The sequence below is a fragment of the Hibiscus syriacus genome, unplaced genomic scaffold (assembly GCF_006381635.1).
Source record: "Hibiscus syriacus cultivar Baekdansim isolate YM2019G1 unplaced genomic scaffold, ASM638163v2 tig00110962_pilon, whole genome shotgun sequence".
NCBI classification, from domain to species: Eukaryota; Viridiplantae; Streptophyta; class Magnoliopsida; order Malvales; family Malvaceae; genus Hibiscus; species Hibiscus syriacus.
This window is the reverse complement of record NW_024062935.1, coordinates 243982-316070: the sequence shown is the minus strand read 5'-3', so window position 1 is coordinate 316070 and position 72089 is coordinate 243982. Positions and strand designations below refer to the sequence as shown.

The window sequence follows — 72089 nt, the reverse complement described above, 5'->3', positions numbered from 1 at the left end:
GTCATAGACTTAGTGAGGCAATAAATAAACATGTAATAGTAGATTCATGAATATGCATTCTTACTATTTGATCATGATATTTCAATATGCATGGATATATTTCCTATGACATATATAATCAAGTCATGCACACATGAAACTTACCTGTTTGCATCACTTTCACTTTAATTTATATTTCAATTGATGTTGTTGTTGTTGCCCATGTATATTATTGAGAATAGAAGTATGTGAGTACATTGAGGTTTTGCACCAATGCTGTCACCACAGCTCGTATAAATTCCCCCATGGGGCACCGAATATTTGTTCAGTATTCGTCTCGAATGACTGTTATATATGTCCCATAGGACCACTACGTCCCGAAGGACTACAATACCCTCGACTCTTGGCATGCCAATTATACCTATAACTCTCGTATCATATACTATGGGCATTTATTATGAATATATTTCACATCACTTGTTATTTCTCTTCTGTCACATACCACATGTATGTGTAACCATATATTTCATATCATATCACATATTGCATATTCATATGTCATTTCATATATTCACATAGCTTATTTCATCTCACGTTGGTCATATCTCATAGCATATATCACATATGCATATAATCATGCATATCATATCATATATCTTATGTTTCATGCTCTTATGTTTATGCATATCATGTATTCATGTACATATAAGAATCACATATCAAATAATATTTTAGGAGTCACTTCTTACCATAGTAACTCCATCATTGGCTCATCGCAAGCCAATGTTCGTTCAATAATATAAGTACAATTAAAATTGCACTCACCTTAGCTTTGCTTTGATTCGATTATAATCCTTTGATTATTCCAGAACTTGTTTAGGCTCAATATCTACATAAATATATCATTTCAAAACAACTATCAAAAGCCTAAACTTTAAACTTGATGTTAATAACTTAAACCGGTTTAATGAATTAAATTCCATTTTTTTATTTAGGGGGAATCGATACCCCCCCAGGGGGAATCTGTTCCCGGAGAATCAATACCCACCCAGGGGAGAATCTGTTCCCCCTGCACATATTGGAATTTTCGTCCAAGAGGGGGAATCGATTCCCTTCATAGGGTATCGGTTCCCTCTACCCAGAAATTATATTTTAACCCCGAAAATCATCAATTCTTCACTTAATTCTTCTATTTTAAACCCCTATTATGTCATTAAACTCAACTATCATTACTTAAACCAACTTATATCCATGAAAATCATCTATAACTTCAAAATCATATCCTTCATATGTAATTCAAGAATCATACTCAAATTTCAATATGTTCTAAATACCATTCTAACACTTCATATTCCTTAATTAGCATGATGACAAGTCAAATTTAACTTCAAATTCAAATTATCAACTCTTTTCCATGATTTCATATAAAAACTCATTTTCTTAAATCTCTTATAACTTCTTCATCTTTTTGTTTTAGAACAAATTAAGCTTCCCTTAAGTTTAATTATCATCTAGTGATCATAACCCAACTTTTAAAACAACAAATAAGCAATAAAATAGAAAACTCACCTTTGTTGTGGCTTTCTCTCGTATGGAAGAACAAAGAGGAGAAGAAGAGATATTCTTCTTATCCCTTTCCCCCGTATATATCCTCAACATAATACAATTTAATCATTTAATGGTTAAATAACCATTTTGCCCTTTAATTCTTTTAATAATTACTAACAATCCTTCCAGATAAATCATTGAATTATCTAATTATTCTACTTTAATCACCAAATTCTGAAGTTTTACAATTTAGTCACTAACCCGTATTTTGGGGTGTTACAAATCTCTCCCCCTTAAGAAAATTCGTCCTCGAATTTTCATTGTACAAAGAGATGGAGATATTAAATCTTCATGTCCTCTTCACGTTCCCACGTCTCTTCTTTCACCTTGTGATTTCTCCACAACACTTTGACTAATGGAATAGTCTTGTTCCTTAATTGCTTGACTTCGTGAGCCAATATTTGAATAGGTTCTTCCTCATAAGTCAAATCTGATTGAACTTCGATATCTTCGGTAGTCACAATATGAGATGGATCGAATCGATATTTCCTAAGCATGGAGACATGAAAGACGTTGTGGATTTTCTCCATTTCAGGTGGCAAAGCCAATTGATATGCCACTGGTCCTACTCTCTTAACGATTTCATATGGTCCAAAAAATCGAGGACTCAATTTTCCTTTACATCCAAATCTCAATACTTTCTTCCACAGAGACACTTTCAAGAACACTTTATCTCCGATTTGAAACTCAATTTCTTTCCTTTTTAAATCAGTATATGATTTCTGTCTATCAGCTGCAGCTTTCAGATTATTCTGAATGACTTGAACTTTCTCTTTCGTATCCTGAATCAACTCAGGACCAATAACTTCTCGATCCTTAAGTTCATACCAGTTCAAGGGTGTACGACATCTTCTTCCATATAAAGCTTCATATGGAGCCATTTTGATGCTTGACTGATAACTATTGTTATACGCAAATTCAGCAAGTGACAAATATTTTTCCCACGATCCTTTAAATTCGATAACACAAGCTCTTAACATATCCTCCAAAATTTAGATAGTTCGTTCAGACTGACCATCTGTCTGAGGATAAAACGTTGTACTAAAATTCAGTCTTGTGCCCAATGATCCATGTAAAGACTTCCAAAATCGTGACGTGAATCTAGGATCCCGATCAGAAACTATGGAAACAGGTACACCATGTAACCGTATAATCTCTCTGATATACAACTCAGCATATTTATCCATAGAGAAATCAGTTCGTACCGAAATAAAATGAGCTGACTTAGTCAACCTGTCTACAATCACCCATATTGAATTTCTTTTGTTCGGAGTTAAAGGTAACCCCGTCACAAAATCCATTGTTACATTCTCCCATTTCCATTGAGGAATTGAAATTGGTTATAACAGTCCCGATGGAAACTGATGCTCAGCTTTAACTTGTTGACAAGTCAAACACTTAGATACAAATTTCGTAATACTTCTTTTCATTCCAGGCCACCAGTATCGACTCCTGAGATCCATATACATTTTGTTTCCTCCTGGGTGCATCGTCAATGGACTATAGTGAGCTTCCGTTAACAATTCATTCTTTAATTCATTATCATCTGGAATCACTAGCCTCCCTTGATAATATAGGTTCCCATTAGTTTTCATCTCATAATATGTACATTCTCCATTCTTTATTTGCTGCAACTTCTTTGAACACTTTTCATATTTAGCTTGTAATTCCTTAATTCGATCTAACCATGATGGTTTGATAGTCAATTCCGCACAAATTGCACCATCTTCGTCTAATGATAGTTTAGCATCCATAGCTCGTAAGGCTGCAAACTTCTTTTGGCTTAAGGCATCCGCTACCATATTTGCCTTTCCGGGATGGAAATCAATCACAACATCATAATCCTTGAGAAATTCCACCCATCTTCTCTGTCTTAAATTTAACTCTTTCTGAGTCATCAAGTACTTTAAACTTTTTTTATCCGTATACAAGTAATGACGCCAGATCTTTAAAGCGAACACTACTGCAGCCATCTCCAGATCGTGTGTCGGATAATTTTTCTTATGCGGTTTTAATTGTCTCGAAGCATAGGCCACCACCTTGCTTTCTTGCATTAATACACATCCCAAGCCATTATGAGACGCATCACTATATACTACAAAGTCCTTGCCAGACTCAGGTTGGACTAACACTGGAGCTTCTGTCAAAATCTTCTTTAACTTTTTAAAAAACTCTCTTGACATTCTTGAGTCCAAACAAATTTTACTTCCTTTTTTAACAGTTTAGTTAGGGGTAATGCTATGATCGAAAAGTTTTTAACAAACCTTCGATAATAACCAGCTAACCCCAGAAAACTTCGAACTTCTGTCACATTCTTTGGAACTTCTCACTCCAGAATAGCTTTAATCTTTTGAGGATCCACTCGAACTCCTTCTGCAGAAATTGTATGTCCAAGAAATGCCACTTCATTCAACCAGAATTCACATTTAGAGAATTTAGCATAAAGCTTCTTGTCTCGTAAATTCTACAAGACAATCCTCAAATGAGAACTATGCTCTTTCTCTGACTTTGAATATATTAAAATATCATCAATGAAAACCACCACGAACTGATCCAAATAGGGTTGAAAAATTCTGTTCATTAGATCCATGAAAGCATCTGGTGCATTTGTAACTCCAAACGATATTTCAATAAACTCGTAGTGACCATATCTTGTTCTAAACGCCGTCTTTGGAACATCTTTCTCTTGAATCTTTAATTGACGATAACCCGAACGTAAATCAATTTTTGAGAACACTGAAGCTCCCTTTAATAGATCAAATAAATCGTCAATTTGGGGAAGTGGATACTTGTTCTTGATGGTCACTTTATTGAGTTGCCTGTAGTCAATGCAGAGACGCATTTAACCGTCATTCTTCTGAACAAATAAAATTGGAGCTCCCCAATGTGATACACTTGGTCTAATAAAACCTTTGTCCAGCAATTCTTGTAATTGAATCTTTAATTCTTGCAACTCTTTTGGAGCCATCCTGTATGGTGCCATTGCAATAGACGCTGTTCCCGACATTATCTCAATCTGAAATTCTACCTTTCTGTCCGGAGGTAAACCTGGCAATTCTGCAGGAAATACATCAGAGAACTCTCTAACGATAGGAATTTCTTCAATCTCTTTGTCTTTGGCTCTTCCATCCAACACACTAGCAATGAACCCTTGACATCCTTGTAACAGTAACTTCTTTGCCGTCATCATTGAGATCATATTTGCCAATGGATTCCACCTTTCACTAAACACCACGATTTCTATATCTTCTGGACTTCTCAACGTTACTCTTTTCAGTCTACAGTCGACATTATCATAATAACGATATAACCAATCCATTCCCAGTATCACTTCAAGTTCTTCAAAAGGTAATTCCATCAAATCAGCAGGGAATTCAATTCCCTGAATTCGTATGGGACACCCACAACTCACCATATTTACCCGAGCACTGTGTCCTAACGGATTTGTCACTATCACCTCATTGTTAGTAGCTTCTAATTGAATGTTCAATTCTCTCACTAACTTACTAGTAATGTATGAATATGTAGAACCCGTATCAATCAATACCATAACCCGTTTATCAAACAACAGAAATGTACATGTTATAATCTCCGGTTCATCCCGATCCTCATTGGTCCTGAGATTGTACACTCGAGCAGTGGAACGTATCTCTTGTTGAGCAGAGGACTCTGACTGATTTCTTCCTCTGCCTCTACCTCTTCCCCTTTGGCCTGTAGAAATAGACTTCTTTGGCTGTGCAGATTCATCGACTACTTTAGGACAATCCCGAACAAAATGTCCGGTCTCCCCACATCTAAAGCAAGCTCCAGAAATCCTTCTACATATCCCAGAATGATTCTTTCCACAATGTTGGCATTGTCTGTCTTGACTCTGGTTAAATCTCTCAGCTCCAGATCCTGCTGATTGAGTTTGTCTGCCACTCATCGAATTTGATCATCTAGCTGAGGATACCACTGACTCCGATCTAGCTTGAGGTCGAGAACCAGCATCTCTGCCTCTTTTTGACGGTGCGGAACTCGAAGAAGCACCCGTTCTCTTGACTGTTTGAGTCCTTGAATTTTCAAATCTCTCATTCTGAGCTCTTTCTAAAGCTTTGGCACGACTGACTACCTCTTGAAACGAGGATAGATTCAATACAATTAACATCTCCTTTATCCGAGGACGTAACCCCTCTACGAACCACTCACAAGCATCCTTCTCAGTAGGAACAAGCTCGGCAGTAAAGCGACTCAACTTATTGAATTCACACTCGTACTCATATACAGTGTGATTCCATTGCTTCAGATTCATGAACTCTTGCTTCATTTGACGAACAAATTGATCTCCGATGTACTTATGTTTGAATTCTTCTAAAAACAATGACCAAGTTACTTGGGCGTTAGTCATCCTCAATGTAACATTGGTCCACCAGATCCTTGCTTGACCTCTCAACAAGGAAATTACTCCATCTAGCTTCTCAGTATCAGAACAATGAAGTACCGTAAGCATGACCTTCACGTCATTAAGCCAAAGGTCTACAGTAACAGGACCTTCATCGGCTTCCCCTCTAAACACTGGAGCTCCTAATCCCTTCAACTCTTTCGCAACATTCATTTTTGGAGTTGAAGTAATAGGAGGTTGAAAACGCGTCAATACCGCTTCTAAAGTTCTAAAGAATACATCTTGATCATTCACATGCACTCCAGAGGGTGTCTGTTCTTCACTCTGCCTGGCCAGGGCAGGTGAATTACTACTTTCAGCGGGTATATCATCTCCCACTTTATTTCTTGAACTACCTTGTCCGGATATCTATAAAAATACAATCATATAGTTCTATTAGCACAAAAGTATACTTGCTATTCCATCAGATTAGAAGTTTTCACTATTTTGTTGGCATGTATACATTATAAAACACTCAAGACTCCGGTTTATGCCGAGAATCGACTAAACCTTAGCTCTGATGTCATTAACTGTAACACCCCAACCCGAATACGAGTCTGAGGTGTCACATTGACTTTTCAAACCTTGACACTTAAAGAAAAACCCCGGGGAATTTAAAACTTATTTAAAACAAAATACTTTAACTTATATAAAAGAGACCACAAAATACAAACTTGATCAGAGTACTCATAATTAACGACTTATTACATGCCAACACTCTATACACAACAAAATACATACTTTGTCGATTACTTCTGATCTGATCTTCTAGTAATAATACTGTCCTTGCTACTTCTATTCTTGCTCTTCACGTTTCTTGGTACCTACGTGTAAATCACTTACACGCTAAGTCATAGACTTAGTGAGGCAATAAATAAACATATAACAGTAGATTCATGAATATGCATTCTTACTATTTGATCATTATATTTCAATATGCATGGATATATTTCCTATGACATATATAATCAAGTCATGCACACATGAAACTTACCTTTTTGCATCACTTTCACTTTAATTTATATTTCAATTGCTGTTGTTGTTGTTGCCCATGTATATTATTGAGAATAGAGGTATGTGAGTACATTGAGGTTGTGCACCAATACTGTCACCACAGCTCGTATAAATTCCCTCATGGGGCACCGAACATTTGTTCAGTATTCGTCCCGAATGACTGCTATATATGTCCCGTAGGACCACTACGTCCCGAAGGACTACAATACCCTCGACTCTTGGCATGCCAACTATACCTATAGTTCTCGTATCATATACTATGGGCATTTATTATGAATATATTTCTCATCACTTGTTCTTTCTCTTCTGTCACATACCACATGTATGTATAACCATATATTTCATATCATATCACATATTGCATATTCATATGTCATTTCATATATTCACATAGCTTATTTCATTTTATGTTGGTCATATCTCATAGCATATATCACATATGCATATAATCATGTATATCATATCATATATCTTATGTTTCATGCTCTTATGTTTATGCATATCATGTATTCATGTACATATAAAAATCACATATCAAATAACATTTTAGGAGTCACTTCTTACCATAGTAACTCCATCATTGGCTCATCGCAAGACAAAGTTCGTTCAATAATATAAGTACAATTAAAATTTCACTCACCTTAGCTTTACTTTGATTCGATTATAATCCTTTGATTATTCCAGAACTTTTTTAGGCTCAATATCTACTTAAATATATCATTTCAAAAAAACTATCAGAAGCCTAAACTGTAAACTTGATGTTAATAACTTAAACCGGTTTAATGAATTAAATTCCATTTTTTCATTTAGGGGGAATCGATACCCCCCAGGGGGAATCTGTTCCCGGGGAATCGATACCCCCCAGGGAGGAATCTGTTCCCCCTGCACATACTGGAATTTTCGTCCAAGAGGGGGAATCGATTCCCTTCATAGGGTATCGGTTCCCTCTACCCATAAATTGTATTTTAACCCCGAAAATCATCAATTCTTCACTTAATTCTTCTATTTTAAACCCCTCTTATGTCATTAAACTCAACTACCATTACTTAAACCAACTTATATCCATGAAAATCATCTATAACTTCAAAATCATATCCTTCATATGTAATTCAAGAATCATACTCAAATTTCAATATGTTCTAAATACCATTCTAACACTTCATATTCCTTAATTAGCATGATGACAAGTCAAATTTAACTTCAAATTCAACTTATCAACTTTTTTCCATGATTTCATATAAAAACTTATTTTCTTAAATCTCTTATAACTTCTTCATCTTTTTATTTTAGAACAAATTAAGCTTTCCTTAAGCTTAATTATCATCTAGTGATCATAACCCAACTTTTAAAACAACAAATAACCAAGAAAATAGAAAACTCACATTTGCTGTGGCTTTCTCTCGTATGGAAGAACAAAGAGGAGAAGAAGAGATATTCTTCTTATCCCTTTCCCCCGTATATATCCTCAACATAATACAATTTAATCATTTAATGGTTAAATGACCATTTTGCCCTTTAATTCTTTTAATAATTACTAACAATCCTTCCATATAAATCATTGAATTATCCAATTATTCTACTTTAATCACCAAATTCTGAAGTTTTATAATTTAGTCACTAACCCGTATTTTGGGGTGTTACAATCAAGCATGGTTTTGGTTAATGAAGCTTTAAGAAAGATAATGGAAATAAAAAGGGACTTAGAAACTCAAAGAGTTTTGAGTTAAGGATGATTTTAGATATGGATAATCTAAATGAAAATTTGAATAATGAGGTTTAAATGAATTTAGGAATTGAATTTGACCTGTCATATATAAGAATAATAAGTTGTAACTGTCAGTAAGTTTGGATTACATGTAAAATTTGGTACGATTCTTAGCTTTAAGAATTTGGATGAGACATGGGAGATTATAAGGTATTGAAATGATAGAAGTTAGTTAAAAGGATTTTTGTTAAGTTTGGTAGCATAACAAGGGTTTTATATATGAAAATTGAGTGAAGTGTCGGTAATTTTCGGGTAAAAATAGTATGTTATAGACAGGGAGTATCGGTACACTATGAATAAGTACTGATACACTCAAACCAATTTTTGTAGAACAGTTTTAGGGTGTATTGATACATTCGGGGGGGGTGTACCGATACCAGTGTATCGATACACACAGGTAGGTATCGATACCTATGAATTTCGAACCTAATTTAGGTACCGATACACCCTTAGTGTACCAATACCCCCTAAAGGAAAAATAAAATTTTAATTCATTAAATTAGCTTAAGTTATCAGTATCGAATTACAAGGTTTAGGCATCTGATAATTGCCTTAAAATTTATATGTATGTAGATACTGAGCCTAAAGCAGTTCCAGAACATTTTGGAAGTAAGATTGATCGAGGGAAAGACAAAGAGATCTAGGTGAATTCATATGCATAGCATGATTATAGTAGTATATTCAGTTATAGACTTGTGATGAGTCTAGATTTAATATCTTGATACATGATTCATTTCATATTATGAAACATGATATGAATTCATACCATGTGCTTTGTGTAACATGTTTAAATGAGTATGTATGAAAAGTTATATGAGCTATGAGATAAAGGTAAGGACATGATATGTTTATGAAATATACTATGTGAATTGAGAAAAGCCCATGTTATGTATATGAGAACTATAAGTATAGTTGGCATATCAAGTGTAAAGGGTCTACGCGGTCCTTCGGGACATATATGTATTCTTTGGAACATGTGTGAGGTCTTTTGAGACACAACTTGATCATTGGTATATGTATATGATTCTTAAGGAATTTCTATGTGGTTCTTATGGACATCTTATATGGCACTTCGGTGTATTTCTACGCGGCACTTCGGTGCATTTATATGAGTTGTGGTGATAGCATAGTGCACAACCTCACTATACTCACATACCTTAGGTTCTCAATATTGTATCATGGGCTAGTGAACTTATTAATATGAACTTATGAATGTTAATTTGACAAGCTTATGGGCAAGAAACATGGTTATTCAAATTGCATTGATTAAATATGTGATTTCATTACATTTCATATCATTTTGGCATTATCATTATATTTCATTGTTATTTTTATTATGCCTCACTAAGTCGATGACTTAGCGTGTAAGTGTTTAACACGTAGGATTCAAGAATGTAGACAAGTAAGGTTAAGCAGTTGGGACAATATCACTCCTGCAACTATAAGATCAGAAGCAACTTAATCAGTAGGTCATTTTGTTATGTAAATAAATGTTGGCATGTAATCAAATGGTTAAGTTTTGTATGCTCTGAGAATTTTTGTGAACTTTGTATAAACCTGTGTATATTATCATATTTTAGTAATATAAGTTCAAATGTTTTATTATTTTGTTAAGAATATTGTTTTAAAAAGTCAATGTGATATCTCAGACTCGTATACGGGTCGGGTACGGGTTGGGGGTGTTATAATTCTTTTCTAATTTTAAAAGATTTTATTTTTTCTTTATAGGACAAGCATGTTCCAAATGACCATAAAAATGGCAATGTGAGCATTTTGCCATTTTTAAACAAAATGAGTTGTTTTTATAAATTAATTTTTTTTCTTTTGTTAAGCTGTCAAGCTTAACTTTTAAATCAATATTTTCTTTTTCTAAATCATTGATTTTGACTTTTGAAAGTTCTAAATCATTTTTCAAAAATTTCATTTTGTGTTTCAAAATCAATTTTTGCTTTCAAAACCAAATCATTTTCAACTTTAAGTTTTGAAATCAATTTCTTATATTTGGAATTCAAGGTCTCAAATTCCAAACACAACTCATTATAAACATCTTGTAACTCATCAAAATAATGTGAATTTAAATCATTTGAGTTAGAAGATACCATTGAATCTTCTTCGATGGCCATGAGCCATAGGTTGGCTACTTCATCTTCATCATTAGAGTCATCATCATCACTCCAAACTGCCACAAATGTCTTTTTCTTGGATGATCCATTTTTCTTTAGGAGGACATATTCATACTTGACATACCCCGTTCTTTGACAATTGAAGCACACCGGGAGACTCTTCTTCTTACTCGATTCATGCTTCACTTCCTTGGAAGTCATGAATCTCTTGAATTTTTTGAAGAGTTTGACCATCTCTTCTTCTTCATTATTGTCTTCATCCACCTCTTCATAGCTCTCATTAGTGGATCTAAAGGCAAAATCTACCTCCTTTTTCTTTTATTCCTTCTTCTTGTTATTATTTTCTTTATTATCTTCCTCTTCCTTCACCATCAACTCATGAGTGAGAAGAGAACCAATAAGCTCGCCGAGAGTGAGAGACTTTAGGTTTTTAGCTTCGATAATCGTCGTCTTCTTCGATTACCAAGACTTTGGAAGAGAGTAGATAATCTTCCTCGCAAGCTTCTTGTTGGAGATTACTTCTCCAAATCCCTTGAAGTTGTTGACAATCACAGAAAATCTATCCGTCATAGCTTTGATGTCTTCATCGGGTTTCATCTTAAAATTCTCGTAGCTATGGTTGAGAAGACTTATCTTTGTTTCCCTCACTTCATCGGTTCCTTCATGAGTGACTTGGAGCTTATCTCATATCTCCTTGGCATTGGAACAAGAGGAGACTCTTCCATATTCATCCGGGCCTAATGCACAAAATGAGAATGTGCATAGCCTTAGCATTGAGTTGGAACTTCTTCTTTTCTCTATCACTCCAATGGTTCATCTCACCGGTTGGAATGGTGTAGCCTTTCATGATAGAATTCCAACCTCCTAGATCGTTGGCTTGAATAAAAAACATCATCTTATTCTTTCAATATGCATAATTTTCTTCATTGAAGTAGGATGACTTGTTAACCGGTTGTGAATCTTCAATGTAATAGGCACCGAAGGTTGAAGACATCTCTTTTTCGGTTGTGTCGGGAATCGATATAGCTTCCTCGATGATCGTCTCAATGATATGCGGCCTTCTAATGAGTCAAGCTCTGATACCAATTGTTAGGATTTTCGGAAGCTCGAATTGACAACTGAAAAATTTGTAAGGGGTGAAATGATAATAATTTGTTTAGGGAGTAAAGAGAGTAAAAGATATAAAGTTTTTCACAACGATTTATAGTGGTTCGACTTCTCAACTAAGTCTATCTCCACTACCTTAGCTCCTCACTAAGGATTTTCTAACAAATTTACTAATTTGTTCTTTCGTTTTAAAGGATCAAGAGATAATCTTTTCACTTGGCTAAGATAGAACCAATTCCCTTTTACAAAAAGTAAAAAAAAGTAAACTATAAAACCTCTCAAAGGTAGGGTGTTTATTAAATTTAACTCACTTAAAACACTAATATTTACAAGAGAGATGAAAATAAGATTGAAAAACTTTTCTCTTGTGTTTGAATGCTTGAATAGGTGTTCTAACCCTTCTTCAAGTGTCTTGAACTTGTATTTATATATTGGAATGAAGTTGTGGTCGTTTCTAGCCGTTGGGAATGATTTATAGTCGTTTGGGAATGAAATCTTTGCAAAATAAAACTACCCAGTACAGAGGGTATCGATACTCCTAAAGGGAGTATTGGTACTACATTTGTTATTTTTAAATCAACTAGCTGTTGGGGCCTGATGATATCGATACTATGCCTATGGTATCGATACTACTATACAAAGCAGTATCGGTACCATTTTGGGTATCAATACCATTTTTGCATTATGAAATTTGAGCAATATTGGTGAGTATCGATACTACCAAGTGAGTATCGATACTTCCCTTACCTTTGGTATCAGTATTATATGAACAATATCAGTATTGTTCAAGTGGTATCGATACTATAAGAACAATATTGGTACTTCTTGCACAGAAACGTATTTTGTCCTCAATTCCACTTTTAATGACTTTAAATTATTTTTGAAAACTTTGAAAAACTTTGAATAAATTTAATTCAAGTCCAAAAACATTTTGCCTTAAATTGTTATACCAAAATATAGTTCAACAACATTTATGATACAAAGTCGAGAGATTCAACTCAAATTTAAAGAGCAATCCACTAATTACTAAATTTTTCGAGCTAGTTGTATTTTATAACTCAGTTTGAACTTGAATTTTTTCAAGTCGAGTCGGATTTATGAAATTACAACTCGAAGTTAATTCGAGTCAAGTTTTCAAGAGTCGAGTTGAAAAAGTCGGTTCTTCGAGTCGAGTTGAATTTTACTCACCCCTAATGCCACGTGTCACCGTTCGGTTTGACGATTAACTTTCATAAACCCGACTCGGCTTGAAAAAATTATAAGTTAACTCTGAGTTGTAAAATAGGGCTCATCAACTCAAATAACTCAAATTTTTTTACTCAACTCGGCTTGATCGAACACTCACCCCTACATGACATGACATGTGATAACATTAGATTGGAGAATTAAATTTATTTTAATTTATTAAATTTATGACTAAATTGAGAGAATATGTAAATAACATGGACCAAATGTGTGATTATATCAAAATATTTAATTGTTGTTGACGACAGTTAACTCGGAGTGACCACATCTTAATTAAATAAAAACGAAAGTGACCATATCTTATATTTTTTAAAATCAGTGATCAAGAGTTGACAAAAAATAAACAAAAACGATTTTCCATGTAGTTAACCCTTATACAAAACATAAAAACTTTATTTATTTTTATAAAATTGAAACCAAGTTTTCTCAGCATCGTCAAATAGTATAAATTAATTGAACGTAGTTACTTTCTTCACGTTCTTTAATTAATATAAAAAGGCCACTTGCATTATAGCTGCTTCCTATGCGCTTAATTGGATGTTTACTATCACCAAACTTAATTATTTTTATTATAAGATCAGCGTCGTTATTATTCTTATCCGTGTTGCCAATTGATACTAATTTATCGATGTTGAAAGGAAGTGTTGGTTCACCAACTAAACAGAATTCATTATACTTAGCATTAATCTTTCAAAATGCTCGATAGCCGAGAAGTCTTCCTTTCGTTTATCTATTATGATTAGATTAGTTACTTAAAAGTTAAAAATATACCAACTTTGATTCCCGGGAATGCTTTTTATTAAAGAAATGTATAATTATTATCTTAATAAATACGCATGATTTTAAATAGAATGAACTTGTTTTTTTAGATATATTTAACTGATAGAGTGTATTTATACAATAATATTTATTTAAATTTTAAAATCATATATATATATAATTATCGTACTATTTTTTTTAAAAAAAATATCGAATTTAACTGTAAATAAAATGTTTTCCGTAAACATATTTTATATATGAATTTACCCTTAATCAGCAATGTTGGTGGCTTTTTTATATATTATATTGACTTAACGATACACGGAATTGAATCCATGTTGGGCAAGTTGCAGCAAAGCTCTGCTCATGAAAATAGGTTCGATGAACCAACGCAAGCAATAAGTTTTGGCTTGGCCTGGATTCACCAATCAGATTGGAGTGATGAGTAATCGAGAGCCAAAAGAAACGAGTTTTCACCGTGGATGCGACCTAGCCATCCATGGCAAGTGGGCAACCATGTCGTTTGATTGTTAGTGTTTTGGGTAGGACCCGGTCAGGGTGGCTCGTCATAAGGGACAAAGACATGAAAGTGGTCCCTTGAATAATGCTTATTAGGAAACATTGTCATCCTGTTTAACCTTATCCGGATGGATAAACTATAGTTTTCAGAATCGGACAGGTTAGCGAATCGGTTATGTTATTGGTTTACTGGTTTAATCGATCGAATCGGTCAGATCGGTCGGAAGAACTGGACGACGTCATAATTATTTAAAAAAATTAAATAAAAATATCAAAAATATTTAATAAAAAATAATTTTTTATATCGCAAGTCATATTCAAAGCAAGTCATAACATATATAAGTTAAAAATTATAAAATCAAGTGAAACAAAATGATTCAAATTAATTACAACATAATATTTAAGGTAAAACATATTAAATAATAAATATAATTATATAACTATAATTAAAAAATAAATTTTTGGCTAAAAAAATCATAACAAAATGATATTGTTTGGTTTAATTTTTTTTAAAACAATCCCACATGGCTAAGAAATATAGAAGACCATCCCAAAAGTCTAAAGAGAAAATATGAGAACAAAACAATCTCACATGGCTAAGAAATATAGAAGAACATCCCAACTAATTTCTATAAATAATAGAGGTAATTTGACATTCAAAATTATGGAGCCTTTTGGTGAGCATTGAGTGAACTATTTTTTCACTTCAATTAAACTCGAATTTTAGGCTTCAATCGAGCTTCTAAATTTTTTTTTGAATTCAAGCCTTTTCGAGTTCAAGTTTCAATATTATATTTCGAGTTCGAGTTGAACTTGATAATTTTTAGCTCGTGAGTTTGGGTCGAGTTGAGCTTACTTTTAAAGTTTTCAAGTTCGAGTCGAGCTCAGCAATACTCGAGTTCGACTTGACTCGTTTAACAAATGACGTCGTTTGATTTAATTTAAAAAAAAAAAACAAAATTGGCGGTTTTTTCCGATTTTTAGCCGGTTCGGTTCGAACGGTTCAGCGGTTCTGATCGGTTCACTAGTAGCGGTTCAACCGGTGTAGATTGAACCGGACTAGACAGCGGGTGTTGGTTGAACTGGTTGAACCGGCTGGTCCGGTCCGGTTTTCAAAACACTGGATAAGACTAGGCAAATAGTAATATTAAATTGTTCCTAAATGATAATTTTCGTTATTTTACGTAACTGTCAATATTTAAATAGTTTTCTCGACGGAGGATTACTAATTTCAAGGTTTCTTTTCGAGTTAAAGAATTTTTCCTAACAATAATTAATTCGAAGATAATTAATTAATGTTCTATAAACGGATCATATTTTAACTTTATATTTGATTCATAATTACCACTATTTACGACAACGTGTAAGCGATTCAGTACCAGTTTTTGGGCGTTGTGGGGGTGCTTATCCTTCCCCACGCGTAACTGACTCCCGAACCCGTTTTAATCGAATATTTGATAAACGCATATCACTTTTGTCTTAAAAACGATTTTTCTTAGAATTGTTTTAAAAAGATATTTTTGGGTATTCTACCTACCTAACCCAAACGTGGATGGCGACTCATTTTCAATTTAATCCAAATAAATCCAAAATCACACAATTTTTCAAAATTAAAATCATAATCGTTTTTTTAAATAACATTTAATCGTTATAAAAAATGATTATGACAATCATAATATTATATATATATATATATATATATATATAACTATCGTACTATTTTTTAAAAAAAATTAACGCATTTAACTGTAAATAAAATGTTTTCCGTAAACATATTTTATATATGAAATAATACTTAATCAACAATGTTGATGGCGGGCCGTATATTTTTTATATATTATATTGACTTAACGATACACTGAATTGAATCCAAGTTGGGCAAGTTGTAGCAAAGCTCTGCTCATTAAAATAGGTTCGAGGAACCAACGCAAGCAATAAGTTTTGGCTTGGTCTGGATTCACCAATCAGATTGGAGTGATGACTAATCGAGAGCCAAAAGAAACGAATTTTCGCCGTGGATGCGGCCGAGCCATCCATGGCAAGTGGGCAACCATGTTGTTTGATTGTTAGTGTTTTGGGTAGGACCCTGTCAGGGTGGCTAGTCATAAGGGACAGACATGAAAGTGGGCCCTTGAATGATGCTTATTAGGAAATATTGTCATCCTGTTTAACCTTATCGACAAATGGATGGATAAGACTAGGCAAATAGTAATATTAAACTGTTCCTAACAATTCGAGAATGAAAATTCAGATTCAAGTTTCTTTTTCCGTTGTAGCTTCCATAAATATAGATTTTATTAACGAGTGCACTTGAGATATATTTTAAGGTCCCATGAGCCTAACCTAAGTAAGCAACCGTTGTATTTGAAGCTAAGCTTTGGGTTGCCTTGATTCACCAATCAGATGATCTGACTGATTAGTATTTAAAAGATGACTTCACACTGGAACCGGGAAAGTCCGCCAGGGCAAGCGGAAAACAAAGTAGTCTAATTGTTAGTGTTTTGGTTAGGACCAGACCTCTAACTTGTAACCTTGCGGGATTGTTGGTATTGGAAGTAAGATATACCATTTCAGAAGAACATAGCTAAATTTTTAATTTTTGTCTAAACCATAAAACTTGAATGAGTTTATAAGAAAGGATTGAGACGCTGAATTCGTTGTCCCTTTCCTTCTTTTGTTTCGTCAGTGCACTACTGTTGGTCCAATCCAAGGAATGTTGTTGATGGTAGAGAAGAGTTTCCTCCTGATATGGTTAAAATAATATGAATATGAAATTAACTCACTTTATAGGTACAAAAAATGAAAAATCCATTTCTAAGAGGCTTTCATACGTCTTACTCTATTTCCCGGTTCACAATGCCTAGCTCTTTCATGGGCTTGGTTTCTTACATTATTAAGGTATCAGCCTCCTTCGCCCATACTCTAAAGGATCCAAATCACACATCAACCAAATAAGCCCAATTTAAGACCGTTGGGTTCATGCGTGCTACAACCAAAGGAGAAGCGATGGTTTATTTCGGCAAAGGTGTTCTCAAGGTTCAATTCCATCCCACCAATACCGGCAGACAAATCAACAAGTTGGCAATTTAACTCCCCCCACGTGTTTTATCTGACGCATTGTCATTGTCATCATTGTGATGGATTTGGCGTTGAGCACTTAAAATTTTACGTGCGTATAGATTCTAATACGACTGGAAAGATTACGTGCGAATTACCTCCCAAGATACCTTCCCCACCTCACCACTTTAATCAAATAAAATATGAGCAGAGATAGATTTAGAATATGCTTTCTTTCCCTCCCTAAAATTTTATAGCAACTTTTTTCTCCATTATCATTTGGCGTCTCATCAGCACACAAAACATTCTTGCTTGTCAATCTTACAATTAAAGGTATATTAGACCTGTACTTTGCAGTAGCCTGTGCAGATTATACATTCACCTGTGCATTGCAAAGCCAACTCGACTTGTTTTCTGGCAAGGAAAACAACAACACACTATATGTAGTAAGAACAAAATTCCTAAAAACTAGAGAGGTTGCTGCATTGTCACAATTATGGGACTAGTGACATTGTGCTTCCCATCAGATCACGCTATGGAACCACTTTTCATGTTATTGCTTCCGGGGGCAAGATTGACTGCCATGGTCTCCACTCTTACAACAAAATTCAATTTCTGCCCTAACCTCCTAAACACAAGCTGTTGTTGCTCTACCGTCACCAGTGTGCCACTAGGTGGCCTGATTGTAACTTGGTACACAGAGTTTGGGTCCCCAACATTAGTCAATTGCCTAATCAAGTGTGTCGACATCTTATGATTGCCATACTGTTGGAAAACAATTGAAAAAGATGGGTAGTTCAGGTTCCCAATATGGCCAGCTCTTTTTCCCCCCTGCAATCTGCATTCCTCCTGGTGATCACTTGAATGTTGTTGATTGTATAGTTGGAATTGCACAAGAAATACACGTAGTCCATCGGAGTTAATAGCCTTTGTGGGGTGAGCATGACGACCCAAAATCGAAAACTGTTGAAGTATTTCTGTTGGATTCATCAATCATAGTTTCCTCGCGATTATCAACAGTGTAAGAAGTTGTCATCAGGGCAGACTTAATGGCTGCAGGGCTTCATTCAGGATGAGCTGCTTTCAACAAAGCAGCCAGTCCCGAAACATGGGGACAAACCATTGAAGTGCCTGAAAGAATATTGAACTCTGTCCTACGATTATCCGATGGAATCCCAGATGGACCAACTTTATCAGGCCAGGCGGCAAGGATGTTCAATCCAGGAGCTATCACATCAGGCTTCAAAATTTCTGGGGTCTCCGGTTTAGGACCTCGAGCCGAAAACGAAGCCACAACAGGCGCTGGCCTGTCCCCTAACCGAGTCCCTTTAAAGATGATGGTTGCAGTGACAAGTGAGTTTGATTTTGATGCAGAATCAATGTATTTCCTAATCTCATCAGTGTTTGATGCGCCAACAGCAGTAGCTGGCAAGACATGGCAATCAACTACTAAGCCTTCCCCATCGAAAACTCCATTAGCTAAAATCATTCCTACTCCTACAGCTTTCTTCACAACATTCCGTTTAGCGGCTCTGAAATTAATCCCTCTATCGCACAAAACGATTTTGCCTTTCAAGAAGTCGGGATCCAAAGAACCTTCTAAACACAAAGAAGAGGAATACCGATCACCACCACGGCACCACCGGATCCAGCATAAACCAATGGGTACATCCGACTCGGAGATAAACCTGTCCAATTATACACACCGACTCCAGGCACAAGTTTCACGTTTCGAAGCTTAACATCAGCTGGGAAATCTCTGTCGTCCCAGCACTAATGGTAGCCACCCATGGAGCCACATTGGTAACAGTCAATCCACCGGGACCCCCATTGCCTGCCGAGGCAGACACAAAAAATCCCTTTATCCGCTGCCCCGAAAGCTCCAATCCCAATGGCGTCAAGATAGTAACTAGTAAGGCACCATGGCACCGCCAACACTCGACGAAATCACATCAACGCCATCAGCCACAGTGGAATCGAAGGCGACTAGAACTAGAATATCGGAGTCGTAACAACCAGCATTCCAGCATACTTTATAAGCTGCAAGTCTTGCCTTTGGCTCCATCCCGGCAGCCACTCCTTTAGCATAACCTAATGTAGAAGCTGGAAACACATGCCTTCCGGCAGCGATGGAAGCAGTGTGGGTCCCGTGGCCGTCGGAGTCTCGCAGGGAACGGAACTCCGAGGTTACATTCATTTTGCCGTTAGTTGCCTCGTAGCCACTGCAAAAATACCTTGCGCCGATAAGTTTCTTATTACAAGAACCGGAACCGAAGTCTTTTGTCATCACGCATTGGCCTGTCCATTTAGAAGGAATAGGACCCAAGTCACGGTCGTTGAAGCTTTGACGCTTGGGCCAAATACCTGTGTCAATGACTCCGATAACAAGATCCGACCCAAAGTCGGATTCTTTCAAAAGGCCAGCTTTGTCGGTGGTCTTGAGTCCTAAGAAGAGAGGAGAGCGCGTGGTTTGCAAGTAAGGGATTTGTTCGGGGATGACGGTTACGACATGGGGAAGTGTTTGAAGCTTGAGGCTTCGGTTGGAGAAAGCTTAGCCCTTTTTACCTTTCTAAATTCTCAACTTTCTTTGTAAAGGATGCGACTCGTAGCTTTGCCGTGCATGGCTTATATACACCGGGATACACAAACTGTTATCAACAACAACGGATTATTAATATGTTACACTTGGTAATCAATTTGATATTGTTTTAATAAGATTTTAGATTTGTTACGTGTGGGACATTAACTTCATGGACTATTTTCATCATCCTTTAGAGATCTATACATTTTACTAGTAGTGGATTACGTGTTCAAGTAGGTCAAGACAATTACAACACCGAAAAAATGATTCTAAGACCATGCTCAAGTTTCTACAGAAAAACATCTTCACTAGATTTAGAGTACCTAGAGCTATCATCACTGATGAAACACCCATTTTGACAACAAACAAATTGCCAAAAGCCTTGGAAAACGCTGTCGTATACGTGAAGAACTTGGGTGGGAGTTGAAGGGGAGAGAACAGAGGAAAGTGAAGATTCGTACCAGTGCTTGTGAGTGGTGAAAATGGAAGGCTTGGCTTCGTTTCGTGTTTGACTAACGATGAAGGTTTTCTGCTCGACCCTGGAAGGTGAAGAAGCTAGAGATAGAAGTGAAAGAAAGAAGACAAGAAAGAGACCTATTGGTGTGCAGAAGGCTGGAGCTTTGAGAGTGTACGTTAATGGAGAACTGGGGAATCAAGCAGTGAATAGATGAAAGAGAAGAAAAATAGTAGTGGCGGGTGGGGTTTGCTTTGCTTTGCTGTGTTGCTATTGTTGTTTTTCGGTAAACTTAGTCCTTCACCAGTCTATCACCATTCAGTCACTACAAAACAATTTTAATATATATTTGTTTTATATTGAATTAGACCTATGGATTGCAAAATAGGTTGGGGGCTCTCACTCTTTCGAAAACCTTTCAAAATTTATGCTTCCAACTCCAACCATATAATATAATATAAAACCATTTTCATATATGTCCCTTCTCTCTTTCCCACAACTATTTTTCTATTTTGCCGTTATAAAGAAAACAAAACAAAGCCGAGTTAAGGTGGCATTCCACGTGTTCATAACTTCTGTCTTTTAATAGAGTCCTTGATATATCTTAATCATCTTCATCTTATACTATGTTCGATTTTTCTTGCTTACATAATTATGTCCAATTTGATTCTAAATAAGGATGGACTTTTTTATATAATTTATAAATTATTTTAGTTTAAAAGATATCACGAATTTAAGAACACTCAAATTAATGTTTTTTAGATTATTATAATAAGAAAAAAACAACTAATTCTAGATTAAATTTTGATACAAGTGCTTTATGATTAAATTGTTTGAATTATTTTTAGGCAATTAAATGACTATATTAAATGTAATTGTAAATACAAATATTTAATATTATTTAGGTAGTAATATTTAAGTAAACGAAATTTAAAATTGCAAGCAACTATATCGGTAGTCTAATGAAGATGTTTATCATTTTGCATAAAACATATGTAGCAACAATTAAAGCTGCGTCTTAATATCTTACTCTCTACAATAAGATTCACAGAAGTGGGGTTTGGTAAAGACCACGTGCAATTATTATTAGTTTCAATGTATTAGTAGCAAAATGAGGAGAGGGAGGGGCCTCGAGTCAAAAAAGGGTCTTGGTTTGAGTCTAAACTAAGTCATCCTGAAAGCTTTTCATTGTGGGTTGTGTTTTAGACAAACCGTGTTTTAATTTAAATATCATGTTAGTTATTATAGGCATATTCATGGTCTTGTCTCTACAGCTACACCTCCTTTCGAAAAGACAAGTTTTATTTTGGAATCTGAACATAAAAGTTGTCTGTATTTAAAATAATCTTCCATGCTTATATGTGTTGCTTGTTCCTTCAGTCATTGTCACTATTCCTTACTATTAACGTAGCACTCTTAAGTCTAAAAGGAGTGTCTTTGGCTTTTTATCATATCCAATTTGGTTTACTTTACCAGCATGATGGTCGATGTTAGACTGTTCAAGCGATTTTGATGTGTTGGATGGTTTCAACCTCGCTCGGTGTCCAACATTTGTTATATGAATCAACCGCTTTTTTATTATTCTTCTGTATGAAAAAGGAAAAGGCACGTCATATTATGCTGAATTGGATCCAAGGTTGTCTCAGACTCAGCTTCTGAATTCATCCACGAAACTGTTATGGAAATCTGTTAGACGGGTGACGATTGCCGGAATCTTTTCTTCTTTTGGGAGTATTGTGCACCTAAAATGCCAAGTACTAGGAACCTATGCCAAAAATATCACGTCAATGATCGGAAAAGTTATCAAGAAATACAGTCAGGCAGGAGTCTTCAATTGTTTAAGTTGATCCTATCCCAAATCCAGATTCCTTTTGATGTTTAGTTTTTATAGGTGCGAACAGCTGCAATTTTAAGGGTTCACAGAGTTCCCAACCAGATACAGGCAAGTAGGCAACATGAACTCACCTGTCCAAAGCCAGGAACAGGAACAAGAACAATTCCAGTGGCAGTGAGGAGACGTTGGCAGTAATATGCATCTGGTGCCTTTTTCGCAGCTTCAGCAGCTTTGATTGCCTTTTCAGGCAGCTCTTCTGGGAAAGAGATACATTGCACCTTCAGCCTTGTTGCATCTTACACTTTTCAACTTGTTGAATGCATCTTCCAATGTCTGCACCAGTAAAAAGGGGTATCTAATTGAAACAACAAACTATTTCATTTAAGCATAACCTGATTGAAATGATTTGTTCAGTAACATGCTTTAAATAGGCTCCAACTCTGCTACACTAGAAATCAAATTCAAGTTCCCAAAAATTTTGCTAAATCATATGACTTAGGATGATTCAAACCTAAGGACTAACCTTTGCACACCTGGCTAAAGATGAGAGGATTCCATCTCTTTCAGCACTGTATGATTCATAGGATTCATCTCCGTGTGAACATTATATTTCACTCCATTATCCACAAAAGTACTACCCAAAAGACCAAACTGTGTACCAGATAGCTTCCAAATTATAAACCAACCACGTTAAAACATAATAGTTTAAAGGCTATATGTTTTATGCAAGTTTCTTATCTGAGAACCCATGCTTACAAGCAGCTAGGCAAAGCTCAAAATTCACCTGGTCCAATGACATTGCATATTCATATATTTATGTAAAACAACCAATGCAACTGGGATAAACACAGACAAGTAAATTTAAAAGGTAAAATATTTAACCTTAGGTGGACTCATAACAAGACTAGCAAGAATTTGACCAGAGATGTTGGAACACAGATTGACAGATGCCACTTTGTATATTTGCTCCCTGAAATCTGCACCGAACCCAGTTACCTCCATGTAGCCACCCCTTTTTCCACACTCTCCATAATAACCTGGATACAGTAAAAAAATGCATATTCTTTATGTAGAAAATCCAAATTTTGCATAAGCTCTTTCAGCTTCTAAAACTGAAATAATAGAACAATGATAAAACAAATTTTACCTTTAGAGACTGACTGAAAGGATACTAAGGATATATCCTTCTCACCATAACCCATGGACCGGGAAACCTTCATAAACATTTCCTGGTAAACCTGTTGGGACCCATACCTAAAAATAAGAAGTCAATGGCTACAAATGGAAAATCCATAATATATATGAATCAACCTACCTCGTCTGCTAGCAGAACAAGACCCTCTTGCTAGCAGAACAAGACCCTCTTGCTTGCAGAACTCCACAATTGCCTTTTGGTTTTCCTCGACAAGAACCTGCAATCACAATGAGAATAAAATCATGTAAAAACAAAAGTTGGGGACTATTCTTCGACTAAATATACTTTTGAAAAGCATTTTATTGATTACCTATCTTGTTGGGTTGCCTGGATTTATTACAACCAGGGCCCTAACGGTGATTCCCTTGGACCTGGAAGTCTCAAGTTGTTTCTTAAGCTCAGAGACTTCCAAACCCCATCCTGTGGCTTCATCAAGATAGTACGGAACCTACAAAAGCCAAAAGAAATCACAATTGCAACAATCTGGCAATCAATAAATCGTTGAATGATAAAATAAATATCTATTTTCAAGCATTGCACAAATCCAACCAAAGGCAGTTAAAAAAATCCTCAAGAAACATAAAGCAGCTTGATTTTGGTAAATTAAAGCTTGGACAATAACCAGCAAAAAGAAAGTACTTCAGCGACAGCAACCCAGATAGCTTATAAATATCTAAATATTGTAAACAATGCTGTAACGTATGACAAGCGTACCAATGTTCCACCATGCAGGGTAATTGAAGTAGGTAATCAATATCACCTACTGAAGAAAACAACCTCACGTTAAAATGTTATCGGCTGCTGACCAAGAGACTGAGGATTTCCAATGTTGCAGTACAAGATCTGTAAAACAGGATTAACATTTAACACCCAAAAAAAATCAATAAATACGTCAAAATGTCAAATATACGTTCATGAAATGCAATCACCCCCCCCCCCCAAAAAAAATCCACTCCTCTACGGATCCTGCTGTGCCTCTCTTAGATAAGAGGCACTCAAATAAACCTAATTACTTCTTTTTGAGTCCACAACCCAGCCCACAGAATTCCACAACAATCCATGTCAGCGAGACAAAATCCACAAGTCCAACATAAGAAATCTCTTTATTATACATCAACTGGGACAAAACCTTTTCACAATCCATCATTCACTGATGGTAATATGATATAAGCAATGACATTTCTATTCAACCATGGGAGAGCAAGAAGAAAGGAGAAGAGGAGATAGTCCTAATGAAGTATAAATTCAACTCTCCAAGAATCCATTAGAAAACCGTCGAAGAAAAAAATAAATATACCTCTTCAAAGGGATGAGCATCTGGCTTAGACTTTACCTCTTCTTGCAATTTCTGAAAATAGATATTAAGAAAATATCATTAAAGCATTATTCCATAAATTTTACACTAAATACATCCAGCTCATATAAAAAAATTAAATCAGCAGAATTTATTTCAGTGTTCCAATAAAACAAAAATGAAAATGGTCCATCAACATGAACACAATGTTCTAATTACACAAAAGTCACCATTTAATCCATTTTCTGATTATACTTGGATGTGCACGCTCATGGGTGTCGAATCCAACAAATAATAATACTTGCTTTGAGAAATATAAATTATAGTAGCAATATACAAGGTTGAATCTACAGAAATTTGGTAGACTTATTTTAATGAAAATTAAAATAAATAAAGTATTTTTTGAAATTGAGAGAAATAAAAAGAAAAAGCAATTATAATCAATTAAGAATTTAGAGAAATCAATATCAAACAAATATCTAACTAAAGATATAATTTCAGAATTGGTTCAGAGAATTAATCATAGATGTAATATTAAAATCTTCTACTTTTCACTAAATTTGTTATGGTTATTGAAAAGCTCTAACAACCTGTCTATCCTTAGTTTCTTGATAATCAAGAAAAGCTCTTTGATTATTTCCCTTGTTAATGAACAACCCTATACAAGCTCTTAAGATTTAATCCACCAACAACATTAACCACTAGAGGGACCACCAATTCTAGCCAACAAATACACAAGCTCAATTTATTTAGAGTAGGTTATATACCTTCATAACATAATCAAAATCAATTATGTTACTTTACCACTAATATTAGAACGTTTAAACAATTACGGATTTAAAGTTTTAAATGGCAATTTATCAACCTGATAATTGAACAAGGGCCTTTTGCACAATCAATCAAGACAATAATTCTTAATAAAAACAGAAGATATATAAATAGCAAAGAAGTAAAAGAACAATGAAAATTATTTAGATCTCACAATCCTTTAAGAACCAAAACTTCAATTATCCTCCCATTGGAACAAAAGTATTTAGTCACTCATAATTGAAAGAAAACTAAAAGAAAAACTTAAAGAAAACTTAATGAAAGACTTAATGTAAAACTTGATGTAAAACTAATGCCCTAGCTCCCCTTTTATAAGGATCTTCCAACTATAGATAAGGAAGTTTCCCTAAAGAAAATACCACAAAAATAAGAGTTTTAAATGCCCTCATCCTTTTCTAAAGATAAGAATAATTCAAAAGAGTCTTCCAGCCGTATTAAACTCTTTTTCCCTTGTAAATTTGTAACCTTAATTTAGGGTTATACGGACTGATAAGGCGTACCCACGCCTTAACTAAAGACTTCTTCTATGATAGTTCAGGATGAATAAGTCGTGCCCATGCCTTATGCGAAAACCTCTTCTGGTCTTGCCAATTCTTGAATTCCGATTTTTCTTCATTAATTTGGGGATTTTGCGAAGATCATGCTTGTAACACCCCAACCCGTATTAAAAAACGAATACGAGTCCGAGGTGTCACATTGACATTTCAAAATATTTACTTGTATAAAATAGTGAGTAATTTAAAATTTTTATAACATATAACTTATTCAAAACATTTACAAAACTATTCAGAGCTTATACAATATGTTCTTTTGAATACATGCCAACTAGAACTTTATATATTAAAATATATATTATTCACCTCTCTTCTGATCTGACTTTCAGTATGGAGAACTGACCTATATTGTTCCACATTGCTCTTCACTCTTCTTGAAACCTACGTGTAAATCATTTACATGCTAAGTCTATGACTTAGTGAGGCAATAAATATATAATGTAAACTATAACTTGTAATCATGCATGAACAATTACTGCTATCACATCATACCCAAACATATATCCATTCATATATCAAATCCACACATGCATATAATTATCTTCTTTCCTATCATTATCATATTATTACCATTCATATTTCTATTCTCTTGTTTATATGATCTATTATGTTCATATCATATATCTTATAACATATACAATAATCATTAACACACACATATATCATATCATATAATCCATATCACTATATATATATATATATATATATATCACATACATTGTATTCATGCACACATATGAACCATAGCAAAAACATACTTCTATCTAAAAATTCATACATTTTACTATTGAAAATAGACTTGTCGCAAGTCTTATTTCCCATTAAACATCATATACTAAATAATATGCACTCACCTGGGCCTCACTAAGTTCCAATCCACTTTTATGATTTCCTTTCTTTCGATCGAATCTTAACTTGATAATCGTTCCGGAACTTGTTCGTGCTCGATATCTATATAATCATACATTGATACATATCAGTATCCAATTGATATATTCTAATCTATTATTTCTTAGACCAAAAGAAATGTCTATTTCAATTTCCCCTTGAAGTGCATCGATACATTCTACAGTGCATCGATGTATTCTACAGTTCATCGATGCATTCTTTAACATGTGCATCGATGCACTACCCATGCATCGATACACCAATCACCTTCTATGTTTTCATTTTAAGGGGGTGCATCGATGTACTCCTTATGCATCGATGCACTAATTACATTCGATGTTTCTTCTTTAAAGAGTGCATCGATACACATTGAATGTGCATCGATATACCTTGCCCAGAATTTACATTTTAAGCCCAAAAACCATCAACTTTTCACTCAATTCTTCTATTTTAAGCCCCTATCATGTCATTAAACTCAACTACCATTACTTGAACCAACTTATATCCATATAAACCATCTTTATCTTCCATATATCATCATGATTCTTAAAATTTAAGAATCTTGCTAAACTTTCAACTTTGTTATTAATCCTTTCTAACTTCGTATTATAAACTCTATTTCAATATTTCACTCAAGAACTCCAAATCTTTAATCTTCCCTAACTCCTTTATCTTTTGATTTTAAGATAACTTAAGCTTTCCTTAAGCTTAGTTATCATCTACTGGTCATAACCCAACCTTAAATTTATCCAGAAATTATATAAATAGAAGACTCACCTTTGATTCAAGCCTTCACTTATGAAGAAGGAAGAAGAGAAGAGAACTCTGGAACCTTTTCTCTCTTCCCACGTGGTTTCCTTATCTTATAAGGAAAATAAAAATCTTCATTGTCAAATGACCCTTTTGCCCTTCAATTCATCTAATAATTACTAACAACTTTTATGATTTATTTCCAAATAAATCATTGAACTAATCCATGGTTCTACTCTAGTCACCAAATTCTGAAACTTTACAATTTGATCACTAACCCGGTATTGAGGATGTTACAATCATAATCATTAGATTTTGAACTTGTTTTATCCAAATCTTCAACCTAATCCACAAAATGAAATATAATCAAAATTCCTAATTTAAGCGATTTTAGTTATTCAAATATGAGGAAAATATCATAGAATATATGTCTAATATGCATCTTATCAAATTCCCCCACACTTAAACCAATGCTTGTCCTCAAGCATACAATAGTTCAAATTCAAAACTCTTCTCAACATCAATCCTTCTTCTTCCTTTACTCATCATTCCACAATCAAAATTGCCATGCCTTAAAGACTCAAATCTAGACACAAATAAGGAATGAGCAATTCGTAGAAGAAATTCTCATAAACCAACACACATGAATAATCACTCCATCAATCTTTTCGAAATCAAAATGCAATGGGATCTAATAACCTCACATTGGATTCACTCAATACGCTCGAAGTGTTTAGGGTATCAATAAACTCTCAAGTCAAAACATAGGAAGATTTTTACCATAGGCTTGCTAACCTATCACATCCCCACCACTAATCAATGAATTGAATGCATAAAATCTTTAGGGTCTAAAACAGGGTGTAATGGGGCTTAGGTGAGGTTTGGTAGGAAATGAATTTGAGCTATTTTTATCGAAGGAGTCATACAAACTTATCCACCTGGAACTCAATCTCAAATGTTCTCTTCAAGCCACGTAATATTTTTTCTTTTCTTTTACACAATCTTTTTTTTTTCTTTCCTTTGCACGATTTCTTTTTCTTTTTCTTTTTTTTCTTTTTTTTCAATGAATGAGATTGCAACTCGAATCAATGTATTCCAATATCTTCTGATCTTCTCAAGATAATTTGAATTCTCATGTGAAGAAGCTCATACAATCTTCCAATTCAAGGTTCAAAAAAGGGTAAGTTAACAAAAAGGATATGATATTTGCTTGTACCATGGTTAATTTCGAACAAAAAGGCTCAGGCTCAAAATTGGCTTTCTAAGGATGATAATCAGGGTAGGCTCTTTACGAAAGTTAAAAGTGGTTTCACCTAAATTCCCTTATCGTTCTTGATGCATCCAATTATAAAATGTGGTCTTTGACATATATAGCAAAGCAAGTTCTAGAAAAAATCAACTATGTATGTCAATCACTCAATCAAGAAATGGAGTATGCTGAAAATGAGTGCTCATTGGCCCAAAAACTCGCAAAAAGGGTAAACATGTATTAAATCCCACACATTTTTCATTCAATCAATCATCAAGAGTAATCAACCAGTGTGTAGCAAATAAGAATTCAACTACTCAAGCTAATCCCCCATTATGCTTCAACTTAATTCGATAATTCAAAACAATCCAAATCATGTAAGGACAAACATCGAAAGAGTCTGGAATTTCGAAGAGAAAAATCACAAAAAAGAACTAAAGCATACTTGTTTTTTTCAAAAAATTGAAGCAAAATTATGTTCAAAGCAAAACCATGTATGAAATACTCTCCCCCACACTTAATTCATACATTGTCCTCAATGTATCAAAAGTAGATGCTCAAAAACCATAAAAGAATAAGAGTAGAAAACTCTCCTGAAAATGTTGAGCATCAACCATGGTATCTGTCACGAGCTGGGGGTGAAAGTGTTGTGCGTCAGCTGGGTTGGTTCTCGGACTGAGCGGAGGGGTGGGTCGGGTGGAGCAGAGATGACGGTTGGTGGCGCGCATTCTTCTGAAGGAGCACAGAAAATAAACAAAATATAAGGCGCATTTATATTTAAAAAGTTTCTTTGAATCTTGTTTCCTGAACCAGAAGTGGTGTTGAGTTTAGACGTGGGCACGTCTTATGCAAAAACATCTTCTAGATAATGAGAGACTTTAGGAATAATTCTGCTTTTGTAAGGCGTGCCCACGAGTTACAAAAATTCATCTTCTGACCTAAAGAGGAAAACAAGACTAATTGTACTCCGAAAAATCAAGGAAAAAATAAAAATAAAATAAAAAATAAAAAAAAGGAAAATAGAAATTGAAAAAGGAAAAGGAAAAATTGGGTTACCTCCCAAGAGCGCATTTCTTTAATGTCTTTGGCTAGACATTGTAGCTTCTTAATCATCCTAAGTTGGGTACTCCAAAATGGTTTGACCAACAGTATGCACCTGAGAACCTTCATAAAAAGGTTTCAAACGATGATAATTGACCTTAAATATTTGACCTGTATCCAAACTTTGTGTTTCAACAATAGAGAAATTTTTCCTCCACCAAATAACTTCCTTGTACTCTCTAAGCATTCGAATCAACTTTTCTTCTTCTAAGAGAGAGAGTTTGTTAGGAATGATCACCGGAATAATTTCCTCTTCTCCTAAATATACATGCTTCAGATGACCTGGCAAAGGCTTTGTTTCCAATTTTGGTCATTGCACAAGAGAATGAAGAAGTTTGGTGTGAGAAAAAGGTGACTCAATATAAGATACATCATACCTCATGGGTTTGAGTGATTCTAGTTCTTGGATTGTATCTTGCAAATCAAGATCCAACACAGACTTTTTCATGATTCCCTGCAACCCTTCAGAAGTGAAATTCATGTTGAGTGTATCTTTCAACTTGTCATCTTCATTTTGATCAAAAGTTTCCTGTGCTAGAGGGTCAATAACATCTATGACAAAAGCAGAGGATACATCACTAGGACATCTCATGGCGTCATAAATATTGAATTTAATAATTTCACCATCAAATTCCATGGTAAGTGTACCATCATCTGCATCAATTTTTGTCCTAGTTGTTTTAAAAAATGGCATTCCTAACAAAATTGTTGTTGATTTAGAAGAATCATCTTCTTGCATATCAAGCACATAAAAATCTGCAGGAAAAACCAATTCATTAACTTGCACCAAAACATCCTCTAAAACTCCCTCAGGATATACATTAGATCTATCAGCAAGTTGAAGAATCACTCATGTTTCTTTCAAATGATCAACATTCAGAGATGAATAAATAGAAAGAGGTATGATATTTATTGAGGCTCCTAGATCTAACATTGCTCTCTCAATCCTAACATTACCGAGTTTACAAGGGATAGTAAACATACCTGGATCTTTGCACTTGGGGGTAGTTTTTTCTGGATGACAGCTGAAACATTCTCCCCCATACTTACCTTTTCATTACCCTTGAGCTTTCTCTTGTTGGTGCACAATTCTTTAAGAACTTTAGCATATCAAGGTACTTGTTTAATTGCATCAAGTAAATGAATATTTACCTCTATATTGCGAAATGTCTCAAGAATTTCTTTCTCTTCTGCTTCTTTCTTGGACTTAGCAAATTTAGAGGAAAAATGAGGATTTATGACAAATTCCTTCAGTTTTTCGCTTTTGAGTCCTTTAGGTTGGTATTTTTGAGTCTGAGGAGCAACAACTTCCTTTTCAGTTTCTTCTTCTAAGGCTCTCCTATGTGCCAATTGACTAGGTTCCTTCAACTTCTTCCCACTTCTCAATGTGATTGCACTAACATTTTGCTTTGGATTAACAATGGTTTGTGAAGGTAACTTACCTTGGGATTCTAACCGACTCATGGAGGATGCCAATTGACTCAATTGATTCTCCAAATTTTGTATGCTTGTTATTGTCTCTTGCTGAAATTGATGTGTATTAGTTGCAAGTGATTTGACAATTTCTTCTAGAGACATACCTGGCTTTAAAGAAGACTGCTCAAGTGGAAAACGCTGGAATTGCGATAGTCTTAGTCCATAGCTAAGGTTAGGATGATCCCTTCATCATGGATTATAGGTATTTAAGTAAGGATCATATTTCCTTTGTGGAGGATTGGGAAACCTTCCAACTGCATTGGCGTACTCATGAGAATCATCTTGAAGCGTAGGGCACATGTCAGTTGGGTGACCGATCGCAGCACATATCCCACAAGCTTTCACTTACTGCGTTTTTCCTATAACCAGTTGTTGAACAAGGGAGGTAAGATGCGATAATTGATGTTCAATGGAAAATGAACCTACCTCATCCACTCTTCTTGGAGATGTGTCTTGCCTAAAACCAAATTGTTGTGAATTGGCGGCCATGATGGAGATCAATTCCCTAGCATCGTGAGGATTTTTATTCACTATGGCGCCTCCACTAGCTGCATCCATCATCTTCCTCTCCATGGGTAGAAGTCCCTCATAGAAATATTGGATGAGAAGTTGCTCAGAAATCTCATGTTGAGGGCAGCTTGCACACAGTCGTTTGAATCTTTCCCAATACTCGTGAAAGGTCTCAGCATCTTTTTGTTTTATTTCACATATCTCCCTTCAAATGCCAGTGGCTCTTGAAGCAGGGAAAAATTTATCAAGGAACATCCTCACCATATCGGCCCAAGTAGTTACAGAACCAGGGGGTAAATAGAAGAGCCAATCTTTAGCTCTATCGGCTAGCGAGAACAGAAAAGCACGCAGTTTTATATGCTTTTCAGTAACTCCTCGCGGTCTCATACTTGAACATACCACGTGGAATTCCTTCAAATGCTTATGAGGATCTTCATTCTCAAGTCCATGAAAAGTAGGCAACAAATGAATTAAACCAGATTTTAATTCAAAAGCTAACTCCAAAGCTGGGTTGTCAATGCAGAGCGGTTGTTGATTCACATTTGGTGCAGCCAATTCTTTTAGAGTTCTTTCTTCGTTGGCCATTGTTCCTTCTATTTCAGAATCGTTGCGAGTGGTCTTCTCAATTTCAGGATCGTATTGGAGTTCACCTGCACGAGAAGAATGTAGCATTAAAATACGTCTAAATGACACCAATCCCCGACAACGGTGCCAAAAATTTGGTGGGTGTTGAATCCAACAAATAATAATACCTGCTTTGAGAAATATAAATTATAATAGCGATAAGCAAGGTCGAATCAACAGGGATTGGGTAAACTTCTTTTAATGAAAATTTAAACAAATAAAGGGGGTTTTGAAATTAAGAGAAATAAAAAGAAAAAACAACTATAATCAACTAAGAATTTAGAGAAATCAATATCAAGTAAATATCCAACTAAAGGTATAATTTCAGAATTGGTTCAGAGAATTGATCATAGATGCAATGATAAAATATTATACTTTTCACTAAATTGGTTATGGTTATTGAGAAGCTCTAACAACTTGTCTCTCCTTAGTTTCTTGATAATCAATAGAAGCTCTTTTATTATTTCTCTTGTTAATGAACAACCCTAGACAAGCTCTTAAGATTTAATCCACCAACAACATTAACCACTAGAGGGACCACCAATTCTAGCCAACGGATACACAAACTCGATTCATTTAGACTAGGTTATATACCTTCATAACATAATCAAAATCAATTATGTTACTTTACCACTAATATTAGAATGTTTAAACAATTACGGATTTAAAGTTCTAAATGACAATTTATCAACCTGATAATTGAACAACTGGCCATTTGCACAATCAATCAAGACAATAATTCTTAATAAAAACAGAATATATATAAATAGCAAAGAAGTAAAAGAATAATGAAAATTATTTAGATCTCACAATCCTTAAAGAACCAAAACTTCAATTATCCTCCAGTTGGAACAAAAGTATTTAACCACTCATAAATGAAAGAAAACCAAAAGAAAAACTTAATGAAAGACTTAATGTAAAACTTGATGTAAAACTAATGCACTAACTCCCCTTTTATAAGGATTTTCCTACTCTAGATAAGAAATTTTCCCTTAAAGAAAATACCACAAAAATAAGAGTTTTAAATGCCCTCATCCTTTTCTAAAGATAAGAATAATTCAAAAGAGTCTTCCAGCCATCATTAAACTCTTTTTCTCTTGTAAATTCGTAACCCTAATTTAAGGTTGTACGAACTGATAAGGCTCGCCCACGCCATAACTGAAGACTTCTTCTGCGATAGCTCAGGATTAATAAGTTATGCCCACGCCTTATGCGAAAACCTCTTCTGGTCTTGCCAACTTCTTGAATTCCGATTTTTCTTCCTTAATTTGGGGATTTTATGAAGACCATGCTAATCATTAGATTTTGAACTTGTTTTATCCAAATCTTCAACCTAATCCACAAAATACGAAATATAATCAAAATCCATGATTTAAGCAATTTTAGTTATTCAAATACGAGGAAAATATCATAGAATATATGTCTAATATGCATCTTATCACACGCAAGCATGAGAATATAACTTAAAACAAATAATTATTAAAAATACATCAAAGATGAAGCAGATTGGCACGTTACCTTAGCAAGGGTGACAATCTCACCTCGGACAGCATACTCGCATTCTATGACCTGTTGATAAAGAGAGAATTAGCGATAATCAAATAGACAGATGATGCAAAAGGTATTAGCGGATTCAAACTAGAATCATAATATTGCATATCCTGAATGAATACATAGAAGTGTCCAGAAATTTGAACTCTACACTTAATGCCATTGCTTTTACCATTTCCTTGTTTCTCAAGTCTCTAAAAAAATTGTTTTAACAAAAACAAACTTAATAGACATCATAACGATTGATTAGTCAATGCATGTACTACAAACAGATCGCTAGCCAATGTAAAGCAACCATCATTTCCATACGAGAGTATGCAAAAAAAGAATTGGTCCTATGAAAGAAAAATGCTAGTAAAAGAACATGAAAAACCTAAAAAGACACTTGCACATCAATACTCAATAGAAAGGGAACGAATAAACGAATACAACAGTTGACCAATGAAAGATGGGTACAAGAAATCATTGATTCGAAAAGGAGAATTCCGACACTACATACAGTTAACAGATAACAAAATGGAAGAAAAAACAGAGAATGGGATAGTAATTGAATGAATTCAAAGCCCGGTCCTCATGATCAAAGATGAGGACTTTTTGTAATAACAAGAAAAACACAACACGCAAAACATAAAACCCAGATTCAAAAACATCAAAATGAAAAGAAAAAAATCAACACCTGACATCAAATCAAACACTAAACAAAAAGAAAGAAGAGAAAGCAAAAAGAAACCCATATTTAGAACCAATCCAAACGGAAGAAAAAAAGTAAAAAGAGAGTACCTTGAGGTTAATAGTATTAAGAGAAACAGGAGGAGCCACTGTTGAAGAGGAAGAGGAAAGGGAATCGGCAGCAGGAGTAGAGGACAAGAGACGATATGAAGATGAAAGTAGAGGCCGTTGGAACTGAAATCTTTGACGCGAACGTTCAATAAGGTTTCTAGCACTGCCAATCACAAATCTCCGCATCTCTGCCTATTTATATACACACAATCCACACGCGTAAGGCCGAGAAGACAAAAAGTAGTGACAGAGATAAACATGTAGATTTTTTTATGTCCTTTTAGGGGCCTTTAAAGCTTCGTTGTTTTCCTCGAATAAATCGAAAATGACTTACTTGTAGTTAACTTTCCTTTTAGCTCACGGTTCGAGATTTTTGCCTCTCTATCTAGGCCGAATGGCAATGCCCTATACGCTAAAATCCTCAACTTGTTCGAGTTTGCCTATTATTTTACCGTTTACCAAAGTTAATGAGAATAGGTCGGACATAAATATGACTATATAAATACACGTGGATGAACCAGAGGATTACCTTTTTAATCAATAAATGCAAAGGCCTTTCACGCAAGTTGTAATGTTCGCCCTCTTGGCATGCCTAACATCTAAGCTTTGGTATAACTTTAATGAGAATACAATACAGACTAGCCATATTTGAATTCTCTTCCTAAAAAACACAAGTTATATGGATTAGCATGCATTCTTTTGCAGATTCACGTAAGAAGATAAACTCTCAATGGGGAAAAAACCCTAAGAAGTGAGATAAGACCAAAGTGAATAAAGAACTACTTTCGGGCTTCTATCCTTTGCCTGAATCACTCTTGAGAATTAATAATATGGTGTCCAGTTGTTATATACTTAGCATCATAATCTTATCTGATATTTTTTCATCACATCTTAGCCACAATATCCAATCCTCATTTGACTTTGCTAAATGTTTGCTGAGATGGGGATTGAATGTTAACAGGTTTGACCATATTTGCCAATTGATCATCTAACAAAAAGTTAATGGATTATTCGATTTGGAATGTCAAAAGAACTGAACGAACTTTGCAGTTTCGAGAACCCAGAATTTCATCATTCATTTTCCATGGTTAAATATGGAAGTTGTTACTACTTGGTATGGTAAATGAACAAAAGACTGCTGACTCAACTAAACTCATCCCTCCATGTATCCTTATCCCAAGATGCTTTGTTCAATCTTGCTGGTCGTTCCTCGCAGTGACTGAGCCATGTATGCCCCGGGGGTGGCCACTGCCCCCCAAAATTTTTTTTACCATTAAAAGAAATAGGAATAATTACCAATTTAGACCTTTAAATTTTGATTTTTCCATTTTATTTTCTATTGTTAATTATAGTTTGACCCCTGTACTAAAATATGGTTCCGTCCCTGGTTCCTCGCATGGGAATTTTATGGATGCATTCCACCTTCTGGTAAGGAATATAGAGGCAAAAAACATGGAGTGTAATCATTTGAGTTATATAAAATATAACAGAATTCTACAAATGCACGCACACATCATCTCAGTATTTGATCTTTGACCTTATCTAAATTCTCGACTATACCCTTGACTCTATTATCAAATCATAAAGTTGGTTCATACGATACAGTGGCATCAGGCAGCCAATCATGACCTTGAATAAACGTAGCCACTGTGAACTTCCCCGCGTCAGCTTTCGAGAGAGTGGACTTATAACCTGCCCATTTCACCCTTCTATCCACGGTTGATCCAGGTCCAGTGTTCTGGTATTCTGCATAAAAGATTGTGGTAGGTGGGTCAATATTAGTAACCCATTCTCTCCATCCCACAGGGTTCAAGAACGGCCCAATGCTAGACTGCATAATCACAGTAGTGGAGTACTCTTTCCAGGGCCTTCCAAGGTAGGTATTGGCAGTGAGGTTGCCGAATGCTGCTATTCTGCACTTTTGAATTGAGATGCCAGTGTTTTGGTTAGGGTCTTTTTTGCCTTGAGCTGTGATGGTGTTGAACTGGTTCGGCAATGGTTGCCTTGGCAGGATGTTGCAGCTTTGGAAGATGACTGCTGCATTGCCGAAGATGAAGTCGATTGTGCCCAAAATATCACATTCTTTGTAAAACTGACGATTGGAATGAGCATAGAGCGTGTCCTGGTAGGCATCGAATGTGCAGTGATAGAATACCGAGCGATCTGATTGGGACCGCATAGCCACCGCTTGGTGCTTTGCCGCACCTGCTGTGTTTTCGAACGCTATGTCCTTTGCAATGAACCCCCTTCCTGCCACAGCTGATAATTCACACAAAGTACTATCAGGTTCTGTATCCATTTAATTAATAATCAAACATAATGAGACGAGAGGGGAGTATTGAAGAACATTTTCCTTAGATACAACAAGACCTTGTCACCTTATATAACTCAAGTGGCAGTACCATATATCAGTTGCAGGCCTTTTAAATTATTTGGATGACAGAGATCACATGTGCAGACACTTGTAGATCACAAACAAGTCAAGCACATGGTTGGGCAACCAAAACAAATTTCCAAGAGTGCAGAGGCAACTAACATTAAAGTGAGAAAGTGCAGAATTTTAGGAATGTGTAACACAACTTCTTCACATGATAGCCTGTAATCACAATGTGGTTCTTTTAATCTTATCCATAAAACATCACACATTTCTCTGATTTATGCTTCGTGCATCTTGATTTGTTGTGTTTTCAGAAATCCAAGGGACAAATACAACATAAACAAATTGAGGGTTTACTACAGATCATCAAATCTAATTGAAATTATAGATTTAAAACTAATAAAAACAAATTTAGTAAATACTGGATAGTATCATGTCAATGAAGATTGAGAAATTACTTACCGAAAGTTGCTGTAGCAAAGGTGGGAGTTCCATCAACAAAGTTCTTGCTACCGGAAATGATGGTCTTAGTCTTGCCATCACCGTAAATCATGACATTCCACTTGTGTTTATCCAGAATCACGTTCTCAACATACTTGCCTTGCTTCACATATATCACGAATCTCGATTCGTTCTTCTTTCCTATCAATTTCACCGCTTCATTTATCGTCTTGAAATGGCCGGAACCATCTTTAGCCACGATAACATTTGGTGTAGGCTTGGACTCCTGCAACAGTTTCCTTTCAGTGGGACTAATCCAAGCTGGGAACTCTGAAGGGGCAACTTTTTGAAACCCAAGCAACCTCCGGTGAATCGGAATATTGAAATCAGTCAACAAACCCAGGATTTTCGCAACGATGGCCAAACTGTTGCTGGTATATTCACTCGAGTTCTGCATGGCGGCTCTAAGTTCTTTGACAAGTGTGGCGTTGAAATGCTCTGTAGTGTTCAATTCCTCAAGGGTGTCCAAGCATGTTTCTTGATCAGTTATCGTTGTGCTTAGCCAAGTTTTCAAGTCATTGATCTTGGAATCCGACAATATCGACACTCCTTCCCCAACTTCCAGAGAAGTTGCCGAATCATTGAGCCAATCCACCGCGTCATCAAACAGGGTTCCGCACACATCTAAAGCATGTTTCAGCTGGGTATCATCGGTTTCAGCTTGCAGCTTCTTGGGATATTGAGACAACTTAGAGAGCTCGTCGATAACTAATTTCAAAGACAGCTTGAAGAGGATCTCTGGGTCAGTTGCGTTAGAGGAAGCAATGGAAGAAATGCTGGAGTAGCAGGAAAGTGGGTACTCGGTCACGCCGCAAACTGCCTTTAACGAAGCTGCCGGAGTCAAATCGGTTGGGGGTACATTGTTGGAAGACGAGCTGTTCCTCTTGTGTATCAGAGTCCCTGCAACAGCGCCGATGATAACAGCTAACAGCACGATAATGGAGACAACGAGGATGACGAGATGCCTTCGTGTCTTTTGCTTGACAGCTCGCTCTTCGCCCTCGTCTACTTTACCATACCCCTTGAAAGACTTGATTGAATCCATAGCTCGCCTTTTTCTAAATTTCTCCTAAGATCTTTGCTTGTAGGAAGTCCTTTTTATACAAAGAAAGAGAGATATTTTACACAGAAAACGGAGGTGAAAGGATTTCTCTTCAACGACTCTTCTTTAAGATGGTATTACTATAATTTATAATCATAATCGATCTTGAAACCAGACAGAATTATGATATAGAATTTTATATAATAAGTTAGGGTAAATTGCGAATTTTCATATTTAACTTTTATTAAATTTCTATTTTGATCACTCAATCTTTTTAAATAAATTAATTTGATCACTCTGTTTTCATATTATTTTTAAATGTATATTTAACAGTAGTGTTATGACAAACACTTGTCTTTTTAAAATTATGAAAAAAATTAAAAAAATTCTTTTAAATTTATAAAAATAAATATAAAATCTTCATTCGCAAAATTTTAACGTAATTTTTTTTGAATTCTCTTTAATTTTCTAATGTTAGATCATCTTTTAAATCCCAACAATGAAGAGATTAAGAAGAAAGAGATGAACAATATATCATGATTCTATATTGATCGAACGAAGGATAGAGATTGTAGATCAAAATCAATTTTGTCTAGGTTTTTGAGTTGATGCTTCGAAAGTTTTTAAAAACTTATAATATATAAATTAAGAGAGTGATAGGGGAATGAAGAAATAAATTTATCAATATCTAAAGAAATTGAAGAAGACATTAAAATATGATGATTTTAACACTAAAAAGAAAAATTAAATGGATGATATGCGACTTTCACATCAACAAAAATATGTCATATAAGCCTATTAGTTTTATTTAATGTTTGAGATACTAAATTTAAAATATTTTGAAAATTCGGCATTAAATTGAAATTTTTTAAATTAAATGACTAAAGTAAAAAATACGATCAAAATCGATTGATAAAAATTATAATTTATTCAATATTATCATAATTATCTTACGTTAACCTACATTTATATGTTTCTACCCTAGTCACACCCTGTGTTTAAATTTTCATGAGATGAAAAAAATGAATAAACAGTTTAAATGTATCATTTAAGTGAGCATTAACAAGCTTGAACTGTTGGAAACTAGAAAGATGCAACTAATCATTTTCAAAGAATATGAATGTAACTTGTTAAACTGGATGCACAAGTTACATAAGTGGCAGCTGTGATTTTTAAGACTGATAAGACCCCCTACCATGCGCGTGGAAGGACACCTACGCGTTGCATTCGCCAATGATTGCGCCAACATTTAATTTTGGTTTGATGTATGAACATGAGCATGACTCTTGTAAGCGAATGTTAAGGAATTAAAATGCGTGATTATCGGCAGCATTTTTACTTTCCATTTGTCAATGGATTCTTTGAGTGATTTCAGATTTTTGGGGCATCAATTCCTTTGACAAATGGTCGGTTTTATGAAAATTGGCCTATTGGGATTTAACAGGTAAGGGTCTTGAACTTTTGATTTCCTAGAATTTTATAAGAAAAACCCCATTAAAAACCAGGTGCCAGCATTGGGCCACGACTACAGTCAACATTGAAAGCAGGCATGGATCATTTACACCTCAGCTACTCGAGATCTCTCTCTAACCAACGTCTGGTTGGTAAAGAGCCCATTCACTAACTTTATGGAATCTTGTCATGAACTGAAGTCGTGTCATCAGATAAAAATTTGAAGAAAACCTTTTCATACGCTAATTTTGACTTTTACATTAGTAATAATTTGACATATACATGGCCGCAATGTAATCTCAAACCAGACAAGTAGTAGTTGTTACATGACAGTACAAGCTTCAAACTTATTACAACCCAAGAGAGAAAGGAAAGCCTGTAGAGCTTAACCAACCTCCACCACCAAGGAACCTGCCAGGAGTAAAATCCTGAGCCTCGGTTGCACTAGTGATCACCCTGTACCCTTCCCAATTCGCCCTCCCGGAAGTCAAAGCACCGGCACCGGTGTTCTCGTACTCCGCGTAAAACAATGTTTTCAGGGCAAAACTCCCGCTCCACTCGTGCCATCCGACAGGGTGGATCACATTACTGATAGTCGATTGCATTATGACAGTCCTTGAATATTCCTTCCAAGGTCTGCCAAGATATGTCGGGAAGTTTGAAATTACAGGTTGCAAATCAGAAGTGGCACCTATCCTACATTTCTGGATCACAATGCCAGTGTTTTGGTTAGGGTCGGTCCTGCCTTGGGCTGTCACCATGTTTTTCTGCCCTGAGTTCGGCTTTCGAGCATGGATGTCACAGTCTTGGAACACGGCTGCAGCGTTGCCGAAGATGAAATCAACGGTTCCAGCCACGATGCAGTTGATGTAAAACTGCCGATTGGAGTGAGCGTAGAGTGTGTCCTGGTATGCCAGCATGTCACATTGGTAGAATGCTGAGAGATCCGAACCGACACGGAGAGCGACGGCTTGATGCTTTGAAGGACCCGCTGTGTTTTCGAAGGTTATGTCTCGGGCAAGGAACCCTGCACCAACCGCAGCTGCAACCACATGTGAACATTTATAAATTAGGATGATCAGCATGAAATTCAAAAACTGTAAAGATTAAATCGGCAATGTTTTATTTGGCATATAGTACCTAATAAGCACCCATGTGATTCTGTATTATTTGGAGTACTACTATAAATTAGCTCAAAGGTACTTGTTTCTGCAATTTAATGATGCCAGCTGCCTAATAAGACATATTGCTAACGAACAATTCAATTGCTTTTATTTATTTTAATTTTATGGTTTCAGATCAAACGGTGTATCGAGGGGGATAAAGCCAGATACCATCACAGCTAACGAAACAAAGTCTAATAAAATATTGCAATCTTTACGAAAAGCCAAATGCTTTATGGCGAACCCATACCAACTCTTATGCCTAAGCAAAGGACGAGAATCGGGGACCAATAATCAAAAGCGAAAAGGTACTAGTGCTACAATGCCATTCCATGGAGCTGCCTCAACTGCTCACAATATCATTGAACTGTTAACGTCGCCTAAAAATGGAAATCGATTAAACGAGACCCATCGTTCAGCATGTGTTGGGCCCTTCCATCATCAGCCATTGGAGCCTTATCGGTATGGCTTCGAAGTGTTTAATCATAAAAGACAAAAGAAAAAACAAATTTTGTACCGTACGTTGGCTTGGAGTGCCGGGTGTGATGCGAATGCATGAACTGGCCACATGGTTTCAGATGAATATCATCCACTAAAGGAAAAATGGGGAAAATTGTTATACGATTGAATGAGAGGTAGATGAAGCAAGAGATGGAAATAAAGAAGACGAGTGGGAAAATTATCTACTAAAATCTACGCTTAGAGATGTAAACCTCTCTCCAGAAAAATAAGATAAAAGGATTTATTTGAAAAATCTCATTGGTAGGGTTGATATTCCGTTCCATTGTAAAATAATAATGGGAAAATGACGTTTACAAGTTGTAATCAGACAACTGGTAATTCAGTGGATTATTTGCCCATTTTGTATAATATTCTTTTATTCTTTATATATATTGTATATAAAGTATGATATCATGTTTGAAGAATTCACCTTTAGTGAATCAGACCATGTGCACCGCTCCCTAAATCTAATGAGGTGAAGTAGGAAAGTTCAAACAATTATGGTTAATTTGACAATATGAATCACTCTGAAGGGATAAGCTGAGGCGTATGGTACTTTACTAAGTTGTTCATTTTTTAGGAAACAAATTCTCCTGAACCAAACTAAATGATCATGAAAGAAAATAAGGTGAATTGATGTAAAATATAAAGGAAGTGAAAATGGACTTACCAACTGTAGCAGAGTGGAAAGTGGTGCTTCCATCCACCACATTCCTACTCCCAGTGATGATAGTTCTGGTCCTCCCGTCTCCGATAAACATTATGTTAGTCTTCTTCTTTGGGATGTCTACGTTTTCTTTGTAGACACCTGCTTTGATTCTAATGATATACCTTTTGCTGCTTTTTTCCGGTGCTTTGGCCACCGCTTCCGACACCGTTTTGAAGTCTCCGCTTCCATCTACCGCCACAACCACGTCAGGGGTTACCGAAGACGACTGAAGCAGACGCCTGTCGCCGGTGGATAACCACTCTGGCCAGGCAATGCCATTCTCGTCCTCCTTCAGCTTCCTGTTCGATGTCTTGCGCGTCATCTCGTTCGCAATGTCAGTGTCCGTCAAGTTCTTGATCATGGCAAGCGCATTACTGCACATCTTTTCGACGTACCTCTCTCCATCAATCAGCGCTTGACGAATTTTCTTGTCGGCCTCTTCGTAAGAAAAGCCGTCCAAGCAAGTCTCCTGGTTGGTCATGGCAGCACTGATGAGGGTCTTGAGGTCATCGGCATGCTGAACCAAAGATTTCTTTTTTGGATACTCATGAAGATCCTCGACAGCTTCGTGAAGCTCGTCGAGGGTCTCATCGATGGTCTCCAGACAATCATGGAGGGCGGTCTTTTCACGCACCGTCAACCCCTTTCGAGTCAACAGCTTCTTGATGTTGAAGTAATTGTGCTCGACGGCGGTGGTGGTGATGTTGAGAGACAATACGATGACATCCTTTTGGCTCCTCACCTTCTTGGCTGTTCCAGCAGGAACTTTAGCAACTTCTGAGAAGCATAACTCAGGGTAGAATGTGACACTACAAGCCGATTTCACAATGGGGTGATGGGAGGTATCGTGTTCGTCATTTAGTGAACTCACCCCAATACCGATTATGGCAGTAACAATGACTAAAGATGCAAAAACTGCCAAGAAAATTTTCTTGTTTGAGGAAATGTGTTTGGCTGAACCAGAAAAATTGGCGAGAATCTCTTTAATTCGGCTCATTGCTTCTTCTTTGTTACAAAGAAGAGCAAAGTTGGAAGGGTGTTAGTGAAGAGAAGTGACAGCTTGGCTGGACAATTTAAAGAGCTTCGAGTGCAGCAGGCTCAGCAGAGGAGATTGGCATGTCAATTATTATCCTGAAATTCTAATTATAGCCCACAAGACTTTTCGTTAGTCTATGCTTCCCTATTTTTCCATTTACTTTTTCACCTCTAAGAAAACAAAAACACACATGATGCAACTTGATTATTTTTTTTCACGTTGTCTGCAACTTCCAATATTTTGAAAATATCTAGGATGGATATCAGGGGATGTCTTTGAAACATAACGTTCATATACATTTACAATATATATATATAACACGCATTGTTTTCTAATTTATCGAAATTAAAATTTAAAATTTATTTAATTAATCCATGAATTGTCTAATAATAAGATTGTTAAATTTATATCGATTGTTGGTTAGAAATATGTGGATTAAACTATTATTTCAAAACAAATAAATGCTATGAAATAGGACCTTTTGGAGGAACTTGGTATGAATGACACGACAAGACACATATGTTGCAACTTGAACTTGCGAGTTTCAGGACTTGTTTAACGTGATTCTTTTTCTTGCCTGACATTCACATATTTTTATTTTCTTGGATTCTCTTACGAAACACATTATCCCCCCCCCCCAATTTTTACGGTTCATCCCAAGATGGAAAAATATTTATGATTTTTCCTTTCAAAATAGAAACTAATTTCTCTCCTGGCTCAATATTCAAACTTAACACCTTTTTAAGACATTTTCCGGGAAAGGAAACGTTTGTTACCATAATAGGGGAATACCTATTCAAAAGTGTCGGTGCTAATATTATTTCTATAAGATTCTAATGATCCTTTTTTATAAACTAATATATCAGTCTCTTTTTTACACATTTTCCTCTTCCACTCTCTTCTCATTTTCACATTAAACAACTCGTTATTCATATCGTATTTGATATATTAGTGATAAAAGTTTTATGGCATGGTTAGCAAGTTTGAAACATGCATGATAAGGTGTTTATACATAATTATTATATGTCTTTTAAATAATCAAGTGTTGGATGGACTTGTTACACAATAAATCATGTGCCTATTTGTAATTAACACAAGTGTCATAATCATTTTTTTGAAAAACAATTAAATATTATTTAAAAAAATAATTATGACTTTATTATTTGAAAATTTGCAGATTTTGAATTAGTTTGAATTAAATCGAATGAGAGTCACCATCGACCTTTGGATTAGGTAGGTCGAATACCTAAAAACATCTTTTAAAACAATTTTAAAGAAAAATTGTTTTTTAAGACAAAAATTAGTATGTGTTTACCAAAAACTCAATTTTACGGGTCCAGGAGTCGATTACACGTGGGGAATGATTAATACCCCCACAACGCCCAAAATTGGTACTCAATCGCTTACACGTTGTCGTAGTAGTTGAAATCATAAATCGAACATAAAGTTAAAATATGATTTGTTTATTGAACATTGATTAATTTGTTTCGAATTATTTATTAGGGAAAATCTTTTAATTTGAAAATAAATATCAAGATTCGCTCATCCTCTGATGGGAAGGCTATCTCTTTTTATTTCTTTCTTAAAAGAAATATTCCCTCCTCATTGATTTAAAAAGCGCAAATCGAGTATAAATCGAATATCGACAATTTGCAAACAACCAAATAAATTGCTACATAAAAACGCATTGAATCATAAAAAAATTAATTAGTAAAATAAACTAAATTTATTTCAAGTCCCATTTCGTTCGAACGTCGTATCAGATTGTACCACTTCTATCAAATGATACTTTTCACGCCCGTTCTACAAATACAGTTACTGAAAATATTCAAATAATATTTAGATAAAGAAATACAATGGAAATAAACGTGAATGGAAATATGTTAAATAAAATATTTACAATATAAAGGACTAGAATAAAAACAAGCGAACAATACAAATCAAAATAAAATCACCAAAAAAGTATTTAAAGGACCAAAATAGGATTAACAAAACTTGAAGGACATAAAAGTGATTATAAACAACCTAGAGCCACAAACAAATATATTAGATAATATAAACACCAGAAAAGAAAATAATCCATAAATAACATTAAGGACTAAAATAAACTCAAACAGAAACATGAAAGGAACAATTAAAATTATACCAAAATGCAACCATATGAAATAATGACCAAAATAAAAGATTCTTGAATGTCAGGGTCAGATTCGAACATCAAAGAAAATAAGATAAGACATAGAGTCATTGACTTAAAAATAAACATAGGAAATTAAATGCTCAAAGTAGAATATCAGTAGATTTAAATTAATGGTTTCATAATGAAATTACAAAACAGGGGACCTAAACTGTGATTTGCTCCTAGAAAAATAAAAGACATAGGTAAAATTACAAAATGCATGGACTAAATGCACTATTAGCCTAAATATGAAAACACGTTGAACCCTCTTTTATAAAACGACATCGTTTCGCATATGGTATTTAAGGCCACAACAAGACCAAAATTCAGCCAAAGTCTTCATTTGCTTTTTTCAAACCGAGAGAAGAGAGAGAGAAATTCAAAACTCTCTCAACTTTCACATCGGGGAAGAGAGAGGTCGTCGCCGCCGCCGACGCTCATGATGGCTCTCACGGTGGTCGAAAGAGTCAAAAGATCCTTGAATCTTCCTCTCATCTTCCTCAGCCCAAATATTAGCCCATTATAGTCTAAAACCGACCCTTTTACCTCAAATCTAGGGTTTACCTTCTGAAAACTCGAAGCTTCCGACGACCATTGGGTTTCTGGCACCGAACCTAGGTAAGAACCCCTTCTTATTATTTCTTTTTCCTTCTTTTATGTTCTATCTGAAAACCCTCTTTTTTCTCCTCTCACCTCATCTCTTTTTCTCTTTTAATTTTATATGTGATTTTTCTCTTTCTCTTTCATTTTTCTCTTTCTTCTTTCTCTTTTCCGAAACTCTCCCCCTTTGGTTCCTCATTTTTTCTCTCTGTTTACCCCTTTTTAATCGGGTAGCATGTTGATATCCAGAAAGTAAATCCCCATCAGGATTTTGGTCTGATTTGGTTTTCATTTTTTATTTAGGTTTTTGATATTATTCTGATGATTGAATGATTTGGTTGATTAAAGCAGGCGGTCGGTTGAGATAACTCTGGCAGGAGCGACAATGGCAGTTCTTGTGGCTGGGAAAACCTAGGGGGTTGGTGTGTGCATCACATGCGCTCCATCGAACGGTTCAAATCCTTCGTCGGCGGTGATAGAATGATAATTAGGGTTAAAACCCTAATATGGGTCATCTTGGATCGTTGGATCAAATCTAATCCAACGGCTGGAATCCAGGGCAGCGCTAGGCAGAAATGAAGAAACCCTAGCGGGTTTGGGTTATCTGGCCTGAGGCGGGTCAGATCTGACCGTTGGGCTCCAATCGGGTCGGCTGGATTCTCTGGTGGGTTATGCCCTGGGTGTTGGTTCTGTATCATTGGGCTTTGCTTGTAATCGGGTTGGCCTTGTATTTGCTTTGGGCCTGGGTTGATACTGTAATTTGGGCTCCATTTTTGGCCTACACAAAAATGTAATTAAATAATATTGATGAAACAACAACAACAACAACAACAACAACAACAACAACAATAATAATAATAATAATAAAAGACTCGGACAAAAATGGGTGTCTACAACTACCCCTCTTTGTCTATTCTTGTGTTAACAAGAATAGGGCAAAGATGAAAAGATAAGTTTTTGTTTGATTCTCTGTTTGTTATGAAACTTGATATGTTTGTTGTTGATGATGACACTGTTCATACGTGATGAAGAGTTCTGGTCATTTTTAGGTAAATTTAGAGATAATACGGTTCCTACGTGATGAGGAAATCTAGATATCTAGGGGTGACACAGCTCCTACGTGATGAGATCTGGTCGGTGGATGACACGGTTCCTACGTGATGAGGACGACTGACCATATTTATGGATTATGATAACACGGTTCCTACGTGATGTGGATGACTGGTTATCTAAGGTTGACGCGGCTCCTACGTGATGAGGAGATCTGGTCGATGGATGACACGGTTCCTACGTGATAAGGACGGCTGGCCATCTTTAGGGATAAATGATAATACAGTTCTTACGTGATGAGGACGACTGGTTATCTAAGGTTAATGCGACTCCTACGTGATGAGGAAATCTGGTCAGTGGATGACACGGTTTCTACGTGATGAGGACGACTGACCATCTTTAGGGATTTGTTTCAAGAGTAACTTTCTCAAGAGAGACAAAACTTTGTTTCAAGGGAAACAAACTTAAATATTTTTGTTTCAAGAGAAACTGTCTCAAGAGAGACAAAACTTTATTTCAAGGGAAACAGACTCAAAGATTTTTGTTTCAAGGAAAACATACTCAAAGATTTTTTTTTCAAGAGATACTGTCTCAAGATAGACAAAACTTTGTTTCAAGGGAAACAAACTCAAAGATTTTTATTTTAAGAGAAACTGTCTCAAGAGAGACAAAACTTTGTTTCAAGGAAAATAATCTCAATGTTCGTGTCTTAAGGAAGACCGTCTCAAGTGAGACAAAATTTGTTTTGAGAAAAACAACCTCAAGTGAGATCAACTTTGTTTCAAGTGAAACAAATTCGAAATTTGCATCTCAAAGGAAAAATGTCTCAAGCGAGACGAAATTTGTTTTGAGAAAAATTGTCCCAAGAGAGACAAAATTTAATTTTAGAGAAAATTATCTCAAGCGAGACAAAATTTATTTTTAAGAAAAATTGTCTCTAGCGAGACGACACTTTGTTTCGAGATAAACAATCTCAAAGGAAACAGACAGTATGCTTGTTGCTGCATGTTGAGGAAATGACTTCAGAAGATTTGATCGTTCACTTTAGGATGTTTGATCATCACCAAACTTTTATTTCTTGAAAAACCAATAAAAAATTAATGCATTTATGAATGACTATCCTGGATGTTTATGACGGATACCAAGATGAAGTTTATTTTATGTGCTTGATTTGATGAATTTTTGAATTTGTCCTCATGTGAGGGGAAAATATATTTAATAAAGACAAAATTTCAAGTGAAAATTTTAAACAATGTCCTCTTGAGAGGGAAAATCGAAGTCTTTTTTGCATGTGATGATGAATATATAATGTAAAGATGAAAACTCATGTAACATATATGTTGATGTATGTTTTCTTTGTTAATGGTGGGAATGATTGCATGGACAATCTTCATTTTATCCCTGATTCAACTGTCTTCATTTTCCACCAGGGTGTACTCTTGCAAACTTCGACCCGAGACAATTTGTTTTCCTTGCCCCATCAAATTTTTTCCCAAAAATTTGGCTTCCCTTACCCCAGCTTTGATCACAAACTTTAGAGAGATATTTGTTGAATTCTCAGACATTCTTCCAGAGAGATTATCTTGTTTGAAAATGTTTTTCTTCTTGAAAATTTTGAAAAATATCAAAAATAATTTTGAAAAAAGATTGCCTTATTCTAATTTTCATAATTGAAATAAAATATAAAACAGAGTTCATTGGATATCAAAAGAATCAACTACTCTTTTAATCTTTCATAGCTGCAAATCTTTGACAAATATCAAGATCGAAAGGTTGGTTTTGAGGTTAGCTACCTAAATTCTAAGGTTTGTTTAATTGATTCATTCTTTTTTTTCTTTTTCTCGGTCATCGTGAAAATTAGGATATGTCCCTCTTTCTTGGCTTGATATTTTGATCGGAGGTGGACAAAATGACACAAATAGCACAGTCAATTGCTAAACTCTTTAGAACGCTTTTATTCCAGTTCTATGAAATCTTCCATTTCTTCAAGCTTCGTAGACTCCTCTAGTAAAGGAAACACATAAATATCGGTCTAAAAATGATATTCCTGAGTGCTCGTGTGAAGTTGACTACAACAGGTGTTCTCAACTCCCTTAGTCCATATTCACCGAAACTCCTTATTTAGTAAATTCGATTTAATTTCCATTGTTTGGCTAGCTAAATTCAGCTTTATTGTACATATATATTATAATTTCCTTTATAGGGCTAGCTGAATTAACAATTACAGTGGAGCAAACACTGAATTACCAAGTACCCGATCAATGTCATGGTTTGAATGTAATCTATTCATAAAGCCAGGCTTTCGAGTTTCCTTTATAACCAATTGCTTTAGCCGAATAGCTTTGCTTTATTGTATACATATATAATTATATTATGGGTATACAGATTCAATTTCTTAAGCTCGTTAAGAAGAACCTGCTATAGTTTAGGTGTTTGTTGAATGTCAAAAAATCTCATCGTTAGAGTTCAATTTCCAAGCAACTAACATAAACTAGATTCACCTACTCGAACATTCCATCTGTGAAGATCATGATCATCATTGAACGTCATCAACAGAAGTAGAAACCAATTAGTTTAGCAATTTCATGTGCCAGATGCCCCATTTTGTCTGCTTCTGACACATACTTGAATGTCAAGCCCTTGATTAACTCTTCATGCAAGGAGAAGGCTAGCTTAGTCTAGCGAGAGAAGTGTATGTATTATGGTGCATCATCTAGAGTATAATTAAGGGTTATTGTTTTACAGGGTTCAATCTTGTCATTTTTCAAAGATTTACAACCTCAATTATTAAAAAGCTTTCAATTAAGATAATATTCAAATAACTTCAAGATTAAAATTTGTCCATTGCTCATTTCCTCAGAATGAAGCATTTTATTTAAAATGTTCGAATGTCAAACAACTTACAAACATTCAAACAAAGGAATAACAAAAGAAAAATAAGTTCAAACAAGATGACATGCATTTGATGGAATGCAACAAAATTCTTGATGGATGCCACAACATACTCCTGATCAGAATGCCCAATTACACATCAAATATCCATGCCTCTGAATCAATCAGATCTTAGACCTTGCGCTTCAATGTATTACAATTCTCAGTGGTGTGCCCTGAGCTCCCAATATGATAGTGCATATGACATTAACATCATGGCCTCAAGATATAGGGACTCTTTTGGCTTGGATCATCTTGGAATGCTCAGCCCTACGACCAGTTAAATAGGCTCCCACCGTACTGATTTCAGCTTCTTTCTTTGATTGTTCAAATCTTGTTTCTATTCTCAATGTGGTGTCACATGATTAGGACCACTTCATCGAATCGTCCATGAATTAATTTCATATTTTCATGAATAGTGCATATGAAAATGCTTAAAAATTAAAATGCAGATGCAAAATTCAAAGATGCAAATGTAGATGAAAAAAGATTGATCACAACGATGAATATCGTAGAATAATTTTCATCGAAGATAAAAGTCTTCACATTACAAGATAGTCCATCTTACAGACATACTTTCGTTTAGATGTTGACTCTAAAGTTGATCACTACTTCATCTCGGATCTTCGTCCTTGAAAATGATTCCCCTCAAGCATTCTGTAACCTAACTCCGTTAATGTCCCGGTGGTGCTGAAGTCAGTGCGTCGCTCCTTGATGACTAGCGATAAAATGATCGCAAATAAGACTCTATTTCCAGATTACTCCTCGGATAAGAGGATCATCATTTCAGTCTCAAATGATGCACGATCTTCGAGCAAGTCTCATTCTTGTGCTCTGAACTTCTTTTAGCCCTCGATACGTGTCTGTATACGCGACTGTTTGATTGAAAACTTTTATCTCTTCTTGTGAAAATTTTCTCTTGAATATCCCCTTGCGGATCAACACTTTCGCATTATGTTATGTTGATGAAATATAATGCAAAAAGGATAAAAATGATACAAACAAAAGAAAAGAAATAAATTAGTACAAGAAAGATAATCAATGTAAAATCCAACCTGTACCCGACCTGAATACGAGTCCGAGATGTCACATTGACTTTTTAAAACACTTTTCCTTACAAAATAACAGAATGTTTTAAATTATTTTAGAATATACGATAATATACTATTAAATTATGTTTCTTATAAAAATTTAGAGGCAAAAACGTATTTATGAATAGTACTATACAATATGAACAGTACCCTGCTACAGTACCAAATGTTAAAATTTTCCAGATTGTTGACAGGGAACTGATTCCCCTGCTACAGGGAACCGATACCCTACTACAGTAATGCTACAGTGCTACTACAGTACTTTCGTAAAACATACATAAATTCTTAAAATTTAACCTTTCATCGTTATACAAAATTACCATTTACATATATACGTTTAAAACATTAGAAAAGTCGATCAGAGCGTTCATACTAAAACATTTCTTACATGCCAACATACTATACACAATCAAAATACATAATTTATCAATTACTTCTGATATGATCTTCTAGCAGTATTGATGTTCTTGCCACTTCTATTTCTACTATTGTGGGTTCTTGGTACCTACGTGTAAATCACTTACACGCTAAGTCATAGACTTAGTGAGGCATAAAATAAAATATATATCAATGCATTCATGAAACATGCACTCTTATCATTCAATCATGACATTACAACTTGCATGTATGTATTACACTATACAATATATGATCATGTCATGCACATATGAACTTACCTTCTTATGCCAGTTTCACTTTAATTTATCTTTCAATTGCCCATGTATATTATTGAGAACTCAAGGTATTCGAGTACATTGAGGTTGTGCACTATTGCTGTCACCACAGCTCGTATAAGTCCCACTGAGTGGCATATGAAATTTTTATCCCAAAGGACCTGTGAATATGTCCCGAAGGACCTATGAGTTGTCCCGAAGGACATATGAAACCATCAACTCTTGGAATGCCAACTATACTTATGGCTCCCATATCGTATACCATGGGCATTATTCTTATGTTTCATATGTTCATGTATTCATGTCATTTCTCTTGTGATCACATAGCTCATATCACTTATCATATCACATGTGCATTTGAATCTATTCTCATATATCATTTATCAAATCATATGAACATATATACTTTATGCATGTGTCATAATAATTATCATGTATGTATGTTCATAACTATTGTACTATAAAAATCAACATAGGAATTAGACTTATCACAAGTCTTATTCCATTGTACTATAATTATAATATGCACTCATCTTAGCCTTGCTGGATTTGAAACAATTCTAGAACTTATCCCTTTCTCAATCGTTTCTAATCCCTCGTTCGTTCTTACTTGTCACTTGTTCCGGAACTCGTTTAGGCTCGATATCTACATAAACATAATTTCTGAGACAATTATCAAAAGCCTAAACCTTATAATTTGATACTAATAGCTTAAACGAATTTAATGAACCAAACTTCAACTTTTCCTTTAGGGGGTATCGATACCCTCCCCATAGGTGCATAATCTGTAAAAACCCAGAATTTACTGTTCAAACACGAAAATCATCAACTCTTCACTAAATTTTCTTATACAAAGTTCCTTTCATAGCACCAAAATTAACTACAATCATTTTAACTAACTTCTATCATTTCAACACTTTAGAATCTCCCATACTTCATTCAAATTCTTAAAGCTAAGAATCATACACAATTTTCCTTGTTATCCAAACTTAATTCTAACACTTATAACTTATTATTCACACCTATGACAAGTAAAATTCAACTTCTAAATTCACTTATTAACTCTTTTTCAGAAATTCACTTTGAAACCCATTCTTTTTCATCTTCTATAACTCAAAACTCTTTGAGTTTCTATGCCCCTTTTTCCTTCCATCATGTTTCCTAGAGCTTCATGAATCAAAACCATGCTTGAATTTGAAGGATTAACCAAAAGAAGTCAAACTTACCTTGAGCTTGGGTCTTCACATTTGAGAGAAAAAGAAGATGAAGAAAGAAGGAAGAAGAAATGAGAGAAATCTGGAAACATTTGTTTCCTACATAAGCCCCACGTGGGTTTATAAAATAACCCAATTAATATTTTATTCATCCACTTGTTCAATGACCCTTTTACCCTTTTATTCTTCCTTCATTTGCTAATTAATCCTACACCAACATCTTTTAATTAATTCATTCACTTTTCAATTTATTTAATTTGGTCATTGTATTTAAAAATCTTACACTTAAATCACTAACCCGGTATTGAGAATGTTACAATCAAAAAGAGTAAAAAAATGCTATATAAAAATAAATATAACACATATTCAATCATGATATCTACCCGAGCATGCTTTCATTATATAGAGGTCCTACCCAGACATGATTTCTACCCAAAATGATTTATTTTCAAGAAAATAATCCTAATTGCATGGTATCTAGTTTGCATGCTTTTATTCAATAAAATTTAAAGCAAAATATAAGGTTCAAAAACGCTTCTCCATTGTGTACACTTATTTTGGGTACCTACTGACAGACAGAAGTTCGGTATGACTATACCTAGGGTGGTCGTTCTACGGTTCACTATATGCATGGTTTCAGCTATAAACGGGAAAATGTACTCGAATTATCCCTGATGTTGGTGCCCCTTTGGGATGCCAAACCCTCAATCATAATCCATTATAGGCGTAAACAAATCGAGTTCAATTCGAGGAGATTCACTTCCTTATACCTATACGAGGAATAAATCTCTACGAAGGTATAAGGCATGTATCATAGGGATAAATTCTTACAAGAGTAAAGCATTTACTCCGACTTATTTGGATCGAAGCTCGGGTCTAGAGCTTATGTTATGCAAATGCACGTGATGTGTGTGATGAGGAACATACAAACCTTTGACTCTAAAAAAACGAAAAAAAAACCTCAACAAAGCTGAAAAATACATTAAAACGTTAGTACGATAAAGTACATAAATTAAAAATTTAAGTAAATGGATTATAAGCTAACTATAGACTTGAACTCATAATTTCCACCACAATGACCATGTATAAGCGACCTATAACCTGACTCTCTAAAAAAAGTATCAGTGGAGTCACCAAGCTGTCATAACCATTTTTTTGATAAAACAATTAAATATTATTTTAAAAAACAATTGTGACTTTATTATTTGAAAAATTACGGATTTTGAATTAGTTTGAATTAAATCGAATGGGAGTCACCATCGACTTTTGGGTTAGGTAGTTCGAATACCTAAAAATGTCTTTTAAAACAAATTGTTTTTAAGACGAAAATTGGTATGTGTTTACCAAAAAATCAATTTTACGGGTCTGAGAGTCGATTACGTGTGGGGAAGGATTAGCACCCCCACATCGCCCAAAATTAGTACTCAATCGCTTACACATTGTCGTAGTAGTGGAAATCATAAATCAAACATAAAGTTGAAATATGATTCGTTTATTGAATATTGATTAATTTGTTTCGAATTATTTTTTAGGGAAAATCCTTTAATTCAAAAATAACTATCGAAATTCGCTCATCCTCAAACGGGAAGACTATCTCTTCTTATTTATTTCTTAAAAGAATATTTCATTCTCATTGATTTAAAAAGCGCAAATCGAGTATAAATCAAATATCGACAATTTGCAAACAACCAAATAAATTGCTACATAAAAATGCATTGAATCATAAAAAATTTAATTAGTAAAATAAACTGAATTTATTTCAAGTCTCATTTCATTCGAACATTGTATCAGATTGTACTACTTCGATCAAGTGATACTTTCCACTACCATTCTACAAATACATTTCTTGAAAATATTCGAATAATATTTAGATAAAGAAATACAATGGAAATAAATACGAATGGAAATATGTTAAATAAAATATTTACAATAAATAGAGCTAATAATATTTATTTAATACAATGCAAATAACTACATGATATGTAAAATATATATTCAATATAAAGGACTAGAATAAAAACAAGCGAACAATACAAATCAAAATAAAATCACCAAAATAGGATTAACATAAACTTGAAGGATTGAAAAGTGATTATAAACAACCTAGAGCCACAAACAAACATATTAGACAATATAAGCACCAGAAATGAAAATAATCCATAAATAACATTAAGGACTAAAATAAACTTAAACAGAAACATGAAAGGAACAGTTAAAATTATACCAAAATGCAACCTTATGAAATAATGACCAAAATAAAATATTCTTAAATGTCATAGCCAGATTCAAACATCAAAGAAAATAACATAAGACATAGAGTGAGTGACTTAAAAATAAACATAGGAAATTAAATGCTCAAAGTAGAATATCAGTAGATTTAAATTAATTGCTTTATAATGAAATTACAAAACATATGGGACCTAAACTGTGATTTGACCCTAGAAAAATAAAAAAACACGGGTGAAATTACAAAAGGCAAGGAATAAATGCCTTATTAGCCCAAACATGAAAACATGTTGAACCCCCTTTTACAAAACAACATCATTTCGCGTATGGTATTTAAGGCCATAACAAGGCCAAAATTCAACCAAAGTCCTCATTTTCTTCCTTCAAACCGAGAGAAGAGAGAGAGAAATTCAAAACTCTCTAAACTTTCTCATCGGGGAAGAAAGAGGTCGTCGCTGCCGCTCACGGCGGCCCACGGTGGTCGGAGGAGTCAAAAGACCCCTGAATCTTTGTCTCATCTTCCTTAACGCAAATCTTAGACCATTATAGTCTAAAATCGACCCCTTTGCCTCGTATATAAGGTTTACCTTATGAAAACTCGAAGCTTCCGACGATTCTTGGGTTTCCGACACCAAACCGAGGTAAGAACCCATTCTTGTTATTTCTTTTTCATTTCTTTTTGTTCTCTTTGAAAAATCCTCTCTTTATTTTCTCCTCTATTTTTCTCTTCGAATTTTATCTGTGATTTTTCTCTCTTTCTTTGTTGTCTTTTCTGAAACTCTCCCCTTTTGGTTCATCCCTTTTTTCTCTCTGATTCCCCTTTTTAATCGAGTAACATGTTGATCTCCTGAAAGTAAATCCCTCATCGGGATTTTGTTCTGATTTGGTTTTCATTTTTTCATTTGGGTTTTTGACATGATTCTGATGGTTGAGTGATTTGGTTAATTGAAGCAGGCGGCAGATTAAGATGACTTTGGCAAGAGCAACAATGACGGTTCGTGTGGCTGGGGAAACTGAGGGGGTTGGCGTGTGCATCATACGTGTGCCATCGAACGTTCCAGAAACCTCATCGATGATAGCTGGATGATAATTAGGGTTAAAACCATACTGTTGGATCAAATCTGATCCAACGGCTGGAATCCAGGGCGACGCTATACAAAAATGAAGAAACCCTAGCGGGTTTGGGTTGTATAGGCCTGAGGCAGGTCATATCCGGTTATTGGGCTCCATTCAGGTCGGCTAGATTCTCTGGTGGGTTATGCCCTAGGTGTTGGGCTTGTATCATTGGGCTTTGCTTGTAATCGAGTTGGTCTTGTATTTGCTTTGGGCCTGGGTTGATACTATAATTTGGGCTCCATTTTTGGCCTACACAAAAATATAATTAAATAATATTAATGAAATAATAATAATAATAATAATAATAATAATAATAATAATAATAATAATAATAATAATAAAACCCGGACAAAAACATGTATCTACAAGTCAAAGCGTGTTTTAAATATCACGTTCATTTATTGAATTAGTTATCCCTAAGTGTTATGTATGTGCAATTAGTACTTTATGGCTATTTCTAGATTTGAATTAAATAAATCGAACCGATTTTACTTTAAGTTAATTAATAATTTTTAACTTTTTTTTCTTCTTTACCTATACAAGATCATCCTTATCCCCTATAGAAGTCATTAATCAAGAAAAGAGGGCAAGTGATAATCATGTTTAATTTTAATTTTTTTATTTTTTCGGTCTAATTGACTTTGATTATCGGTTTTCTAATTAAGTACACCTTATTCCTTACATTACCGATTCGTTTGATTTAAGTCAGTCGGCCGTTAACTTCCATTAATTCATTGACTGAAGTTTAAGTTGACAATTAAAAAATATTTTTTTATTTAAAAAAAAGACGTATTTCTTCTTCTTCTTCTGTTTTTGTTCTCCCGTAACATATACTTTCCAGTGCTGAATTACACCCACAATAACTCAAAAGCCCTTCGATACAGTATTTGTCTCTGTTCTCCCGATTGTTTCACCTCTATTCCTTCCCCTTTAACTCTTTTTCCAAACCCTTTGGTATCCATTTGAGGCCTTTGTTACAGGGTCATGAATCCTCCGCTCTTACTCTTCTCGAACGAACCGTAGTTGCTAAATGCATTTCTTGAGGGCTACATCGAGACGATCTAACCTTTCTTCGCTAGCAACCCTAATCTGTAAAGCTTCATCGCGTTCTTGCTTTAGAAGAACTGTTTCCACTTCTACCTTTTCCTTGACTTCATATAATTTGTTAGATAAAAATTAGCTAAGTAAATGCAGATCATTAATACATCAAAATTTTAAAAGGATAACAAAATATACCAACAACAGCTTCCATCGTCATCTATTAATCATGTTTCTTCAAATTTTCATCTTGGGAATTACTTTCACGTAGAGTTAAGTTATATATAGTTTTGTTTTGACCCAACTCAAGGGGAACACTCTTAAAACCTTAAGTCATGGCTTGGAAGATTACAACCATGGTTTTGATCATGTTGATTTTCATGTTTATATCGTTGTCACCCATTTACGTTTGTACGCCTTGCATGCATCCACAGTAACTCCCCTATACCACCGGCCAAAACACCTTGGTAATCCCAAAATAAAGCATACGCCAAAACATGGAGGCGGCCCAAGGTAGAGCGACCATCCAAAAAGGCACCGGTTGTTGTTGTTCCACCAATAACGAACGTCCCTTCTATTACATCCCACCACCTTCTTCTCCTTGTCCACTTCTGGGGGAGGGGCAGTGGAGGTGGTAGTGAAGGAGGAGGAGGTGGTGATGGTGGAGGCGGAGGTGGGGGTGGGGGTAGTAGTAGTCCTGCTCCACCAACTACACAACCAACATGCCTAATTAATGCACTTAAGCTAGGATTGTGTGTGGGTGTGCTTGGAGGATTGGTGTATATCGAATTAGAAAACCCATTAATCGAGAATGCTTGCTGCCCGGTGTTGGGAGGTCTAGAGTTTGAAGCAACCGTTTGTCTTTGCACTGCTATAGGGCTTAAGCTCCTACACCTAAACATGAGGAGGAACACGTGAGTTAACGAAAATTAACAGTTGAATGACTTATCGAAAAAACTGATAACGTAAGTTACCAAACACATTTAATTAAAAAATCGGTGATCAAAATTAATCAGACTAAAAACAAAAATATCTATTAGCATTTTTTACCCTTTTATTAACGAGGTATATAGTACGTCTAAAACTTTATTGTAATGATGTCATAGTGGATGTCCAAAATAATCCACGGTTGTTTGTATCAACAGACAACAAGACAAAAGACTAATCATAAAGGAGACTAATATGATGATGTAAATTATTTTATTTATTAAAAAAAACAAAATCACAAGTAAACTTTATTAAAATATTACAATTTTATTTATAAAATTATTTTTAACATTTTTTTAAAGTCAAAATTATTTATGATGCTTAAATTTTAAAAAAATAACAACAATTCTTTGGCTGTTAAAAACATTGACTTTGTGTTATAAATTCATTTTAAACACAAAAGTTAAAAGGGAAACTTTTTAATCCTGGTTGGGCCAGCTTAATTTGACCCATAAATAAATTACTTTTTATTCTAAAATCCATTTAATCCGAATTAAATGTAATTATGGGCTTACAAGTTAGCCAATGTAAACCCATAAGCAACGAAAGCCGTATAACGTATTGAAAACCAGACTCACCTTTTGGGTTCAAAATCCTCTGCCCAGTAGGCCAGAAAGATAATGATTAAGACCCAACAAATGAAACAGTCCTATATAAAATCACATAATATAAATATTAATTTTTGGTATTCGGCTAAGTGCCTCCATCGTTTGTTCGCTCACACCCTCTTAAGCGCCTCTTTTGCAGTTAGGTCTCGGCACCTGCAAGCAGCTCCTCCGCCTCACTGTAAGTCGTCGTAAGCTAAGGTAAGCAACTTCTATATGTTCTGGACTTTCTTTTTTTCATCGTTCCAATCTTTTGATTATATCTGTCTTCTACGATATTATTATCGCAGTGAAAAATCCAACTTGTGTTGTATCATGCTTGCTTTCTTCCTTTGTTCTCGTTTTCCTCATTTTATATGAGATGTGAATTAGCCATGAATTTAAAACTATTGATTCTGCTGAAAACTTATTAAAACTTTTTTTTTTTGCATTAGGAAATCATTAAGGAAAGTACTGGTTTTTTTAGGTTTCTGAAAAGTAAGTTAGCTCTTAAGAAGATATAACCGTATAAGAGGTTCTGGAAGTAAAGGAACATGGGGAAGAAGGCAAAGAAAGAATGGGATGGTTATAAAAAGGATGTATCCAGGTCTGCAACTGATGAGACTGGGAAATTTAAGAAATCTTTCAAGCATCACAATAATTCAGATTCACTAGCACCGCTTATCAGGTATTGTTACTCTTTTGATCCAAGTTGGAAACTAAAACTTTTTTCAGTTATGTCAGGAATGCTATAACAGATTTCATTACCCTTTTAGGAAACAGGTTGAGCCTGAAACAGCAAAATACTTTTCGGAGATTGCGAACCTTTTTGAAAGTCAAGGGGTGGATGTGGAGGAACGGTCGGTTATATGTGGCAATGCTCTTGAAGAAGCTAGGGGGAAGGAATTAGAACTAGCAACAGATTATATCATAAGCAATACTCTTGAGACTCTACTCGATGGCTGTAATGTGGACAATCTTTGTAGTTTTCTTCTAGGCTGTGCGGATGTCTTTCCTGCAATTGCAATGGACAGATCCGGTTCTCATGTAGCCGAGACATCTCTTAAGTCATTAGCCAGGCATGTTCAGGACACAGAGGCATGCACCATAATTGAAGAAACTCTGGAAATGATATGCAAGGTATTAAGTATTTGGTTTTGTACTCCATTGGCTAATGAAACAATTTCTGCGTGTATTCTTGTTATGGCACTTCAAATGCCCTTACTTTTAATGAATTATCACATCATCTAAATATTTCATGAGTATATATTTGGAGGCAGACTATGATAGTATGATAAATTTTTCTATTTTCCCCTGAACCTTTCATTGATCTTTTTCAGGTGATTGTTGTCAATCCTGTTGATCTAATGTGCAACTGCTATGGATCTCATGTTCTTCGAAGCTTTCTTTGTTTATGTAAAGGAGTACCACTGGACTCCTCAGAGTTTCATGGAACAAAGGGATCAAAAGCTTTAGCAGAGAGGTTAAATTTCAAAGTATCTCACTTCGATGAGAATGATTCCCAGCAATTTCAGCAAGGATTTCCATATTTATTGAAATTCCTTGTATCTGGGATGGTTAACTGTACAAGAGAAAACATGAAGAGCATGCTAGTTGATCAGTATAGCAGCTTGGTTCTGCAGGCATGTCTTTATTTTTCCTGTTGTTTAATATAATTTCATTATTCAGTTAAGCAAAAGTAATCTGTATGTGATTTTGTTGCCTTATGGCTTTTGGTATTAGTGACTAGCGTATTCAGATAAGTATTAAGAGATTCCATCTGTTATAGGACTATGCATTTATGTGTTGAGTTGTCAAAGATGTAATTAATAGCCAGATTAATTAGTTATTGGAACTTCATTATTTGTATTATACAGCATGCACGCATTTCATTTTTTGAAGTAACTTCTCTTGTAATTGGGCTTGTAAACTCTAACAAACCCCCCTCTATCACATAAGATTAATTAATTATTTTTTATGGGCACATCGGTTGGTGTAATTTAAGAGATGGCTTGATGGGTGTTTTAGCTTTTTTCGTGAGTTTTTGAGTCTTATACTTGCCCTTGCGGACTTCTCTCCTTTTTGAAATGAGGAATTAATGTAATGAATTAGTTTATAACTGACCTTTTCACTTCTTCCATGCCAGACAGCTTTGAAGTTATTAGCGGGGGATGATCAAGAATTACTGCAAATAATTCCAGTTATTCTCAGTTGCAACAAGCAAGATTTAGTGAAGGGAAACTTCATTGACACAATCATTGTTGGTGAAACTGTAGAAGCAATGAAAGAAACCGCATTTAGCCATCTAATGGAAGTAAGAAACTTTTAACAGGATTCTATTTAATATATGTATTATATATTTGTACTTTGTGACTGGATTATTCCTCCTCTTTGTTTGTTTAATAATCTTGTTCATTGCTCCCTATAGAAGTTTTATTTCATTTGTACTTGAATCAATGTCATAAAAAGACACTTTGGAAGATAGCCATTTGATTAGATTGTCAAGGGTATGAGCCCAAATAGCAATGCCCTTAAACTTACCTTTAAAGAAATAAACATACAAATTTGCACCTAATTTCCTTCTTAGCCTTGTAATTATATTATTCATGAACCTCTGAATCTCATCCTTGACTTATTTCTTGTCACCAAATATGCCCCAGAAGATATTTTCTGTTGATAATTGTCAGGTTACAGGGTCAATTTTAGTAGTTAGAACTTAGAACCATCTTGACACTGTTCTGGGTGAATGAACCTTTCCTTTTCTTTATGTTGAATTCCCTTAATTAGTGATAAATTGGGTTGTCTGTGAGGTGAATCTTTTCCTCGTTTCCACTATAATAATTTCACCTTTAAGTTTCAAGAGCTGCTGCAACTGTGATGTTTATTATCCTATAACCAAATGAAGAATAAAACAACAATAGAGCAGTTGATTCCTTTACCTCTTCCATATCCTTTGCATGCAGTAGTTAAATCATCTAGTTTCTGCTCTTTCTCTTTTCTTTATTCTTTGGGCTAGCTTCATCTTCTGCAAAATGCAGGTAATTTTGGAAGTTGCACCTGAAAGCCTTTATAATGATATGTTCACAAAGCTTTTGAAGAATTCATTGTTTGAGCTTTCATCTCATCATTGTGGGAACTTTGTTGTTCAAGCGTTAATTTCCCATGCAAGAACTAAAGATCAAGTACGTATTCCAACATTCTACTATACATAAAAGCCTGTAATCTTTGTATGCTTGACAAGATTCAAAGCTAATATTATCTCTTGAAATGATTTGATGTACTTCAGTGGATACTAGTGTTCTATCAGTGAAATTTTGTTATTGGTATTTATGTACTTATTGTTTTATTCGGCTGCTGTTAAGTTCCACAGTTTAAGAAAGCTATTTCTGGTTCCGGATGCCTTTGCTAAGCTTTGCTGTTCTGAGATTTGAAAAACTTTATTTTGTTTATTAGATGGAGATGATCTGGGAAGAGCTTGGGTTGAAATTTGCGGATCTTCTTGAAATGGGGAGATCAGGAATTATTGCATCTCTTATCGCTGCGTGTCAAAGGCTTCAAACTCATAAATATAAGGTTCAGTCGTTAGATTCATTCCTTTAGGGGGTGTTTGGTTCAAGGATTGTGGGATTCCCATGGGATGGGAATCCCACATTCCCATGTTTGGTTGACCGGGAATCGCATTCTCGGTAATGTTTTATTACCAATAGTAGATTTTTTGGGATATATTACCGGGAATGTCATTACCTCCATTCTCTTAGGTATTGTAACATTACCGGCGTTTTGGACTAAAATGCCCTTAAATTTTTTTTTTTCAAAAATATTCTTCTTCTATCATTGAATAATAAAAATTCTACAAAGGTTAAATTACAAATTTATCCTTAAATTATTTTAGATTTATAAAAAAAATTCTATAATTAAAATTTTATATGAAGTTCAAGGATTAAAAAAAAATTACCCTTTCATTAAATCTTTTTTATATTTTTAATTTTGTAAAAAAATTTATATAAATATTATGAATTTAATTTTTTTAAAGAAAATATATAAATATTTTAAAATTTGTAATATTAAACAAATATATAATAAGGACAATTTAGTCAAATATATATTCCAATAATCTTTTATTCCTTTAATCAAATACGGTAATCTTACATTCCTGTTAAACCAACCAAACACAAAATGCAACATTCCTAGTAATCATATTCCTTGGTAATCTTTTATTCCCACTGGTAATCTTACATTCCGTGAACCAAACACACCCTTAATGTTTGCTCCTTAGTCGGTTCCTGTACATGTGAGTCTGAAACAGCTTGTGGTAATAACTTCTAAATGGAAATTATTTCATACTAAAACTTCACTTTTATGTAGATATCTTCTCCTAACCCTTCATTAATTTACATTTTTCCCCTCAGTGTTGTGAGGCTCTTGCTACTGCTGTTGGTTCAAAAGAAGAGAATTCCAAATTCATTGTTCCTCGTATACTGTTCCTTGACAGTTACTTCAGCCATCATGACAAGTCTAGCTGGAACTGGCCTGTTGGTGCTAAGATGCATGTCATGGGTTCTTTGATTCTGCAGGCTATTTTTAAATTCCGAAGTGTATGTTTCTTTACTTGAACATGTTATATAATTCTGTTCTACCCAATTTATCGCCCTTGGATATTTTCATGTGCTATCAGCAAGTTTTCAACCACTTTTGCTTGTATTAACTTAAGTGAATGACTCTGCGCATGTGCTCTTGCATATCGAGTGTCAAGCTTCTGAGTAAGATGTCTATATAGTAATGGTAATTCATATTTAGGCTTTGAGATTGAGGTTAGTGCAGCAAATTAAGCTTGAAGGTTTTTAGTTAGTGAAACAAATGTTTAAGCAGTTGGTGCAGAAAATTATTTATACAACTGATAGCCTGATACTTGAACATATTTGATCATCTTTAAAGCAAGTGTTTTGAAAGTTGAAATGCCAGATAATTGACTGATTAAAGATCTTAGTTTGAATTCCTGAATTGAATGATTATTATTCCCTTGAAAATTCTCAATGTTAAACCAATATCCCATATGCTGTTTTCAGTTTGATCATATGCAATGTGCAGGATATCCTATTTAGATATATGGTCTGGCATTACAGAGCAAAGATATGATACCTTAGTTATGCTTAGTTCATCTGTATATTGATTGTTTTGGATCTTGAAAATTCTCTATGATGTTGGCTTGAATATAAGAGAAAAGTGTGGATACTGGCTTTCTATTTTTCTATGCAATATATTGTTTCTTCGTTACAGGAATGGATACAGCCTTATCTTTTGAGTATTACATCCATGGGAACTGAGCATGTCCTTGAGGCAGCTAAAGATGCTCGAGGAGCACGGGTTATTGAAGCATTTCTTGCTTCAGATGCTTCCACAAAACAGAAGCGTAGATTAGTTGTGAAGTAAGTCAAAATGTTGCAATGTCATTTTTATTTGAGTTTCATTTCTCTCAGGAAGTTCTTATCTGTCCTTGTTTCATTTGGTCCATTGGTTAAAAGTGATACCAATGGACCTTGTGTGCACAAAAGTTATAGCCTTTGATTGAACTTTATGGTCTGGAACTTTATGTGTGGACATGGAATAATATCTTCTACTCTCCTGTGATTCCATATCAATCTGTTATTTTGTTGCATGGTTAAGTATATGATTAAATTGCCGCTAATATTTACTTTACACTGTTTGTTTGCTGTTAAATATGAAGGTTACGTGGACATTTTGGGGAGCTTGCGATGCAGCTCTCTGGATCATTTACAGTTGAGAAGTGCTTCAATGTTGGTGGCCTGTCACAGAAGGAATCCATAGCCTCTGAACTGTTAGCTGTAAGAACTGAACTCTCCAAGACAAAACAAGGCCCCCATCTCCTAAGGAAATTAGATATTGACAGGTAACTAAATTGCAGTTTGCTGGTTTGGTAATCAAGGATTAATTCTTGTGTTATGTCGTAAGCTAAGTTGTAATGCATATGCTTATTCTAGTTTGGACCGAAGTTTGATAGGAACAACAAACTCAAATTCAATTGCTTGTTGCAGTTTTTGTTTTATATTTATGGCTTGTTTCTTCACCTTTGCTTTGTGATGGCAGATATTCTTCCAATCCTGATCAGTGGAGGTCAAAACTAGCATCAAAAGAATCAGCTTACAATGAATTCTATGCTGCATTTGGCCCTACTGTATCCAAATCAACAAAAAGCAACAAGTTCCTTTCTGATGCATCTATGGACACGTCAGAGCTCGAAGAATTAAACACAAAAGAGAGAGACAGTTCTCTCACTTCTGCATCCATACTTGATGATACCTCGGCAGAGAAGAAAATGAAGAAGAGAAAAAGAGAGTTGGCCTCTGAAGATGCTGTCAGCTCTAACAAAGCGGTTGAAAATGCTGTAAATTTTTTTCTCTCTTCTGGTAAACCAGATAAGAAACGACACGGAGCTTCGAAACAGAGACTGAAAATTTGAAGTACAAGGATGCTCTGCTTATTTTGCTGACGATTTTGGTAGCTGACTGAAAATTCTCTCTTCGGGTTTGCGAAGCATTTTTGTTAGGGTAGAGAACATAAGCCTTTCTGGAAAAGTCACAAAACTCTGTTTTGTATACAGTTATATTATACCAAAATATTGCTGTTTAACAATAGAAATTGACAGATTATGGCAGCAAAACTGTTAATTGCATTTCCTTTTGCTAATTGTTGCTTAAGCTATTATTAATGTAACAAGAAAATTTGTTCCAAACTACTTTATTTAGAGATTTTGCTATCTGCCTCAATTGTTCTCCTAGTAGTAGAGGGCTGGACCAGTTGCAAAATTAAAAAAAAAAAAAAAGATAGAAAAAACATTTTATCAAAATCAACTGCACTGCTGCCGTTGGCAGAAAGGCATAAAGTGTTGGTATTTTGAAAGCAAGAACAAACTTGTCTAACACTTATCATCACCAGTACCATAATCACCAAAGGATAAATTCAGCGTCGGAAAATGTTGTAAACTCTGAGGGGGACAGTCATTCCCAACGTGGTATTTTTGTAATGGCATTGCTGGTACTTCGACTTTGATACCTGCGGTGGGGTCAGCCTCTATTCTCTTTTCATTTCATTTTTCAAATAACCTTGATTTTTTTGTTTCAAAAAAAAAAACTGTTTGGGATCCTTCCTTTCTTCAAACGGAATGAACCGAGATAGAATCAACCGATTCTCTAAACGCCTTACATCTTTTGGTCCTCTTCATGTTAGAATAGTAGTGGTAATTGTTATTTCCATTCTATCATCATACTGCCTTCTCAGCTTGGGTGACACATAATTGACCACAGCTAAGCAATCAGGGCATCGGGAAACCTTTTTTTGCTCCATACTTTTTCAGTTTACATGTACTCTTTTCTACGTTACTTGAGTTCCGTTCTGGATAGTTTAGTGGTAAAATTCCTATAACCCGTATAATGATTTTTAAGCTAAACCTTGCAAACAAGGGAGCCTAGTGATGGTCAAAGCTGTTTCGAGTGCAATGAAATGAGAATATTCTGTTCAAAATTTAATCTCCATTCTTGGCATGTGCCTTATCAAGTCAACGCCTACGGACGCTGTCTATCTGGTGGCATAGTGTCTCAATGACCCAACATTTGACATCCCCCTTCTGCTTTAGATTCCCCAATAAAACTTACACGCAATCCTCCAACCTAAATGTAGAGTACTAGCAATGAGTTGACATAGATTTTCAGCACTGTAATAGACTTCTGATGTACAAAACTAAGAAAAACAATTCTGTTAAAAGGGATTCTTAACTTGGTGATTTGATCAAACTTACACCGTTTAATCGAATATCTTTTTTTTAATACCGTTTGATATATATTTTTTGAAGTGGTACCTTTTCGGTTGAGGTGGTGAAAGACGCATTCTCGGGGACGTACTTTACCTAATTTTACGTTGAGTTGAATGTCACGTATAAAAGGCGCATCCATAGGGACGCGCATTCACGGAGTTTTACTAATTCAGTTGTCACGGTGATATTTTTTTTAATAATAAAAATTTATTTTTATTGTTATTATAAATTAGTAATATATTATGTAAATTGTTTTAGTTATAATTTAATAATTATCAAATGTATTTTTTTAATGTGTGTTAAAGGTGGAGTGTATTATCCACATTAATCGGATAGAACAATAGATGGAACCTAGTTTTTATTTTATTGTAGTTATATAAAAAATGTATAAAATTATTATATTACACGTATGGTTATATTATTATTTTTTATTTTGATTATCGATCTATTAATTTATCACTTAATTATTTAAATATTATCAATCTAATCATATGTTATTATTATTTAACCAAAATATTGATGCATAAGTTAATAAAATTAATATAATTACACATTTAATCTGTTATTATTATTATACATTGAGAAATTATAGAAAATGCAATTACATTTAAATATTAGAAACAAAAATATTCATTTAAATAGAATATTATGTTACATAAGGGTTAACGATTATTGATGATAATAGAGCTGGACATTTTGTTCTATTGTGTCCGATGTTTCTACAATGCCCACATCGTTTTTGTTCTGTTGACTTCTCCTGAATATCCATATCATAATGTATTCTAGTAGATTTTGGACGACCTGAGTCCATCAATAGCAATGGATCTAGTACAATTGTAAGCCAAATTTGAATCCCATCTGGGTCTCTTTCGTTTCCTATAGGCGGAAACTCAAATTCATATACCTTGAATACTTATGAAAGTTGGTATACGGGATCGACATAATTTTTGTAATCCAAATGCGAATGTGAGCAAGCTGCAATGACATGAGAGCATTGATATTTGAGTGCTTGAAAGAAACCACAATCGCACCACTTCTAATGCAGATTAACTTTGAAAGAGTTAGCTTCAATCCCTTGCAACGGACGTGGCATTTCGGTAACACGAAACAATTCACGGGTGCGAGAAAAATTTGTAACCAACATCCCATTTGATGCAACCACTTTTTTCTGTAAATCAGCTATTAGTCTTGGGTGGTAAATATGACTGTTTTGCATCCAAGTAAGAGCTTGCCCACCGAGCTTTGCAAAGAGTTGACCCAAACGAAAATAAGTCGTTTTGACCAATGTCGTGACTGGTAAATGACGCGCCCCCTTTAAGGTTGAATTTATTGCTTCAGCCAAGTTTGTTGTCATATGACCATAGCGATACCCCCCGTCATACGCATTTGTCCACATTTCTTTGTTGATGTCCATAATGTACTCGCACCCCTTCTTATTCTTGCCAAACAATTCTTGTAGCATCGACTCAAACCTTTGAGGTAAGAGTTTGTAACCTAAGCCATTATGAATATGTAATAGTTAATATGAAGTATAAATAAGTAATACGAAAATGAAAGAAAAATTGGGAAAAAGTAACATACCCATCCGCACGACTAATTGACGTTTATAATTCTTCTTGTATTTTCCGTAATAGTTTGCAGCAATATGACGTACACAATAACAATGTTGAACATGTGGAGGTCTATACATTGTACCCAAAGAGTCCATTGCTGCTTTTATCTCGGCTCCTTGGTCTGAAATAATGCATACTCGTTCCCTGGTGACAACGTGGAAACTTAAATTTTTAAGGAAAAAAAACCCAAGACTCAGTGTCTTCTCCTTGAACGAGGGAAAACGCAGCGAGAAAAATATTGCGGTTTCCATCTTGGACCACAGCCAATAATAAAACTTGCTTGTATTTCTCATACAATAAAGTACCATCAATTTGGACAACTGGTTTACAGTACTTGACTGCATTAATACACTGAGGGTAAGTCCAGAAGACACGGTAGAATTGGCAACGATCACGAACCACTCGATCATTCACGTAATGATGTTGAGTTTCGAACTCAACAATTGTCCCGAGATTGAGTCTTTGCACAACATAAAACCAACTGGGCAGCTCGTTCTAAGATGAATCCTATTCGCCATGAAGTTTGCAAATGACATTCTGTTTTGCCAACCAAGCTTTTTTATATGAGACGGTGTACCCATATTGTGACTGTATAGCAGAAATCAACACTGCAACAGCTATATGAGAGCTTTGCTTCACAATGGGCATGATTGTTTGGAAAATAATGTTGGAGTCCAAGTTGGGATGATCCTGGTTTATACCTCTTGCACAACACGTATGAGGATCGTTGTATCTGGTTAATTCCCATAAGTTATTCTTCCTCTTCCTCTCTGATACACGAACCATCCATTGACATCCGTTGTCACGTTGAACGCAGTAGCAGACATATTTCTCTGTATTAGATCGATCAACTCGGGACTGAACTGAGTTACGAATATTGTAACTCTTTATTTCCATCATTGCTTCATCCTTTGATGCGAACTCCATTCCAATATATAAATCACCGTCATTGACTGTTGATTGAAGTCCATAGTTGCCAACATCAGGAAGATCCGGAAATTCAGGCTCATACATTGCATCATAATCAGCCCCATACATATGTGCAGGAAGTTCGACTGGTTTTGTATTTATCGGAACGTCATCCTCGTCATCATCAGAATGTACGTTAAACTGTGGTGAGTCAGATTCAACGAATAATCCCGTTTCAGCACCATCTGCACCTGGCTCCCAAAGACATTGTATATATAATGCCATATAGAGTGGCATCCCCTTGAACGTCATCCTCCGATAATCCAATGTTGAGGTCAAATAAGTTCCAGCTTGTGTGTCCTCCCCTTGAACTTGAGGCCATTACATCATGTGGGATGTGAATAGACTGCCGTCTCGTTGGCATTTCCATATATAAGTCGAAAACATTGGCAGATGAATGTCTGCCCCTTGAAGTAGAAGAGATGTTGCCATATAGATTATTGGTGAAACCCCGTGGGTTGAGATCATAAGCAGTTGCAGATGAATGCCTTCCTACTGAACTTGATGGCATGGCATCTGATGTTGGATCCGCCATTAATGATGTGAAATCATTACAGATCAGTTGTGTCAGGCTATCAACTTGATCATCTTGATATACAATGCCAAAGTGAGAGGAATATGAGATACCACGAGAAGCACGAACCTCAATAAAAGTGGCATACATTTCAATAAGAGATTGTGAACTTCCCATATGTGCATCAATCGACATAGAAACATCATCATCGTTTGAAAGTTGAAATGATATATACGTGAGCGGAAAAAGTTTAGTAGGAAATCTGTACTGAAGTAAAGATAGTCTTCTCCGGCCTACTACACGAATCTTTAACGAAATTTTTGTGATTAACTCCTCAAGAGTGATGTTTCTCTTCAAGGTTAAGGGGATATAATGATCTGACTCAAAAACAACCCCCTTTTCAGCTTCCTTAATTTCTCCATCATACAAAACAACAGCAGAAAGATGACTCATTTTCAGAGAATAGAGGATTGAGATTTTTGAGAAATTTAGAGTTTGAGAATTTCAAAGCTTGTGAACAAGTTTGTTTTGAAAGTTTATAATACATTGCATATAATAGTGTCTATAACCGGGGTACTATTCACATGAAGGCGCGTTCTCGGGGGCGCGCCTTCCATTATTTTGTCAGAGAATATGTTATCATTGCCATATTATGTCACTTATGTCCCCCGGGAACTATTCATGTCAATACCTATTATTTCTTAGGGGACCGTGAAGGCGCGTTCCCGGGGGCGCGCCTTCTATTATTTTGTCAGAGAATATGTTATCATTGCCCTATTATGTCACTTATGTCCCCTGGGAACTATTTATGTCAATACCTATTATTCCTTAGGGGACCGTGAAGACGCGTTCCCGAGGGCACACCTTCCATTATTTTGTCAGAGAATATGTTATCATTGCCCTATTATGTCACTTATATCCCCCGGGAACTATTCATGTAAATACCTATTATTCCTTAGGGGACCGTGAAGGCGCGTTCCCGAGGGCGCGCATTCCATTATTTTGTCAGAGAATATGTTATCATTGCCCTATTATGTCACTTATGTCCCCCGGGAACAATTCATGTCAATACCTATTATTCCTTAGGGGACCGTGAAGGTGCGTTCCCAGGGGCGCGCATTCCATTATTTTGTCAGAGAATATGTTATCATTGCCATATTATGTCACTTATGTCCCCCGAGAACTATTCATGTCAATACCTACTATTTCTTAGGGGACTTTAAAGCGCGTTCCCGGGGAACTATAGATGGATGGTGAAATCAGGTAAATTATAAGCAAAATTTAACTTCTTTTGGAAGTTAACAAGTTAAGGATAAAATTATACATATAGATAAATTTAAGTTCATAACTTAAATTAAAACATTATGTGAAGTTTGAATAAATTAGATAAAATGTTATGGATAAATTGAATAAATGTGAAGTGATAAGTTGA

The 72089-nt window shown here is 35.1% G+C and overlaps 3 protein-coding genes and 2 pseudogenes across 4 annotated transcripts; 1 reads left to right on the top strand and 4 right to left on the bottom strand.

Annotated features, from left to right (window-relative positions):
* Positions 1–17893: 17893 nt before the first annotated feature.
* LOC120148488 lies at positions 17894–20117 on the bottom strand (annotated as a pseudogene).
* Positions 20118–22218: 2101 nt separating this feature from the next.
* Positions 22219–35501, bottom strand: LOC120148499 (annotated as a pseudogene).
* Positions 35502–35994: 493 nt separating this feature from the next.
* On the bottom strand, positions 35995–61862 carry LOC120148477 (pectinesterase 3-like). Its single transcript, XM_039161587.1, has 5 exons — positions 61858–61862; positions 57642–57649; positions 38105–39195; positions 36778–37524; positions 35995–36009 (listed from the first exon to the last, which is right to left on the bottom strand). Exons 3-4 carry the CDS (start codon positions 39186–39188, stop codon positions 36845–36847), a joined length of 1764 nt encoding a protein of 587 aa, XP_039017518.1. The 5' UTR covers positions 39189–39195; positions 57642–57649; positions 61858–61862; the 3' UTR covers positions 35995–36009; positions 36778–36844.
* Positions 40846–44119, bottom strand: LOC120148478 (pectinesterase-like). The gene is made up of 2 exons (XM_039161588.1): positions 42972–44119; positions 40846–41679 (listed from the first exon to the last, which is right to left on the bottom strand). The coding sequence occupies exons 1-2, from the start codon at positions 44005–44007 to the stop codon at positions 40988–40990; spliced, it is 1728 nt and encodes a 575-aa protein (XP_039017519.1). The 5' UTR covers positions 44008–44119; the 3' UTR covers positions 40846–40987.
* On the top strand, positions 59858–66432 carry LOC120148475 (pumilio homolog 23-like). Of its 2 annotated transcripts, none has more exons than XM_039161585.1 (11): positions 59858–59955; positions 60189–60421; positions 60510–60873; positions 61074–61376; positions 61880–62047; positions 62772–62915; positions 63187–63306; positions 64143–64328; positions 65011–65159; positions 65459–65641; positions 65839–66432. In XM_039161585.1, the coding sequence occupies exons 2-11, from the start codon at positions 60288–60290 to the stop codon at positions 66209–66211; spliced, it is 2124 nt and encodes a 707-aa protein (XP_039017516.1). In that variant the 5' UTR covers positions 59858–59955; positions 60189–60287; the 3' UTR covers positions 66212–66432. The 2 variants fall into 2 exon arrangements, with proteins under 2 accessions (XP_039017516.1, XP_039017517.1); XM_039161586.1 differs by having other exon boundaries at positions 59862–59955; positions 60221–60421.
* The last annotated feature ends 5657 nt before the right edge of the window (positions 66433–72089 follow it).

Bases quoted from the DNA above. Each gene is read 5' to 3' on its own strand.
- LOC120148475 (XM_039161585.1), top strand. From the start codon at position 60,288: ATGGGGAAGAAGGCAAAGAAAGAATGGGATGGTTATAAAAAGGATGTA. The intron at 60,422-60,509 runs GTATTGTTACTC...TTACCCTTTTAG, and splicing joins TCACTAGCACCGCTTATCAG to GAAACAGGTTGAGCCTGAAA. The intron at 60,874-61,073 runs GTATTAAGTATT...GATCTTTTTCAG, and splicing joins CTCTGGAAATGATATGCAAG to GTGATTGTTGTCAATCCTGT.
- LOC120148478 (XM_039161588.1), bottom strand. From the start codon at position 44,007: ATGAGCCGAATTAAAGAGATTCTCGCCAATTTTTCTGGTTCAGCCAAA. The intron at 41,680-42,971 runs GTAAGTCCATTT...ATGTGGTTGCAG, and splicing joins TTTCCACTCTGCTACAGTTG to CTGCGGTTGGTGCAGGGTTC.
- LOC120148477 (XM_039161587.1), bottom strand. From the start codon at position 39,188: ATGGATTCAATCAAGTCTTTCAAGGGGTATGGTAAAGTAGACGAGGGC. The intron at 37,525-38,104 runs GTAAGTAATTTC...GTGAATTATCAG, and splicing joins CTTTGCTACAGCAACTTTCG to CTGTGGCAGGAAGGGGGTTC.